Source organism: Triturus cristatus, chromosome 2_2, assembly GCF_964204655.1.
Source record: "Triturus cristatus chromosome 2_2, aTriCri1.1, whole genome shotgun sequence".
NCBI lineage: Eukaryota > Metazoa > Chordata > Amphibia > Caudata > Salamandridae > Triturus > Triturus cristatus.
Genome location: NC_140582.1, coordinates 704,007,328 through 704,079,416, shown reverse-complemented (window position 1 = coordinate 704,079,416; position 72,089 = coordinate 704,007,328). Strand labels below are relative to the sequence as shown.

The following is a 72,089-nucleotide window of genomic DNA, read 5'->3' as shown; positions in this document are numbered from 1 at the left end:
ATAGAAATTGCACCCAACGTAAGACAAACTTTAACAGTTAAACTCAAACATGGGTTACAACCCAGAGGAGGTGTAGTAATATTTGCGATAGAGACACACAAAGATTTCAAAACAGAGGTATTCTACTCATGGGTTATATTCCCAGCAGCCGATGCTGTAACAAAAACCTTTCATTAATACATACATGATGACATTCCAGCGATCTACACTCCTTTTGGGGAGACTGAGATTCCACTTACTTTCCAGGAACATATTTTCTGGTTTAATAGCACCCTACCCCACATAAAAACAAGAGCAAGGTTTGGTCCTTTATTGATTCCAGGAGCAACATGGCCGATATTAGCGACCTATGAAACACATCCAGACATTGACACAATGGCACAGGATGAACTACTTGTTCAACACAAAGAGTTGATAACACTTTTACAGAAACATGACTCATTTTGTTTTAAGGACACTCGTGGTCCAACCAACAGTAATTACACTTACTGCAGCTCCAACACAGAGCTCAGGTACTAAAATTACTCCACAAACATTACACATGGTAATGGGCAAAGTGCCTACAAAATGTGAACAAATTATTTCTGGGTAGCTCAGAAAATAACCCAGTTAGAAGCAGTATTCCCAAATACAACATCATTTGAAAAACACAGAATGTTAACAATCTGTTTGCCCATGGGGATTACACCACAGCTAGAGGATTGCACCTCTTGGGGTACAGTCTTTGCTGCCATATATACCAGAACACATGGTATTCCTTCATTTGCAGTAGTACCAGATGTATTAGGACAAATACAAACCGACTATGGAGCAGAACCTGCCCTGAACTTAGGGATGAAGTTGTTAAACAACTATGATCAGGTATCAGCCATAATACTAGCTAACATTAAAGGGGAAGCAGCATCAGTGTCAATCCGGCAAACGCCTAAGGGTGTTCTCTCCATTAGAGCAGGAGAATGAACTACCCAAAATAATTGACACTGCATATGCAGAAATAGGTATGGATAGTTTGGGGGAAAATCTTTGAAACCTCAACTACAGGGCAGCCCTGAAAAGGATACTTTTAAACAGACACCTACTTCTTCTTAAAAGAAGTGTGATAAAAAAGAAAATCCTAAAGAAAAGAGATCTCAGTCCCGAGGTAGGTCTCCTCAACAGGAACATTCTGAAAAGAGGTACAACCTTAGGAAAAGGGACAATATTAAAAAACCTGACAGGTATCAGGATACTGATACACGTTCCTCTCGTTCCTTTCAGGGCTCGAAGATAGGCTCTGAAAGAGAAGGAAGGTCAGAACACAGAGAGGAGCGCACATAGTCCAGAGACAAGCAGCGCGCTCAAGACTTTACTTCTAAAAAAGAAGATAAGCAAAATCCAAAACCTAAATTAAGAAAAAGAAAGTTGCTGGTCTGAAAATCAGACATGCCCAGAATTCTGAGGACACAACTTCCGAATGGGGAATGGGCTCTGGCGATGCTAGACAGCACAGAAGAAGTAACAATAGCTTGCCTGAACCTGAAGGATCTTCTGGCAACAGCGGAGTTGAATGATTACATCACGGTGGAAACAACAGACACCAGGGTGAGCACCCTACATAAGTTATATGAAGTAACACTCCGGCTGGAGGGGGACAAACCCAGGAAAGTAAAAGCTCTTTTTTGGAAGAACTTATCATCTGGTTATGCCATCCTGTTAGCAGAACAAGATTGGCCGCCTGCATTCGTAATGGAGTGCCCCAGGGGAGAAAGTATGATTTTTCCTACATTTTCCAACTGCGTTCCCGTTCACCTGAAACATGCACATGCACAGGAGTGGGCAGTAGTCCAATCTCAAGCATTGTACAAAAATCACTCAGGGTGGGATGAGAACTCAACCTACCACGTGATCCCGTTAAAAGTTTCACCTAATGCTCAGAGGCAATACCCAATAAAGCAAGAAGCTAAAAAACAAGTCAGGGAGATCTTAGATCAACTTGAATATCAAGGCGTCATTGAAAAATGTACCTCACCAATGAACAATCCTTTGTTTCCTGTTGCTAAACCCAACAATACATATTGTCTAGTATTAGATGAAACTCATGCACAAAGACATTTGCTGTCCTAAATTCACATAGTGCCGCATTAATGAATAACATTGTGCGCAAAATATACAAAACCACACTTGATATCTCAAATGTACTTTTCTGCCAAAATATAGCGCCTGAAAACAGGTATCTAACAGCCTTCAGTGCATTAGGGTCCCAGCACAATTCTGTCGGTTAGCACAAGGGTATAAAAAGGCAATATAAAATGAATATCAGCAAGTGACAGAACAGACACAGCATGGTTTACTGCATAAAAAATAGAATTCCAATGCACATCATTTAAACCTATTCGAATGTATATCAGTGGTCAAGCTAGAACAGGAAAAAGATTCTTAATTAAAGTTTTGACCAGTTACCTACAGAAAACCACTGCATCACATTCATTTTGTGTTGTAACCGCTCCAACTGGGTTAGCGGCACACAACATTAAAGGGATCACATTACATCGATTACTCATGCTACCAGTTGATCAAGAAAATAAGTTGGAAAATCATAAGCTATCTGGAGAAGCTTGTCATGAAGTCTCAAGAGTACTAAAGAAAATGAAACTTCTGATCATTGATGAGGTGAGCATGGTCTCAAACTTAATGCTTGCCTGTGTACATTTCAGAATTCAATAGATTTTAAAAACAAATTATGATGTTTTATTTGGAGGAAAACATGTAATTGTATTCGGCCATCTGCTACAACTTACTCTTGTGAAAGGACAACCAGTTTTTAAAACACTTGTCCATGAAAACACTAGGAAATCTTTGGGAAGTTTTGGAAATATAAACATTTGGTCTCTTTTTGAATATAAAGACCTTTTTAAGAATATGCGACAAGCAAGTGATGAACATTATGGAAACATTCTTCAAGATATTAGAATTGGTGTTTTGACAAAACATGGTAAAGAAGCTTTACAAAGTCGGCTACTAACAAACTTGTTTCCAAATGAAAATATTGCACCTGAAATAATGTACACAAAAATTGGAGAAAAGTAGTCTATAGTTTGCCTAATGCCAACACTGCAAGAGTGTTCTACATTCAATCAAGAACTTTTGAAACTGGGAAAAAAAAACAATAGTGAAAATAGAAGCCATTGATAAAATGGAGCACGTAGGAGTTACTATTCTTCTCTCTGAGACATTACAGTCAAAATTGGATTCTTTGGAGAAGTCTGTATCTAACACTGCTGGTTCAGAAAAGACTTTATATGTATGTGTGAACTGTCGGGTAATATTATGGTGTAATTTGGATGTATGACAGTTGCACCACCCTGGGTGGGTGGTGTCCCTGCAGAGCACAACCGATAACTTGCGAATACGACACAAATCCAAATGTGAAAGTAAACCAGGAGTTTCAGGCAATTTCAAATAATGAGTTTATTCCTAATAATTCACCATCAGATCATACTCATTGTAATCATGAGATTGTCCGGTGTGCAATGTTCAAAAATTCAGGTTACTGTATGCAGCTGAAGAGTGAGCCCCAATGCATTTTGGGTATGATAATAACCCTTCGTCAGGGGGAATGTTCCTAAAAATGTAAAGATAGGAGTAAATTGAAGCGACCGGTTTGACAAATCAAATGTTCGTCTTACGGGTGCCTTGTGACTAAATACCACAATTCTGTGTGTTAATGAGATAATAAGAAACTGATAAAATAAATGTATGCTGGGAAACAGGCAGGTTCAAAAAAAGTGCTTAAACTGATTGGTGATGAAATATAGTGACACCCAAAGTCGCCGAAATTCAAAAGCCGGTGATGAGTGTCAAAGAGACGAAGCTGTTAAGTGAATCGACGAACGGTTTAAATAAAGTTAACGTGGCCGGTAGAAAAACAGTTGAGAAGTGAGGCAAGAAAAACGGATCAGTAAAATGAAAATTAAACTCAGTGCAAAGTCAGCGTGTGGAATGAAGAGTAGCAGAGAAGGACCATAATTTAAACCCGTGTAACCGGTATCAAGAAGGTTTGTGAACAGAGGTGCACATTCCTTGATGTTAGGCAGGTTAGCGTTCAGCGTGCTCACGATGTTCGCAAATGTTCACATAGCTGCCATAGACCGCCGCGGTTATAAACAGTGAAAAGGGGCATATTACGTGTGTTACGTTCTTCATTAATATGGCGGCCATGTTGGAGTTGGAAAATGTATATAGAAAATGTGTATCGCCCATCAAAAATGTGGAATATTAACAGAACCAGGAAATAAATAATAAATAAATGTAAGAGACAGATAAATACAGAATGTGATAGAGAGAAATTTGAAAGTTGAAACGTGAGGGTGATTAAGGAATGTAACGGCCATTTTAGAATAGAAAATAATGCATGTAAATCGCTCGATACTTAAAATCATACAAGAGAAAAGAGTCAGGGGAGGTATTAAAGCATAAAAAAGAAGCAATTTAAAAGTAGAAAGGACGGTGTGTAAATCACGTAATAATGAGAATCAAGCGTGAAAAATGAGACTGAGGTGAGAAAAAGAAATTAGGATAAATGATAAGAGAGAAGTAAATGATTAAAGAGGCAGCTGAAACAAAGGTATGGATGAAACCAGGACATAGTACAAAGAATGTGGTTGTTTACAAAAAACAACTAAATTCAACGCGGTCATTGAGTCCGTGGGGTACCAGTGAGTTCATTCTATAAATCCAAGCAGTCTCTCTTTGAAGAAGACATTTGCGATTGTCTCTGCCTTCTTTGATGGGTACTACTTCACATATCAAAAATCCTAATTGGCTGATGTTATGATTGTAGTCAATAAAATGTGCTGCCACTGTGGATTTGATGTTCTTATTTCGAATATTACTCTTATGCTCATTGAGTCAGGTTTTGATCTTTCTTTCTGTTTTGCCGATATATGCCAGGCTGCATGGGCACTTAAGCATATAGATGAGGTTCTTGGAGTCACAAGTGGCCGTAATATATAACTTGATGTTGAACTCACGTGTGGGATGTTGCGTGTAATTACCCTTGATGATGATGTTACAATTTCCACAATTATGGCAGGGCACAGTGCCTTTATATGTTATGGTCAAATCATGTTTCTTTGGCAGTTTAAGTAATTCCATTAGGTTTTTACTTCTCTCATAGGCAAACAAGGGTCTGTCCGAGAAAATATTCTTGAAGTTAGGTTCCACCTGCAACATAGGCCAATGTTTCAAAATGACTTTCTTGAAATTAAAACTCCCAGTAGAAAACTTGGAAACCATAATTGCTCTAGATGTGGCTTTGACGCTTCCTTTGGGGATGAAAAGCTGAGATCTAGATTTTGATGAAACTCGATCAATAGCTTTAGTTATTATTTCTTGAGGATAACCGCAGTTGCAAAACCGACGCTCCATCGTTAATACGTTCTGTGAAAGTTGTTCAGATTCTGAAATGATTCGTTTGATCCTGAGTAGTTGGGAATATGGTAAATGTGTCTTGAGTGCTGGTTGATGAAAGCTGGTAAAGTACAACAGGTTATTCCTGTCCGTGTCTTTTCTGTATAAGGTGGTTTCTATGTTATTATCTTTGATGTACACCAAAACATCAAGGTAATTGATTTGAGACTTATGAATATTTAATGTGAACTTGAGTCTTTCATCAACTTTATTGAGTTGGCCAATAGCATTCATTAGTATATGTTTTGAACCCCTCCAGATAAGAAAAATGTCATCAATGTAACGAAGGAATAGAACTAAGTGAGTCTTCCATGGATCATTATTGATGATGTTATCTAGTTCAAACTTGTGCATGAACAGATTTGCATAGCTGGGAGCTGCACAATTTCCCATGGAAGTACTGTTGAGTTGTAAAAAAAAAATGATTATTGTAAGAAAAATAGCTGTGGTATAAAGTGAAATGGAGAAGCTCCAATAAAAACACTTTGAAATCCTGTTCCTGTTGTGATTGTAATAAAAAGAATTCAATCGCTTCTATTCCAAGGTTATGTGGTATTGAGGTGTATAAAGCCGTGACATCGATGGTACAAAGATACATGTCTTCACCCCACTTTATGGCCGTGTTTTGAGTGTGGTCAAAAAATCTGTAGTGTCTCTGATGTATGTAGACATTTGTTGTACCAGTGGCTGTAGATGTTTATCAAGGTATTTGCCCACTGGTTCATGAAGGGATCCACGTGTGGAAACTATCGGTCTCATAGGTGGATCAACAAGATTTTTGTGGATCTTAGGTAGCATTCTCAAGGTGGGACTAATCAGAAAATCTTGAATGAGAAATTTGCGTTCTTTATTACCAATGATACCGTCACGGACTGCTTTGTCCACGATGTTCTGAAGTACCAACTGGATTTGTGTGGTAGGGTTCTGCCCTAATTTAGAATAAGTTGTTGTGTCCTGTACATGTTCTTCAAGTTTGCAATTGTAATGTGCAGTGCCCATTATAACTAAGGCTCCACCCTTATCCGCATTGAGGAATGTGATGTTTGGGTTATCAGCCAAGTGTCTTAGTAAAGCCTTGTCTTTGACTATCAAATTAGATTGTTTGATTTTCTGATGTCTAAAAATATGCTGTAAGTCCCGTTTAACCATTGTTTCATAGGTGTCTAAAACTTTGTGGCTAACTGGAGCCATGTACGTACTTTTAGATTTTAAACCCGCCAGGGTATTGTCTGGCTGTTCAAGAGGTTCTGGCACAACATTTTCAAAAAAATGTCTCAATCTTAGGGTTCGCATGAATCTGTAAAAGCTCACTTCCACCTCCAGATGATTTGAAGAATATGTTGGTACAAATAAAGATCCCTTTTGGAGCAATTTGATTTCTTGACTGTTCAAAGAGGTTGAAGAAATGTTGATGACCAAAGTATTCGAATCATTCATCTCTGGCTCCTTGTGATTCTCTTGTCTACCGTAGTCACGGAGGGTGTTCCTTTTCTTGTCCCTCCTGTGTCTTTGTTGTCTTGATGACCTGTTCCTAAAAAAGGAACCGCAGCTGTGGAAGTTAAAGTGGAGGTTGATGGAATCTCTATGACTCGAGTGGTTTCTGGGGTGGGCTGTTCCTTGTGAGTAGTTGTTCTAGGTCGGTTTTTGGTGATTTCTGAGTCACTGCTAGCGGGTGAGGTGTCTGTATCAGATGCTTTGCCGAAAGGTTTATTCTGTCTCCTTCGTGCAAGGGTTATTATCAGCCCCAAAATGCATTGGGGCTCACTCTTCAGCGGCATACAGTAACCTGAATTTTTGAACTTTGCACACCGGACAATATCATGATTACAATGAGTATGATCTGATGGTGAATTATTAGGAATAAACTCATTATTTGAAATTGCCTGAAACTCCTGGTTTACTTTCACATTTGGATTTGCGACGTATTCGCAAGTTATCGGTTGTGCTCTGCAGTGACACCAACCACCCATGGTGGTGCAACTGTCATATTTATTTCTACATCTTGGTTTAGAGGACGACTCCTCCCAGCACGCCCAGAACATTTAACAGTCTTTCATAACTACAGCATCAAACAGGTGTGCATGGTATATTACTTATTGGCAATTTGGATGTAGAAAAAGGTTTAGTAAATGGAGCAATGGGAAAAGTTGTTGATTTTGTTAATTATCAAAAGAGAGATGGAATAGAACTTTTGAACATTAAATTTGATCAGATTGAAGAGGTAAAACAGATTGGACATTGTGCTTTTGCTTGTAAAAGACTTGTATGCTTGAAGAAAACAGTTTCCTCTTTCTTTAGCATATGCAGTGACCATTCATAAATCTCAAGGTTTAAGTATAGACAGTGCTTTGGTAAATATTGGAAGTACAGTGTTGAAAGAGGGCATGGCATATGTTGCATTGTCTCAAGTAAGAACAGTATCTGGTTTGTATTTGATTGATTTTGATGAGAAAAAAGTTAGTGCTGATGCAAATTGTGTCAGAATGTATAATCGGTTAAGAAAACTGTATGTTCCTAATGCAAGTGAATATCCCATATATGAGAAATGTGTAGTATGTCCAAAACGGAAATATGAGAAACATTCTAGTGAGATTCAAAAAAAGAAAACAATTCAAGAAAATGATGAAGCTGCAAAGAAAATGAAAATGGACAGTGTAGGATATCAGTTAGAAAAGAGTTCAGATATCAACTGCTATGCTAATGTAATTGTGAAATTGTGTCTTTTACCTAGAAGATCTTCATCATGAAATAATGGTAAATTGAGAAAAATAATTCTGTTCTTTATTACATTATATTTTTCAAAACTTGATAACTGATAGAATTAAAATCCATACTGTTTCTGGCATTTGGCATCTTTTGGATATATGTTCTGGTTCTTCGCAATTTAAACTTAAAGTACAACAAGATGCACAAGAATTTCTTATGTTTATGCTTGCAGTATTGGAAGAAGAAATAGAAATTGAAAATTTGTTAGGACTAAGTTACAGATGGGATCATAAATGTGAAGAGTGTTCATTTTCTTCTACCACTGAAATAGCCACTGAACGATTCACATATTTGACAATAGCAGATTGTAAATCAGTGTCTTTTACCAAATTAGTAAAACGAGATAATCAAGATATGAAATGCTCTCATTGTAAATCAGAAATGTTGTCAACAGTATATATAGAAAGCGTAGGAAAATATGTCATATTAATGCTGCAACGTTGTAGAGCAAATGGAAGAAAATGTCAAACTAAAATTAAAGATTTTGTGGCAAGTCCAGTGTCAATTTCAGGAAGAACTTTTAAAGCAGTGGCTATTATTTTCCATGATGGCCCTACTACAACATCTGGACACTATACTGTGTGTTTAAAGTGCAATAAAGGATGGACACATTGCAACGATGCCCACTTGGGATTCAATTGTAGGTTGCCTTACGAAATACCAAATTCATATCTGATATTTTGAAAACATCATTTGGCCTTTTGGGAAGATGTGAACACAAATTAATGAGTTTATTATGGATATTTTCAATGCAAATGAATTTGGAAACATTATTCAGCCTATTGTGAACAATTACTGTTTAGATTATTGTTTGTGCATTTGAAAAATGGTGCTTGAAGGAACTAGTTTATATATTTGATCTCTATATTATACACGATGTAAATGAGAGTATATTTTAGAAAATGTACTTCAGAAAAATAAATAATATAATGTAGTTGAAGAATGTAATTTAGAAACTGTAGATAGGTAAACTGATAGTTAAATTTGTTGTAAATATGTTTGGCGCATATTTGCATTTTTTTTTACAATCTCATTAATTGTATTTTTTTCCCGGCTGTTATATGATGATCTATATTGAAAACACTGTGTATGGTGAAATTCACTAGAATCTGAAAACAGCAACAAAGGGAAACTAAATATGTTATGTTATTGTAAAATTATGTTGTGTTCTTAAAACCATAATAATAACTGTAATAACAGTTTTCCTTCTCTTTTATTACAGAAATTAATAGTACACCTTGAAAAGATTTTACATTTAGTTTACAACAAAACAACTGTAACATAGTTTCACTGAGTTTGGTATGTACTTTAATAAAGAAGGTAAGATGAAATAATGTAATAAACATAATAACATGAAGTAATGTTTAGTTATTTTTATTGCACTGATTCATTTTTTCAAATACTACCCATGCACTGATCTATATAATTAGGCACTATTCTCACACTCCTGCCATCACCCATGCACCATCCAAGCATTTCTCTATTCACCTAGCCTGAATCCATATACTTATAGTATCACCCAGACACTACCTATGTGCTCTTCCAATCACCCAAGCACTACCCATGAAGTCTTCCAATCATCAACGCACTACTCCTGCACTCATGCAATCCCCCTGCTACCACAGGAACTACCCAGGCAGTCCTACATGCAGCCAGGCACTACCCATGCACTCTTCCATACACCCATGCACTCCTCCAATCACCTAGGCATTACCCCTGCACTCATACAATCACACAGACATTAGCCATGCACTCCTTCAATTACTCAGGCACTACCCCTGCAGTCATGCAATCATCCAGGTGCTACTTATACACTCATGGAATAACCAAGGCACTACCCTTGCACTCTTCCAGTCATCCAGGCACTATCCATGTACTCCTCCAATCACCCAGCCACTACCCATGCACTTATAAAATCACCAAGGCACTACCTATGCACTTGTGAAATCACGCAGGCACTACCAATGCACTCCTCCATTCACCCAGATAGTACCCCTGCATTCATGCAATCACCTAGGCATTACCCATGCACTCCTTCAATCATTCAGTTCGTGCCCATGCACTCCTCCAATCACCCAGAAATTAACCCTGCACTTCTGCAATAACCCAGGCATTACCCATGCACTCATACATGAACTCAAGCACTTCTGCAGCACTCATGCAAATCACCCAAGAACTACCTATGTAGTCCTACATGCAACCAGGCACCATTTATGCACTCTTCCATGCACCCAGGCATTACCCATGCACTCCTCCAATCACCCAGATATTACCCCTGCACTCATACAATCAGCCTAACATAACCCATGCACTCCTCCATGCACCCATGCGTTACCCATACATTACTTCAATCACCCCAACATTACTGTTGCACTCATGCAATCACACAGGTACTACCCTTGCACTACTCCAATGCACTTATACAATTATCCAGGCACTACTTATCCACTCCTGTAATCACGCAGGCAGTATCTCTGTACTCCTCCAATCAACCAGGCATTACCCAAGCATTCATGCAATCACCCAGCTACACATGCACTCCTTGAATTATTCAGGCAGTGCCCATGCACTCTTCCAATCACCCAGACATCACCCCTGCAGTTATGCAATTACCAAGACATTACCCATGAACTCCTTCAATCAGTCAGGCTGTTTCCTTGCACTCCTATAATCACGCAGACATGACCCATGCACTTATAAAATCATCCAGGCACTATATATGTAGTTATGCAATCACCCAAGCACTACTGATACACTCTTTGATGCACCTACACATTACTTATGCAATCTTACAATCACTGAAGCATTACAAATGGATTCATACAATCATTCAGGCAGTACACATGCACTTCCTCAACCACACATACACTAAACATACACTTCTCTATATACTTAACTTTGCACAATTCATACAACACCTTTGGTTTAAAAAAAAAAAGAAAAAATACACAGAACCAACAAGAAAAATATTCAGAAAATTATGCAATTAATAGTCATTGCATAAACAAAACAAAAATAAATTACCACTTGGGGTTCTTAATGACAACCACGATAGCATTCGCTGATTGCTCAACAACACATAATGTTTTCTTGCATTTTGAACATCGCTGCTCAACTTTAGCAAAGTCCAGGAAGAGGTTGGTTGGAGGAGTTGTTGTGCCAGCAAATGAGGTGCTGGGTCCAGCAGTGTTCTCCTCACTTGCCTGCTTTTGTAGTTCACGTCTCAGTTGTTCTCTTGCGAGACACCGAGGGTGCATGGTTTGCAAATGCCTAAGCATTGATGACGTTCCACAAGAAAAAAAAAATTCTAACCCTTATGTGAGGACCTTTTCGCAAATGGCGCATTTCACCTTATGGGCATTGACCTTTTTCTCCCCAGGTGGTATGGAGAAAAATGCCCACACAATGCTTTCATACTGCACTTTTACAGGTTCCTCCAAATCTTCTTCCTTTTCTGGTGGAAGCTGCTGTGATAGATTTCCAGCTGCCATTTTTTGATGCAACAAATAAAACACCAAAAAGATTGAAAGAAGAGTAGCAAAAGACAACAGGTGTGTCCTCTGAGATGCTCTTGAAAGAATGAAAAATGAATGGGTGGGGTCTTTTAATTTCTAGAATCAAAAGCTTTTTAACCAATGAAATGCTTTCTTTTGAAGTCACATGGGATTTGCGCTGCTGGCGCACAACCGTCATGCACCCAACGCAAATTCCTAAAATTATATTTAAGAATAATATATCTTTATTACAATTACAGATATATGATATTAGAGTCATATTAAGTAAACCTTGGTATAATATATATAATAAAGTTATATACATATACTTTTAAAACTTAAAGATTTGCGATGGATTCGCACACCCGGCACGACCCCCAGAAATACGTAAGTGACATTACGCTGGGCCAAGAACCATGCACCCATCGCATGCTGAACGCGCATCGTACATAACTGAACAAATATGGTGGCAAAATTCTTGGATTTGCGTAACCATTGTGATTGGTACACGATCGGTGCACGAATCCAGTTTAAAAAAAACATTTTTTAGGAAGGAAAAATATCAGATTATTTTTATAAAACGTTTAAATTTTAAAAAGTATTTTTGGGACATTATAATTAGAAATTAGCATTTAAAACATCTTTGAAATTCACTGAAAAAAACATAGGTTTCAGGGACATTATAGTAAGAAATTAGCATTTAAAAAACCTTTGAAATTCACTGAAAAAACCATAGGTTTTAGGGACGTTATAGTTAGAAATTAGCATTTAAAAACCCTTTGAAATTCACTGAACAAACCATAGGTTTCAGGGACATTATAGTTAGTTGGATATTTCACTCGTACAAATCCAGTGAAGTCGGCCATTATATTTTGTCCAGCTAACTATAGCTTGTGCCCCCGCAATGCACTGCTGATGACGTCACATCTTACATCATTCATGACATGGTCAGTGACATCACTGATGATATCTCAAATGACATCACTGACATCATCCATGCGATAATCTGATGCACCTCATCATACCCTAATATAACCTTTGATACACCCACTCTAAAATACAGACAACCATTTTCAAAACCATAGACACACCAATACCAGTTACTACATACCCATTCAGTGATTCCTAGGTCTACACACATATCCACTTATTCACCCATACAGTCACTCATACATGCAGTCACTCATTAATACAGCACTATCATATGCATTCACACACCTATACAGATACTCACATACCGCCACACACCCATAGAGTTACTCACACACCTAGTCGGTCATGCAAAGAATCAATCACACTCCCATTTACTCACCTACACAGTTATACACACACCACCTCACTTATCCATATAGATACTAACACATACTTACTCTCTTATTCAATCACTGATACAGACATACACTCATCCATACAGCCACTTTCACAATCACTCAATCTCACATATAGTTTTTTATATACTCCAGCACTCACATATACTGCCTTTCACATATGTAGTTATTCACACATGTACCACTGAGACATCCATTCATTGACCAACACACCCATACACACACTCACCCACCCATGCAGCCCTTCACAGATGTACTTTGAACCCATACACCCAGTAAATCACCCACTCACACATCTATGCACAGAGTCACACACCCCCCACCAACCCACACAGACACTCAGGCACCAATAGAGATACTCAGACAACCAATCAATAACCCATATAGACACTCATGTAGCTTGTCACCAACCCATGCAGCTGCTTACACACCAACTGAAAGACTGATACAGACATTCACACAGTTTAGTCACTAACCCATGCATTCAGTAAGACAAGTTTAATCACTCAGTTATACAGTCAGTCATGCACCTACTAAATCATCCATTCAGACACTCATTCACCCACTCATTCGTCAATACATCTTGATATAAATATATATATATATTCACAGAAAAAACCATAGGTTTCAGGCACGTTATAGTTAGGAATTAGCATTTAAAAAACCTCAGAAATTCACTGAAAAAACCATAGGTTTCAGGGGTGTTATAGTTAGCTGGACTTTTCACCTGTACAAAACCATTGAAATTCCCCCATTATAGTTAGTTCAGCTAACTATAACTCGTGCGCCCGCAATGCACTGCTGATGACGTCACATATTACATCAATCATGACATGGTCAGTGACATCACTGATGACATCACTGATGACATCTCAAATGACATCACTGATGACATCACTGATGACATCATCCAGTGAATGTGTGTTTTTCTGAAAATTAAATATGTTTTATATATGTATATCTCAAGGTCGATGGAAGAATAAATGGGTATATAAGTGTCTAAATGGATGATTTGTTTTTGAAAAATTGATTGTGTAAGTGACTGATTAAGTGTATCATAGTGAATACATGGCTTAGTGAGTAATGTTTCAATATGTAAATATCTGTATCAGTCTCTCACTTTGTGTATAAGTGGCTGCATGGGTTGGTGAGTAGCTACATGGGTGTCTATATGGGTTATTAGTTGGTTTTTTGAGTATCAGTCTGAGTGTCTGCATGGTTCGGTGGGGGTATTACGTAGTACATAGTTGCATGAATGAGTGACTCACTGTTTGTATGTGTTGAAGACAGCATGTGTGCAGGACTGTATGGGTGGATGAGTGTGTGTATGGGTGTGTTAGTGAGTGAATGACTGTCTCAATAGTGTCTTTATGAGTAACTACATATGTTTTAAACTAGTATATGTGACTATTGGTGTATATAAGTGAGTATATGTGAGAGTGAGAGATTGAAAGAGTTCCTGTATGAATAAGTATGTGTTTCTATAAGTGATTGTTTAAAAGACTAAGTATGTGTAAGTTTCCGTAGAAGTAAGTGTGGCGGTGTGTGTATAACTGTATATGCAAGTAAATGTATGTTTGATTCTTTATTAGCATGAGTGACTATGTGTGTGAGTAACTCTATGGATGAGTGGCATTGTGTAACAGGATGTATAGGTGTATGAGTACATATGATGAGTGAGTACATGTATGAGTGACTGTATTGGACTGTTGGTGAATGAGTGGATGTGTATGTGGATCTTAGAATTACTGAAGAGGTTGTTGTAACTGGTATTGGTATGTCCATTGTTTTGAAAATTGTAGTCTCTATTTTTGAATGTGTGTATCAAAGGTTATATTAGGGTGAGAGGAGGTCTGCCACTCTATCACAAGGATGATGTCATCAGTGATGTCATCAGTGATGTCATTTGAGATGTCATCAGTGATGTCATGAGTGATGTCACTGACCATGTGATGAGTGATGTAATATGTGACGTCATCAGCAGTGCATTGCGGGCGCGCGAGTTATAGTTAGCTGAACTAACTATAACGGGGGAATTTCAATGGTTTTGTACAAGTGAAAAGTCCAGCTAATCATAACACCCCTGAAACCTATGGTTTTTTCAGTGAATTTCTGAGGTTTTTTAAATGCTAAATCCTAACTATAACGTGCCTGAAACCTATGGTTTTTTCTGTGAATTTCAAAGGTTTTTTAAATGCTAATTTCTAACTATGCCTACAGAGATAGGTCATGTGAAGAAAGAAGAAAAAATGCACAGAAAGAAAAAAAAGAAGTGCAGAAAGAAGCAACAGAAGTCCTCAAAGATTAAGAAAAGTGCAGGAAGAAGGATAACGTGCAGAAAGAACAAAAAGAAGAGCAGAAAGAAGCCTTGTTGCAAAATCATCCTGTACCCTCAACTTTTTCAGACGGATACTGGTGGTAACTGAGTCTGACTAACCAGTCCTAGAGCCAGTGCTATGTTAAAGCCACTTAGAATACAGTGAAAACACCTACATACACTAGGGAACATTATGCGTTGGGTTCCCCCTGTGATTAGCATGACCTCCTCTGTAAGCCCCTAGTATATAATAGGGCAGGGGGATTAAAACTACCTCTTAAAACAGGCAACAGGGCGTTTTTGCACACGTTAACTCAGGCCCCGTCCCCTCCCTTCACCACTGTGTGAACACGCCCTGTGTCCGGTTTTAGTTGGGAGATTAAGTTCATTTGAATCCTGAGGGTCCCTAGGGTCCAACTAGCCCACTAGGTACCTCCAGTAAGTGCCACAGAGCTGCGTTGCAGAGAGGTGTAAAAAATGGCACGGCCTGGACCACCTCTCTGCAATGCAGATCAGTGGCGCTTACTGGAAGCACTTGGTGGGCTAGTTAGCCCCCAGGGGCCCTCAGTATTGAAGGGAAATTATATCCCCAATTTAAAACGTGCCATAGTGCGTGTTTGCACACGTCACCTCAGGCCCCGTCCCCTCCCTTCACCACTGTGTAAACGCGCTCTGTGGCTGTTCTAAGTTGAGAGATTAAGTCCCCTTGAATCCTAAGGGTCCCTAGGGTCAAACTAGACCACTAGGTACCTCCAGTAAGCGCCACAGAGCTGCGTTGCAGAGAGGTGTAAAAAGGGGCTTGGCCTCAGAACACCTGTCTGCAGCGCAGCTCCCTGGCGCATACTGGAGATGCCTGTTGGGCTAGTTGGCCCTCAGGGACCCTCAGTATTGAAGAGGAATTAATTCCCCAACTTACAACTCGCCAGGGGGCGCGTTTGCAGAGTGCTGCAAGGAGGGGGCGTCGCCTCCGGCACGATGCCAGTCTTTTTTTTATTTTAATTTTTTAAGAAGGGGGGCTGTGTGGTTCCCCTTCTTATTCTAATTTATTGGCCCTGATGACCCCATCCCCCAGGGCCTGTCTCCTAAATATATTTTTTTGACCCCAATCCCCTGGGCCGGCCACTGTTTTTTATTATTTAAAAAAAATATATATATTTATAGACACACCTAGGACATGCTGGACAAACTGTACGTACCTATCACCATGACGATTTGCGTGATATTCATTAAAAGGCGACTATGCATACAATGAATCCACGTGGAATGTATTTACACCACTAGTGAAACTCTGACATGTTTGATGCCCTACCGTGCCTAATCCCGGTAGACACCCTTGTTGTTTATTTATACAAACATGGGTAGCTATTGACGGGCACATTTAATACACATGCACACCAAGCCATTCAAAGGGGATTCGACAAAAATTCGACCAAAACTATGCAAGAAACCCCCCTCACGATTAATAAAACACACATCCACTGCCGGATGTGTAATACTTTTTATTTTACTCTCTGGAAAGGGGACGAACATTACTTGAGAGTCACAGCGCGCTCCTGGCGGAGCCCAATGCTGTGTTACACCCACCATTGCCTGCTGAGTGCCACACACCTCTGTGTTGTATTCCACTAGCTAGTGCATATGCTATGACACTCTCTAGCCCATGTGCACTGTAACACCACCCCGTGAATATGTCATGCCACACTTGTCTTCGCACAGGTTATATTGCCCCATCTAACGTGCCTTCCTCGATGCCTATGTAATAACGCACAGTGCTATGCCATACATATTACAATCTGGGATCCATATCTTTGTCACAGTGCATATGCAACGTTACACTCCCCAGCACATATTTTATATTACAACTTTAGAGACTAGTTAGGTTACACAACACTGCCTTGTGCATATTACACTCCAAGGCGCATATCGCATAGCACGCGCTAGTGCCTGTGCTATCTCGCGCTCTCCAATGAATCTGTCATTGCGCACAATGTATTGCATATTATATTTCACGCCCGGTTCATCTTATATCACACTTTTTGGTGCATAGTTTATACCATACACTATATCTAGTTTTCATTTTCAATCGTGCTCTCAGGACTATGTTCTATATAACACTGTGTTCACCTACCCTTTTCACGGGCATTACATTTTGCGATAGGGGGTGGAGGGTCAGGGGGTGTTTCTGCCAAGTTAGCCCGGAGTCACAGTCACAAACGTCCTCTTCTTCCTGAATAAAAGTGAGATTATGCTGCATACTTTTTTAAAAACAATAAAGTTTCTAATACCCGCCTTCTCTGAACAGTTAGCTTGCTGCCCCATCCCCCTCCTCCCTATCCTGTGTTGTGTGAATCCGTGGACTAGCCTCCTCCCTCCTGCCATGCATGGTCTGATGTGCTGCCACTGCCCTCAATTTAGTATGATGTACCAGTCCACTCCTCCTGCCCTCCATTGCCCAATTCTATGCCCCATCATTGACCTCCTGCTTAAACTCTGTGTTTAGCTTGCTGCCCCTATTCTCCTTTCCCCTGCCCTCCGATGTCTTTGTGCATGCCCCTGCTCCATCCTTTTTGCCCACCATGTTCCATGGACCTGCCACTCCTATCTACTCTGAGTGTTCTGTTGAGCTGCCACTCCCCTCCCACCTGCCTAGCATTGTCAGATGACTGTAACCTGTCCCTGCCACCTCCACCCTGATGTCCACATGCCAAGCCCCTATCCTCTTCCTCCTGTCCTACATGGTCCATTGTACTGCCACACCCTTCTGCCCTCCCTGGTCTGTTGTGCTGCAACTGCTCCTCCTGCCTGCCCCGTACGGTCTGTTGTGAGGCCCCTTCCCCTGAACTTTCTTGTCTGTGTACAGGTCCTGACCCTCCCTTCTATCCTCCATCGTCCTTTGTGCATGCCCCTGCACCCTCCTTCTTGCTCATCATAGCCATTGTGCTGCCACTAACCCTCCCACTTGCCATGCATGGTCTTCTGTGCTGCCATGGCCCCTCCCACCTTCCCTGTGTAGTCAGTTAGCTGCCCCTGACCCCCTCCCACCTTCCCTCCATGGTCTGTGTGTATGCCATCACAGTCTCACTGTTGCTCTTCATGGTGTGTCTTGTTTCTAGAGCCCATCCTGCCTGACCTCCATGGCTATCTTGCTGCTCCTGCCCTGCCCCCTTGCCCCCAGCCCTCTGTTTACATGTGCAGACCCCTACTCCCTCCCTCCTGGCTTGTCTGTTCCATTGTAATGCCCCTGATCCGTCCCTCCTGCCCTTTATGGTCTGTTATGCTGCAGCTTTCTCTCCTGTCTGTCCATTATGGTCAGCTAGCTACCATTGCCTCTTTCCCCTCTGTTCTCTGTTGTCCATGTGCATGGTCCTGTCCCCTCCCTCTTGCTTTCTATGGATTGTTGTGCTGCACTCCCATCCCGCATGCCCTGTGTGGTGTATTGTGCTGCTGCAAACCCTGATGCCTGCCCTGCAGGGTCAGTTTGGTGCACCTCTCTATGTCCCTCCTGTCCTCTGTTATCCAAGTCCATGTCCCTACCCCATTTCCTTCCATGATCCAATGTACCATACTTGCGAGCATTTTGAACTTGGTAAGAGGGAGATTTTGAAAAAAAACTGGGGTATTGATTTTCCCCTTTGAGTTACATTGAAAAAGAGGAGATTGTAGACAGGAGACAGATCAAATAAAGCCCATTTGAGCTTAAAAACATTGGACATTTCCTGGCTGAATCTGGTCTGTTGGCATGTATGGTTGTACTACCATTGCTTCTTACTTCTGCCCACAATGGTCTACTACATTGCCACAGCCTCTCTTGCAAGTCCTGTATTGTTGGTTTGTTGCCCCTGCCCCCCTTTCCACTGCCCTCCATAGTCTGTTGTGCTGCCACGGCCCTTCCTGCCTGCTCAGTGTGGTTAAATTGTTGCCTTTGCACCCTCCTACCTGCCTTCAATTTTCAGAGTCCGTGCCCCTGGCCTCTGCCTCTCAACAGTATCCTAATGAAGAACTAGATTGCTAACATTCTATATTTATTACAAAAGTGTGGAACGCCTGACGTCATCTTGATGTAATCAAAACTGTAATACCTAGAGCATTTCCTTTAGAAATTACATATATGAGAGGGTCTTATTGGCATCAACATTATGGTTAGTGCTCTAAAAGACTAAAATAAGGACATATTTTCTGAGTTTTCAAATAGCGACAAAGCACTTTTAAATTATTTGTTATCTTTATGTTTTTTTATCCAGTTGACCACTTGATTAAATGTTGCACTTAGGGGAGAGGATGTGGTGTTACTTCCAGAACTGCAGACTTTGCAACTGGGGACCAGGTTGGAGTTTCTGCTTCAGCTCGACATTCTGTGATTCTGGTCAAATCACTTAGTCTCCCCATGTCTACAACCAAAATGAATTTGTTCTTGTGTGATGTAACCAATGCTCATGTAAAGCACTCCAATACCTGACAAGTCTGCACTATATAACACTGCAAAAACACAAAATAATAAGTGTTTTGCACACTTCTGTCATTGGGCTATATTTGGGCTACATCTGGGTGATTTTGGGCTACATTGAGTCTTTTGTCTCCGGAGGCCATTTTGGGAGATTTATTTGTTATGAAGTTTCCTAATTTCCTCATGTACTGCAGTCTCCTCAGTAGGAAATGCGTTCAGTTTTTTAATGAAATAGAAGAGGATTTGAGAAGTCACTCAAAATGTGCCCTCATTTTCTTTCTTCAGCATTAATCATAATTTCTATGGCAAAATGAACCCCCTCATTGTGTTCCTTTTTAAATTAAATGTTTTAAGTGTTACCAGTTTATTCCAATCAAGATGGCTTCAGGTGTGCCATACTTTTGTCATAATGAAGACAGTAAGCGCTCTAGTTGTTTTTAAGAACACTCTGGGACATTCTGTCATTGGGCTGTACTTGGGCTACATCTGGGTGATATTTGGGCTACATTTGGGCTCTTTTGTCTCTGGTGGCCATCTTGGGAGACTTATTTGTTATGAAGTTTCCTAATTTCCTCATTTACTGCAGTCTCCTCAGTAGGAAATACTTTCATTTTTTCCTTTGATTCCATCAAGAAGGCATTCAGATGTGTCACACATTTGCCATAAATTCAGAATGTTAGCACTCTTTTTGCTCATTAGATCACTGTAGTAAAGCTACTGCTCACCAGGGAAAACTGCTGCTGGTATTGAAAGTGCATGTTTCAGTCTGCATGTCAGAATTGTTTAATGAAATAGAAGAAGATTTGAGAAGTCACTCAAAATGTGCCCTAATTTTTCTTTCTGCAGCACTAATCATACTTTTTATGGAAAAATGAACCCCCTCATTTTGTTCCTTTTTAAATTAAATGTTTTAAGAGTTACCACTTTAATCCAAGCAAGATGGCTTCAGGTGTGCCCTACGTTTATCATAAGTAGGACTGTTAGCGCTCTAGTTGTTCTTTGGAACACTCTGGGAAGCTGCAGTAGAACACAAAGGAATCAACTGACAGTCGCTGCCCTTGTTGGATGTACATGTTTTACTGAGAATGTCAGACTTCATTCTCACATGACTGAGAAAGATAATGTGAATTTACAGAAAATATGCTCTCAGTTTAGCTTATAGATCATCTTCCAAACCTCTGTGGGAAAAGCATGAGAATTTTTTTTTCTCTCAATCATGATATCCCAGCAGAAGGCTTTTTCACATGGTGAAATCACCTTAGAACATACCACAATTCCTAAAATGAGTATGGTACCATCAACAAATGATTTATAATGTAACTAAAGTCTTCAAACCTTCTATTAACTGCAATGCATTTTAATGAGGTGCTATCATGTATATTGGTCCCAACATGGCTGCCAACACTTCTTGGATGAAGTGCTGACAGCCAATCAGATTTCAGGATGAGATGTGTGGTTAGGCTCCGCCCACATATATATATGATTTTACTTTTGATTTTCTCAGGAACTACTGAACAGATTAACACCAGACCTGCAAAAGGCACTTCCCTGACCTGAGGACTACCTCTCTGACAAATTTCAAGAAATTCTGTTGAGCCGTTCGGGCTGTACCTTGGACTAAAGGTCCCTATGGAAAAATGCATGGGGAAAACGTGTTTTGGGACCCCCCTTTTTTCTCGGCCCCCGCTTGACGAATCACCCCGAGACTTTCAGGGTAGGAGCGGAGCAGAGCGCCCCACCTATTTTGAAAATTTTGCGAGGATTCGTCAACCGGCGCCAAAGTTATTCCAAATAGAATGTTGCAGATTTCCTATGGAAACACGGTCCTAACTATAACTATCTACTGGCGACCGCCAGTAGACAATATATATATATATATATATATATATATATATATATATATATATATATATATATATATATATATATATATATATATATATGAAGGTAAAATCGTCTGAGTTGCTGTCTCTGTAGAAAAGACGAGGAACGGACCCAAAATCAGTGCCAATCAAAGTTGATTTATTAGAATTACATCGAGCCAGTCTGACATGACGCGTTTCAGCCCCCACTCGGGCCTTGATCACATGACGCGTTGCAAAGGGAAATAGCAGCTTTTAAAGGGGAAGTACATCCGGGTGTGACCTTAATGCAAAGCAAACATGGACAGCGAAGAGTTACTCAACTGAGAAACTCCTCACGAGTATGAACTCCTATTTACAATGCTGGTGAATGAAATATATTGCACAATATGGAACCAAATATATCTCGACCCATTTATACATACATAAATATATAAATATATCAATAAATATACACATGTGTAAAAATAGACATTTACATTGAAATAAATATTTCAGATATATAAAATCTCATAAAAGCAGCAAAATCCATAAAATACCAATGGTGAAAAAGTTTAAACCACATGAGTCTGTGAGTTAAGGCTGAATTAGAAAGTCTAATGTGCAAATATGCTAATTCGTAACGGCATTGGCCACAAATATTGGCAGGAGTAAACATGCGAGCTGTCCTTCTGTTGGCTGGTTCATGCCCAAGTGGGCTGATGCAGGCCTTATTGGCCGTAAGGTCACCTTATTATTTAATCCCAAAATCCCCTACTTAAGCTCATAGGGTGTAATGGGACCAAAATAGACATAAATGTATGAAAAAAACACCCAGTTGCAAACAAGCCAAGGAGTATCCGCCCCGTCTTGTAGCAATTCCCTCATCGAGAGTAAAACAATTAATCCAACTAAAAAAACCTATCCATAAGTTGTTGCTGTAAAGATTGGAGTTCTTACAGTTTTCCATAGTTACTGATTCTCACATTTTTGTTATATATTTTTTATGCATTGTTTATTATTCTTTATTGTTTATTGTTATTCTTTATTCCTAATGTTCCTGTTTTCCCTACAGCAATAATAAGTTTAGTAGAATACATAATTTCTATTCAATTACACGGTGTGTCCCTTCTCATAATGGACTTTAAAAGAAGGCTACATAAGGTTCCTGCTTGTTTCTGTTAATAGATGTAGGGAAAGATGTAAAGAACTCCTATAGTTAAAAAAATAAATAAAAAAACTCTACCGTTCCTTACAGAGTTACCAAATGGGCCCACATGGTCTAACCTCCAAGGAATGGCTTCAGATAGAGAGAGCTATAAACAGGTAAAAAAGTCCTCACTTGAGTTGAGACCTATCGGATTTTTTGTGTCCAGTTCTAAAATGTATCTAGTTTCTAGTAATCGAAGTTTAGCCTCCCGATTACCACCCCGTTTCATGGGTAATACTGTGTCGATGACATAATACTGGAGGGAACTGGGGTTGCCATTGTGCTTATGTTCAAAATGTCTAGCCACAAGGTAGGCCTGATCTTTATTAGAGATGGCCTTGATGTGCTGCAAGATTATTTTATGGGCTGGCAGCTTAGTGCTGTCCACGTATCTAAGCCCGCAGGGACATTCAAGCACATAGATTGCAAAATCAGTCTTGCACGTGAGTTGTTTATTTATCTCAATTGGTGTCGATTTGAATGGACTTAGAAAGTGAGTCTTACTGCAACCAAATTTGCACGCCTCACAGCTAGGACATTTCCTGAAGCCTTTCATTTTGGACATCCAGTTGGCAGTTGGAACAGTGTCAGGACTGTTGTTCTTTACTAACCCATCACTCATTGAAAATGCTTTTCTGAATGTTATGGCCGGTTTACTATTCATAGTACCACCTATAACTGGGTCGCCCTGAATCAAGTTCCAATTCCGATTGAAGATCTTTCTTAATTCTTGATGTTGTCTGCTAAATGAGAGAATAACTCTTGATTTGAAACCGGAAGTTATTTCCAATGACTTTTCTGGTCTGGCCTTAGGTGTTAATGCTTCCGTTCTAGAAATGAGTTTAGTTTTCTGAATGGCATGGACCACTGTTTTAAGAGAGTAACCCCTAGCAAGAAATCTTAGCTTACTCGCCTCCTGGGCAGTGTCACATTCTGAATCTGAACTACAAATACGCCTGATGCGGAGCATCTCCCCGTAGGGGATGCTGCGAATGAGGTGTTGCGGGTGATGACTTGAGGCATGCAAAATAGTATTGCCCGCAGTCGACTTCCTGTATAGTCTAGTGGCTAATAAATTGCTATCCACAAAGATCTCGACATCTAAGAAACACATAGATTCATTGTTGATATGGGACGTAAATTCAAGGTTGAAACAATTAATATTGAGATTGTTTACAAAATCCTGTGCACCCTGCTCTGTGCCCCTCCAAACAAAAAACAAATCATCAATATACCTCAAATAGATCACTACATGTTCCCTAATGATAGCCAGGTGGTCACCCATCAGGACCTGCTCCTCCCACAGCCCCATGTGTAAATATGCGTAGCTGGGGGAGAAGCAGGCCCCCATCGCAACGCCTCTAACCTGATGATAAATTTGATTGTCAAACAGGAAAAAATTTTGTTCCAAACAAGCGGATATCATTGACATAAGCATTTTGTTATGTGCCACACAGTTCATAGGTCTCAAATTTAAATAATGTTCAGTTGCTTTGAGACCATCACAATGCCTGATTGAAGTATAAAGGGATGTGACATCCAAAGTCATCAAGAACATATCATCACCCCACATTATGTGTTCAATTTTGCGGAGAAAGTCCGAAGTATCTTGTATATATTAGGGTAAATTACGAACCCACTCCTGTAGGAAAAAGTCTATGTACTTGGAGGTGTTCTCCATTATGCTATTGATGGCTGAAATTATCGGTCTACCCGGTGGAATTGTGGTACTCTTATGAACCTTGGGGATGAGATAAAATGTAGGAATAACTGGGTGTTCCTTCTTTAGGAACCGGTATTCAGCCTCTGTCAACAGACCTCCACTTTTCCATGCAAGGAGTTTCAAATAATGTTCTTGCCAAGCCGCTTTAACCACATTGATGTTGCTCCTCCGATAGCATGCCAAGTCACCAAGTTGTGTTTTTGCTTCATCCATGTAAAGCTGTCGTGGCCACAGAACCACGTTCCCACCTTTGTCAGCCTGTCTCACAATTATATTTGTATCAGATCCCAGTTTTTTGATAAGATTCTGGTAATTCAGGTTCTGCTTGCTTCTGCTGCGAAATGTCCTGTTGGATGCTATGTATAACTTTTTCAGATCTTGAGTCACCAACTCGTGATAAACATCCAAATTATCATGCAGCGAAATGGGCTGAAAGGTTGATTTATAAAACATGTTTAAACTTTAAAGACACAGTCACTGGATGATGTCATCACTGATGTCACTGACCATGTCATGAATGATGTAATATGTGATGTCATCAGCAGTGCATTGTGGAGGCGCGAGTTATAGTCAGCTAAACTAACTATAACGGCCGAATTTCACTAGTTTTGTACCAGTGAAATGTCCAACTAACTATAACGTCCCTGAAACCTATGTTTTTTTCACTGAATTTCAAAGGCTTTTTAAATGCTAATTTCTAACTATAACATCCCTGAAACCTATGGATTTTTCTTTGAATATAGATATGGAATTAAGGGAAAGTGAAGAGGTAATAAAAATGATTTTAAACTACAGCACACATGAAAAGGCCATCAAAAAGATCATTAAAAGAAACTGGCCTATAATCCTTAATGATCCCATTATAGGACATTTGCTGCCTACTAATCTAGCTATCCCTTACAGCAAGGCTCCATCAATGAGGGACTGCTTGGTGAGAAACAACATTGACAGCCAGACAGGAACCACATGGCTCACACAACGGAAGATATTTTACAAATGCAAAATGTGCAAAGCCTGCCAGTATGGTATTAACAAAACATCATACTGGGTTTCTTTTGTGCAGCAAAGAACGGGCCATTACCAGGGCATTAACATGCAAGACTGATCATGTCATTTATGTGCTGGAGTGTTCTTGTGGCCTTCGGTATGTGGAAAGTAACAAGCTTCAGGGCCACAAGAGGATACTACAGCACATACGTGCCATCAAAAATCAGGATCAGTCTTATCCTGTAGCTCAGCATTTTGGAGACAGCCATAACTCCGATTCAAAGGATCTCAAATACTATCTTAATGACTCTGTCCCATTTAACAAAGGAGGAGGGAATAGGGAAAGGATTTTACATAAATTAGAAACCCGATATATCCTAGACCTAGATTGTTTATACCCGGGCAGACGAATCGCCACAGAGAACCTCTACACATGTCTATAAGTGAGGTTGGGTAAAGTGAAGCATGTAAATCAAGAGTACCGCTTAGTAAATGAGATAGTGTATTTATACAAATAGTTTTACATAATTAACTAAATTGACAAATCTAGCCACCCTCCCGATCGATTCTACAGTTTTCTAATTCAATTTTAGCTTTTTCACTTGGGTGTTATATGCACAGGCACTTTTACACTTTCAGCACTAGCACTTTAAACAGTCAAGATGTTTACAATATGAATGTTTACAGGCATTAGGACCAATTGGTCTTGTGTATACTATGTATTATACATGAATTTTGAAATTGGGTTTTTAGCTATTTATGTACTAAACCAATGAATATGAATTTTAAACCATATTCATAACAGTGAGTAACGAAATGTAAATAAGAAAACCCAGCCGATGTTCTCTACCAAGCATTATCATATTAATCGATTATTATTGAATTTTTACAATTATTTAATCATGAAAATTCAAGTACTCATACCATTATTTTAATGCTTTGATTAAAACGAGAAGGCATCCAAATTGGCAACAATCACAGTACGATTCATGTAAAAATGCGAGCATGTGGTCTATGTCTATGGACGTTAAAGAATTGCACATGTCACTTTAAAAAAATGGGTTGAAAAAGCAAAGTGAAGCTGTGGAGCGCGTCATGTGATCAAGGCCCTCCGGGGCTGAAATGCGTAATGGCTGACAACTGCTAATGGAGAAATAAAGACATTTGTTTGCACTTATTTGTGGTCCGTGCTCCAGTCCTTGTTCAGGATTCGCAAGTGGTGGTTTGATATATATATATATATATATATATATATATATATATATATATATATATATATATATATATATATATATAAGTCCAAAAGGTGCTGGCTTACGTGTCACACCTGACCGAAAGGGCGTGCCGGTTACCAGTGCCTGCTTACTGGTTTAAACATAAAGTCCAACACTCATTCACTCCTTGGAATGAGCCCGACACATGCAGGGATTAAAACAATTTGGATTTAATTCAGCGAATCACTTACAGCGTGTAGGGATCAGAGTTCAAGAAACGCTGTGGCAGATGCGTTTCAGCCGTAAGGCTTTCCTCAGTGCCTGGTTTCCAACAGTTTGTTACAACTGTGGCAGGTTTAAATCTCCTGGTGTTACTGAAGCCACTCCCACAAGCTGGATGTTTCAGCTCCTCCTCTGCATACTGTGATACACCTCGCGCTGGGCTTGGACCCGCTGCATGCTGGTCGATGAAGTTCGGCGTGGTGACCACTTCAGTAAGTGGTTACAACCAGACTCCCAGTGGTGTCCCTCGTTGGCATCCGGACCTCATTCACCAAACTGCGGATCCAAGTAAAATGAAAGGTTTCAGGCTGAGACCAATTGTATCCCCCGCAGTAAACACTGCAGCCTCTCTCCCCGTGCAGTCAATATAAACACCGTGGTAGTGTAACCGGTTGGGGGGGTGACACGTATTCAATACAAAGTCCAAAAGGTGCTGGCTTACGTGTCACACCTGACCGAAAGGGCGTGCCGGTTACCAGTGCCTGCTTACTGGTTTAAACATAAAGTCCAACACTCATTCACTCCTTGGAATGAGCCCGACACATGCAGGGATTAAAACAATTTGGATTTTATTCAGCGAATCACTTACAGCGTGTAGGGATCAGAGTTCAAGAAACGCTGTGGCAGACGCGTTTCAGCCGTAAGGCTTTCCTCAGTGCCTGGTTTCAAACAGTTTGTTACAACTGTGGCAGGTTTAAATCTCCTGGTGTTACTGAAGCCACTCCCACAAGCTGGATGTTTCAGCTCCTCCTCTGCATACTGTGATACACCTCGCGCTGGGCTTGGACCCGCTGCATGCTGGTCGATGAAGTTCGGCGTGGTGACCACTTCAGTAAGTGGTTACAACCAGACTCCCAGTGGTGTCCCTCGTTGGCATCCGGACTTCATTCACCAAACTGCGGATCCAAGTAAAATGAAAGGTTTCAGGCTGAGACCAATTGTATTCCTGAATCCTAAACATACCTAGCCCACCTATTAAAGACTTCGGAATGAATGAATTGCAAAAAAAAATTATATTTGCTTCTACTAAGACTTTGAAATGAATGAATTGCAAAAAAAATTATATTTGCTTCTACTAAGTTGCAATCTCATTCCCTATCATCTCTCAGTCTCCAACTCAAACCCCCTTTGATGGGCCAATTACTAAGTCTGCATTTTTATTCTTCTTAATGCATAGAAGGACGCATGCGTATTGCATACACCATTGGTTGGTTGCTATTCAATTCACTCACTATACGAACAAACTACAAAAGGTTCCACTAGGACTGAAGTCATGTGAGAGAAATTACCAAATAATACTAACTACTACCACTATCTTAGTGACAGGAGACAGGACAGCCTGACAGGACAAAGGAAAGGACTGGAGTCTTTCCTATATGCATTACCTCACTTAAATGATGTAACCTCTCTTACAGAACCAGTTCAAGAGAGCGCAAAGCTGCAAACAAGTATGATTAGTTATTAGCGCTGAGCATGAGCACCTGTCTGGAAGTAACAATAACATAAAAACAAGATTTTTAATCATAAGTTACCTGCATCTAAGCAGCATGCAGCATGTTAGCTATTTGTGAAAAAATAATATTCGTAATAACACAGAACAGAAGAACAAAATAATAATATAATTAGCTACTCTCCAAACCCCAGGACCTCAACACCTAGCAGGTCCAGCTGGTTCTGCTCCCGGTCCAGGATGTTGGATCACCGGTGCGTCAATTGGTTAACGGTGCGCCGGACTCCAGAGCGGCGAAACACTGCCGGGTGCACCCTCTCCTACCACCGGTGACATTCCCGGAGCCCGTACCAAGGCCTGCCGCCTGTGGCCAGGGTTAAGGGGAGGTGGCGCTGAACAAAAAAAACAGTGCGACCACCTCCGCCTCAGTGAATAAGACCCATGGCTGCACTCCTTGATTAATAAAAAAGACCCCAAAAAAGTTTTTAGAAACAAAGGATTGAAAAGATATAGGGAGGATAGAAAAACAGGCCCGGAACCATAGCAAAAAGTGAAAAAACAAGATGGCCGCGCCCATTAGCGACTGCGTGGTGAAGTTCACACAATATTTCCCCCTGAGCACGCAAAAAGCGTCCCGAACATGCAATATGCGTTCCCAAACAGGAAAAACGCATCACGAACGGGCAGAACAAGAAACTCCGCATGCTTGCGAATCTCCGCGTAGCTCGCGGTGTTTTTTTGCGACTTTGCGGAATTCCATCCAGGGCTAGTTCTGATCTCTTCCAGAGATTCTGAAGCAAAGATGAATTCTGGAGATTTATCCTTTGTTTCAGCTGAGTACAGAAGACTCAGTGCAGAGATCGTGGTTTAAGATATAAATCGTATCTTTAGACATCTACTATGAAAGAGCAGAAATCAGAAACCGCAGATTAGAAGGCATCATCCAGCAGAATGACAAGTCTAAGTGGTGCTATCCAGTGTCTCCTTTTCTTTCTCTTCTACTACCAACCAACATATTCCTATTGGGTATTGTTGGCTATGGAAACACAAAAGCGTGGAAAGGTATATCATGATTTTGGGCTTCAGAATTCAGGTTAATGCATTCTGACATCTGCCTAGTAAACTCTAGCTGGGCATTCCTCATTAGTTATTCCTTAGGTGTGGACTCATTATTGGGTATTCATAATTTATGATTTTGTGATGACGTATCGTTACAGATCATTGAAAGTCAGTCTAGTTCCTGATATCTCAGTCAAATCAGACATTAATAGGGATAGTAAAAATTCTAGCCTAGATTGTTTTCATTTTGTAGAGGCATGGGACAAAATCAAATATATTTCATTAATATTCCATCTTGAAAGTGACCACAGTCCCCTAATAATACATTTTTTTCTCTTTCATTAGATATGCAATCAACTTTACCTCACTTGAGATCTGTTAGGGAATAAGTGTGCAGTAACAAACTTGAAGAAAATGGAATGATCTGTGGGGGTGGCAGGGTGAAAGTATCCACTGGCATTGAATAAAACCAAACGTACATGACAAGGAGGTGTTGATAAAGGGGAAACCAAAAGATAAAGTGGAATCACTGTTGGGGGTTCTGGACCAGGAACTCAAAACCTTTCTAGCCGTGCTAAACCACCATTGGGCAAATTTGATGAAGGTTGGAAATAGTCCAATAAATACCTATTTGAGACCACGAGGCACTAATATCAATCTACATGCACAGCCTTAGCACCGAAAAGGCAGGAATATAAGGAACTAGTCAGCAGTAAAAGAAGCTGCACAAAGAGTGAGGCTGGGAACTATTGTGAATTCAATTGTAGATAAAAACATTGAGTACTTATGGTGTTTAATGAAAGTAAGGAAACAACAGAAGTGAATTTAATATCTGCACAAAGAGTTAGTGGGATCATTTCTATAAATTATACTTTGTTTGTAGTTTAAAATATGATATATATTTGGGTGGTTAGACAGAGTGATAAAATATTACAGTATCTATATTTCTATTTGATATCTGGGATGAACTCTTGCAGCAGAAGTAAAGGAAAAGGGGCAGATTGCAACCTGCTACCTGCAAATATTTGGTAGCTTGGTATGCTCCACTGACACTGTTATTTTGTATAATAGAAAAAGATAGTATTCCTGAGTCTTGGTCCAAAGCTTCGACAGTACAGAGGGAGTTAGATATAGCCTTCTAAATATTTTTATTTGAGAATCTATTGTGTAACTGCCTTAATACATTTTTCCATGTAAATTTCTGTGTGAATGATGGCCCAGCAGGAATTAAGCAATAAGGATGACCGAGCAGTAGCTAGTTTAACCCTGGTTATTATGAAATATGTTATAATCTGCCTGGGGAGGTTGTCTGTAACATTTGCAGACCAAGAAGGGTTTGATAATATTGATAGGGCAACCCTGAAAGCAGACTTGCCTAAGGTAAATATTCAATTATTCAATTATTCTTACTGAAGCTTATTTTCCTGCACTATACAGGAAACTCGGATAAATTAAACTTGACAAAGAAAGCATATAAAAGGGATTCAGCAGGAATGTCCTATATCAATGTTTCTGTTACAATATTTTTGTAGCATTATATTTTAAACACACGATTTGGTAACTTCTGTTTAACTTCTGTTACTAGGGATGCTCCTTACCTGATTGGGAAACCTACAGTAAGACTCTTAATATTGTCGTACTTACTGAGAATGTGCTAAAGGAATTTCTACATCTTTAGAAGTGTATTATAAGCAAAGGGAAATTAGAATAAATGAAAAGAAATGTAAAATGCTTCCGGTTCAGAGTTGGCAGAGTTGGCGTTCGCGGGGTTTGTGGCATCAGGCCTGCAAAGCCTTGTGTCGTGTTGTTGCTGTATTTGCTGCTGCCATCAATTCTCAGCCCGTCCGCGGAGGTGGCCCGGTGCAATGAGATGGAGACCGGGTGCGGCCTGCAGGGGTCAGGGTGAAGACCTGTGCGGCTGTGCGGGTGCGGCCTGCGGGGGTCAGTGTGAAGACCTGTGCGGCAGTGCGGCTGCTGCTTCACTGTTTCACTGTCCAGCTTTCTTCCTTTAACCTTCAGGTCCACCCTTCCGTGGAGGTGGCCTGGTGTGGTGAAGACCATGTGCGGCTTGCTGCTCGGGTGAGGCACTTGAGCCAGAGACAGCGGAGTTGACAGCAGCAGAAGAGGCTGGTGAGGTGAGGGGTTAGCCTCACCCATGTTCAGTATGTTGCCATCAGGGTTTTCTGTGGGCATGTGAACCTGCACCTTCCCTCCCTCGTGGTGGCCTGGAAGGGGAGAGAAGATTATGGGCCTGACCAAGAGCAAAATAAAGCGGTCAAATAGTGAAGTATCAGGCCATGAGGAGTAAGAAGGAGGGGCTAGGGGGGTTTAAAAGTAAGGAGCTTCCCTTATGCCCCTAGCTCTCAGCTCTCAATTGGAAAACATCCTTTACCACGAAGGCATTTCCACGCGTTACGTTTACAACAGTACACTTACCACGTAAACGTCTATACAACGCGTATTCCTTCCACGAACGTCTTTACCACGCAAGCTGGAACGTCTTCTTCCTCGTCCCATTTAGTCCTTTTTAGTGTCGTCGAAGACGCGAGTTAAAGGCAAAAATTAGGAAAAAAGGGGGCTTGGGGGTCTCCCCCCAAAAATAAAAAATAAAAAATGAGAAAAGAAAGGGGGGTGGGGGGGTCCCCCCCCCCCAAAAAACAAACAAAAAAAAATAACGTGGGGAAGTAGAGGAAATCGACGTCCTTTTATGTGAAAGGAAATGACGCTTCAAATTTAAGACGTATAATGTCAGTCACGAAAGAAGAACGAAGAGACGACGTGAAGAGGTAAGGGAAAAACAAATTTAAAATATATATATATAAATTGAGGGTAACGGGCAGGGGTAATTATAAAAAGTATTGAGGGAAGGGGGATCACGTAAGGGTACAGGGGAGGGGTCTAACCTTTACCAAGAGTATTCCATTACCATGTGTGGTAAAGGAATATTCGTGGTAAAGAATATGCGAGGAAATATCATTCTGTTGTAACGCATGCGTGGTAAAGGCATGCCTTACAACGGAATTCGTTGTAACGACATACATTCCTCTCAATTATGAATGTTCCCGCTCTTGCAAGGAGGTAGGGGTTTGTTTCTGTAAAACACCAATCCAAGGCCTCCTTACAGGACCTTGAGCCCTTAACCCTGAATATTGGGCATGGCAGCTGATGGCGTTCATTGGCCAATTTGGGGCAATAGCATAATAGGTGGAGTCAAGATTCTTTGTGATAATTGCATAGCCGGCAGAACACTGCCACATCCTTTCATGCCCATGTTGGGTTAAAATCCGAAATCCTAAGGCCTGTAAGTCACAAAAACAGGATGTTCCTTCGAGCTTGGTCTGAGAGTGCTTTTCGCAGGTAGTGTTGTGCTTTCCCTTGGATGTAAGACATGTCCAGTGCCATCATGATGAGGCTTGATCCTTTTCAAATGAGATGGACGAACCTGCAGCTTCACTGCATTTGACCAGGCAGAGTGTGAGATCTCCTGTAGAGACATTCTATCCGCTTCCATGTTCAAGGTCCCTATTGCTTGACCCAGCTTGTTGTGCCAGGGGGAATCCGCTTTCAGGAAGATTGTTTTCAAGTAGAATTTGAGAGTGTTGTTAGGGGCCTTAAGGACCCTGTTGAAAAACTTTATTACGTCCCCCTGTGACACCAATTCTGGTCTGCTAAGACCTAGTTCCAACCGTAGCCTTGTGTTCCTTGCTTGTCTGGGCACCTACAATACTGTCTTGTATGCTTTAGACTGGGCTGCTGTTATGATTTTATCTCGGGCTCCAGGGAAGGCCAGGTGGCCATAATTGATTGCTGGAATGAATTCTGCTATAAGGACTGTCAGCATTGGTTCTGCTGTTGGGTTTGACAAGTGCTCACTTAAGCACCTGAATGAGAGAATAATTCTGTTGATTTTTGAGTTTAGCTCTTTTATGTGTTTCGCTGCTGTGGCCCTCTCTGTTAGCCAGACCAAAAGGTAATTGTAGGCTGCTGTTGTCCTTATTCGATGATCGCCCAGTAGCCATGTCATTTGCTTTTTACGAGGATCTTTACTAAATACAATTATCTCTGTCTTGTTCTCATTAATCAACAAGCTATTTTCCTCATTGTACACTGCTAGGTTATTTAAGACTCTCTGAAGAGCCACCCTGGTGTGTTCCATTACCACTGTGTCTTTAGCATATTGGAGGGTTGCAAGGCTCACCTTACCCAGTCTCGGTGGCACTAAACTTTCTTCTTTCAGTGCATACCCCAGGTCTGGGGTGTACAAGTTGAGTAATAGAGGGGCCAGGACGCAGCCCTGTTTGAATCCGTTAATGTCACAGTTGTAAGGCTTAATTTAACCTGGACCCGTGTCCCCTCGCAGAGGGCTATGATTGCTTTTAGTAATGTCGCAGGGATCTCCCAAGATGTCAGCTCACCCCAAAGTCTTCCTCGGTTGACTCTGCCAAAGGCCGTGGAGTAATCTATGAAGCAACAAAACAGGGGCAGGTTCTTCTCCTTGACTGCCTGTTCGGATAAATAGGCAGGTGCCATGATGTTGTCCATTGTAGAGCTGTTTGCCCTAAAGCCTGTCTGATGGAAAGGGAGGATTCTGTTGTTGTCTGCCCATTCCTCCAAGTCCATCAGTAGTAATCGAGCATAGGCCTTGGTATCTATATAGAGCAGGGCAATTAGCCTGTAGTTGGCAGGGTTAAAGTGATCCCCTCTCTTGTGTATGGGAAATAAGATTGAGCCTTTCCAAGACTGTGTTATTGTTACTGTGCCGTAAGAATAATTATAGAGTGGTGTGAGAATTGGTGCAAAAAATACCAGAGCACACTTGAATACCTGAGCAGGAATGCTATTTGGCCCTGGAGCCTGTTTCTTATTGCCCTGATGATTCTTGATGTCTCCCCTTACGTGAAGCGGGCACTTTGACTGGTCACTGGGACTACTTCCAGCATGCTCTTAGGCTGAGGTACCGTGGCTTGGCCTGCTACCTTAATGATCTTGGTGGTAATGGGTCCAGCCACTTGCGGAACACTCGTATACAGTCCTTTCACATACAGTTCCCACACGTTGCCTGCGATGCTGTTCCCTTTTGGGTGTGCCTCTGGAGTCCAGCTGGTTAATGTATCTCCAAAGTTTGACTGCGTTTTTTTTCCTTTATTAAGGAGAACACTTTGAGCCATTTCTCTTCCGTTAGCTTTCTCTTTAACTTCCATATTTTCTTCCTGTATGCTGTTCTTATAGCCATTTCTCTTTGGTTAGCTTTCTCTTGAACTCCCATATTTTCTTCCTGTATGCTGTTCTCATAGCCGTTATGGGTGCCACCTTTGACGTTGAACCACCTTTCTTTTTTTTCCTTGTTTGCCTTCCTGAGGGCATGTTTGCATTGTATCAGACACTTCGCAGTCTGTAAAACAGGGGGCAATGGTTCTGTGCAGCGTCTCCTTTTTATTTGAGGGGCATTGCCCAGGGTCTTCAGTAGGTCTGCCATCAGGGTTTCCCAAAAGCCTATAATGATTGTTATAGAGCCTGTCTCGAGGTCTTCTTTCCTTGATGCAATGTACTCTGACAATCTAGGGATGAATCACAGAACTAATCTGAGAAAAAATCCTAAACTTACTACTTATGGTATTCACAGAAGGCATTTAGTAGTGATAAAGTTTGTATTGTTTCTTAAGTTATCATTTTGTCTTAAGTTAGTATTTTGTCTTAAGTTAGGATTTTGTCTTAAGTTAGGATTTTGTCTTAAATTAGGATTTGTCTTAAATTACTATTTTGTCTTAATTTAGAATTTTGTGTTAAGTTAGGATTTTGTCTTAAGTTTTGGTGTTAAAACAAAATCCTAACTTAAGTCAAAATCCTAATTTAAAACAAAATCCTAATTTAAGTCAAAATCCTAATTTAAGACAAAATCCTAATTTAAGACAAAATCCTAATTTAAGACAAAATCCTAACAAGGCAAACTACTAACTTTACTACTACTTAAATGCCTTCTGTGAATACCAAAAGTAGTAACTAACTTTACTACTACTAAATGCCTTCTGTGAATACCAAAAGTAGTAAGTTTGGGATTTTGTCTCAGATTAGTTCTGTGAATCGGCCCCTCTGCCTCCGAGGTGGAAAGTCCATTTTAATCTTTTGAGAGTTTCAAATTGCTCTTTTCCCGTGGTTCCGCCAATTGTTTCCTGGATGTCCTCTGGTTGTGAGGCCAGGTGAAAGCAGGCACACATTGGCCTTTGAAGCTTGAAGTGTTTGAGAAGGGAGATTAAAGGCCCCAACTTATTCCCAGTTCTAAGTGCCTCCACAGTGTAGTCCAGACCTCTCGTGTTAAAATCTCCGGCAATGATTACATCGTAATGTTCAAATTCAATTAATACTTTTTCCACACTCCAGAGTGCTGGTTAAGGTTTCCATGTGATATTGCGTTTGACACTTTGGGGTCAATTCCGATCTCGTTCCGGAGGGCTCCGAATCGCATTCGGGTTTGTCGAATCGGACCCGGAACCCTTGTTTCCGACCAAATCGTACACACTTACCAATGACCGGTTACGATCCCTGGAAACCATTAGGGCTGTTTGAATCAGTTCCAAAAGGAATTTGGACACGTCGTGTCTATTGGTCTCGAATTCTACAGAGCTAATGACTCCCTTTCTGAGCGAGAAAGTATGATGACCAATTCGGACAGCTGTACCGATTTGGTTTCTCCAGAATGAAATGGCTGCCCAAATCTGTCTTTGGGGGCCCATAGCAGGCCCCCCTTCACGTGGAGCCTTCCGAATCGGGCCTGTGGGGGTACCCAAGAGACCCCCTTCCCAACCATGCACAGTGTGGCAGGAACCATGGGAGTACCTACCACAAGGTGCAAGGTTTGCCCCAGCCACCTCTTCCTTCAATGGGAGCCAGTGTTCTCGTTCGGAACACAGGGTCCCAATGAAGTCAATGGGAGTCTGACTGAATCGTATCTGGAAGCATCCGGATGCACCCAAATCACTTGGTCGGACTCCCCTGATCCGAGTCGTCCGGAAAGCATTCTGGTACTGATTCGGTTGGAATGCTTTCCAAACAACTTCGGAATTGACCACTTAGTTGGATTAATGTAGCAATTTATTAACAGCAAGTGAAGGGACTGATGGCTCAAACCAAGTCCCTCAATTATCATGGCTTGGAGGTCTGGAATTTTTACTCTTAATACTATTGTTTTAAGTTTACGAGCGTGGCTTAAGAAAACCGACAGGCCTCCTGACGGGCATCCAGAGATGTTCTTTTTTGTTGCTGCTATATGGTGTTCGTAGTAGCTGCTAAATGGGGTTGTTGACATTGCCCAGGTTTCCTGGAAGCACAATATGTCCCCCTTTGCAAGGTAGTCCTGCGTTGCCTTGTCCCTAAGAGTTTTGCTTAGCCCTGCGAGGTTCCATGAGATGAGGGTTAGTTTCCGTTGTTGATCACTAGTTGATATTCTTATTCTTTCTATACTAACATGATTTTAGCTTTGGTTAGGGATGCCTTTGCCTGGAAACCTATAGTTAAGGCCTGCTCGAGCGGACTCGTCTGCACTCTGCGCTGTTTATCTCTCCTGTTCTGTTGATGGATGTTACTTTCAGGATTGATGTGGCCCCCCTACTGTCATAGTGGGGGACAAGAACGTGGGGGTATTTCGTCGGACTTGAGGCTTGAATGTCAATGCCCCAACTTGCTAGTTGTTGAGCTTCACCAAGGACCACCTGTTGGATTCGCTGTTGACTGAATACCACTAAGGGGAATCTCTGTGGGTATCACTGGCTAACCTTCTAAATTTTATCCACTCTAGTTTTTCCAATATAACCTGTGTCAGTGTGGTGACATGCCTGAATAGCCGTAGAAGGTTGGGACTATTCAGGATGTCTTAAGAGCCTTTGACTGTGTACCTAGGAGTGAGCACCACCTCGTAGATTGCGGTATTTTTGTTAGACGTAGTCGTGTTTGGTGGGCATCTGTCCTCCCCCTGGGTGAGGCTGTAAGGGCCCTGAGTTGAGGAGGCATTAGGAGCTCCTTCCTGTGGTCTGCCTACTGCCCCTTTTGACGTTCCAGCCAAGCTATCTTTTATCCACAGCTTGCTCTGAGGGAGTGTAGTTTGCACCTCCTTACCATTTGAGGACTCGGACCTGAGAGGATCTGGAGCCCTCATTTGTGTGCAGGCCTCCTCCTTTGCTGGGGTGGGCCCTGATAGCTGTTCCTGACCTGGGTCCAGTTTTGACCCTGTTGGTTGGAGGCCCTCCTGATGCCTGCTCTGTCACAAGCGGGCCTCAGCTTCCTGGGCATTTTCTTCCCTTGTCGCCTGGGTCTTGTTTTGCTGTTTGAAACTGCCTTCGCAAGAGGTCCGCCTACTCCTGAGCCACGCCGTTACGGGAGCACGTCACTCGTGGACCTCTTAGTTACAGGAATGATGCAGTAAGTCTCGTGATAAACAAAAAAAGGCAAGGCAAAACAGAAAGCAAAAGCTTTTAAGGATAAAAGAGAAAGGGATCATTAAAAATAAAAAGTACGCAATGAGCCCTGTGAATACGCAGTAAAGAAAGCCATGAGGTTAGGCAGTCTGCGTGGGAAGATGCACCAACTACAAACAAAGCAATGGAAACAAAGATTGGGCCAAAATGGAGCTGAGACATTATGTAGTTGTCCAAGAACCCCAACAGGATATGGTTAACCTCACAGCAACATCTCCAACCACCCCCTCAAATGCCTCTGAGGGACGATTCCCAAAATGCCATAATTGTCAGCCAACCATCGTAGATCACTTCAAATCTTTTGGGAAAATTAGGGAAAGCAAAAACGACCATGGAGTGCAAACAAAAATAGACAAAGCAAAAAAAGCGACAGACTTAAGCGATATAAAACCTGATGCAATAATGACCAACTGCATAATTTTCACAGGAAAAAAAGAAGCGGGAAATGAGCTTACAATAGTTGGTAGAAGCCCAAGCAAATCACCTAAAGCCCATAATGTAACCTCTACTCTGGAGATGGGCTCTAGCCCACTGGTTATAAAAGCATAAGTACAACAGTGATTCAACCAAGAAGGGTAACTAGTGGGCTAGTGAATGAGACAATAATTGCCACCAATGCCTCCAAAGAGTCTGTGCAAAAGTTAGTGACCGATCCCAATGTAGATATAATTTACAGAGTTGAAAAGGATCTCATCTTAACATGGTCATTAATCTACCATCTAGCATTGATTCAACTATAAGTGTTGAGCTATTATTGACATCCCTTATACTACCACCTAAGTTAGTCTTGTCAAATTTTTAAAAAGCAGAGGAGGGACAATTCATGAAACCTGAAGCTTTTTCAAGCCCTCATGATCTTAAGAGCAGAACTGAAATACATCCATTGAGCCCAATTTCAGGAGTTATTAACCCTGACCTGAAACCGACTCTGATCCAGGAGGTAATCAATGTTGAGAGTGCACCCCACTATTATTGGACAAAGTAAGGCAGAGCAGGCCGACTCTATGTACAATGCCCTTAACTCAGCTGACCTGGCATTACTAGCTAAAAATGATGACATTTTTTATTGCAGTAGCAAAAAACCCAACAGAGCCCCAAACAGGAATATGGGGTAGTCTGCTCAACATCATGGATATTATAACAATTCTATTAAATAAACTTTATTCGGTCGTTAGACCGTAAAAGTGCAAAATGCATATATACAACCCAGTAAGAAATTAAATAAGTTAAAACCTTCAATACATATGAAAAACACAAGCAAATTGTCTTTAAGAACACAATCCTTCACTTAAGTCTAAAACTGTACAATGATTGCTTTAAAAAAGCTCCTATCTAATCAATTCAGGTTGTGTGAAACGTAAGTGCACAAAGTATTTAAGGCTATAGCACTAAAATAATGTATATGGAACCATTACAATAATGCTTCCACTGGCACGAGAGCGCATAAGAATCAAAGTATAAATCATTGCTCAGATAGCGGCACTATATAATGGTTAGACTAAATTCCCCTACCAGCAGAACCTAATGGGGATGTACTGTGTTATGGGCCTGACAAAATGAGCCTCTAGGCCTTTATTCTAATTCCCCACATGTGGCCCAGGAACTACGCTGTTGCTCACACAAATATTGGCATTGTGTCTGATTTTAGGATGCGCAAAGCTGACCCAAAGTCAATGGTTCCAATCTGTTTACAGATAGGGGTTAGCAATCCTTTCCGAGGTCTGGAATATGCAGGAGAGCCAGAAAGAGCCTGGCCAATTGATTCGATCGAAGCAGAGCAACAAGGGCAGCCATTGGTCTCGGCAGTGTTACCTGACCAAGAATTTGTGAATAAATTTTGTAGGGGCAGGGAGCCGTGCCTGAATTGTATGTAAAGCTTTCTGTCTGCCGGCACCTGAATAATATCAAGGTATCCTTCCTCGGTAAATGTTAGTTTGAAGTCCATAAATTCCTCGGTTAGTCTACCCCTTCTACCAGCCCTGATTTCATTCTGCGCTACCCCTTTGCAGTACAAATACTATAACTAATGCTCTTAACTATCATTCAGAAACATTGAATTTTCAGGCAGATTTACTGAATACGCTTGCCCTCTATGTAGCCGGGATTGACTCCAAGTTACTTAATTTATCAAACTTAGTAGTAAGGGCACAGTCTGATGGAGGTACCCAAATGCTCACCTGAACCTGTGCCCACATGATAGCTAAAATCTCAGATTTACCAAGTATAGTTGGTTCTCTGGTAGCGGAAGTCAAGACAATGGCGGGGCAGAATAAGAAGGAGCAAGCTGGTATAATAGATCGTAGTCACTGTCAGTGCCACAATATTAAAGTACCGATAGTACAAACACCTAGTCATGCCATAAAAAAATTAGGTATGAATGGGATAGGAAATGAGAAAGTAAACAACAACAATGGACCTCAAAAATATAAAGATCAGCAACATATGAAAACAGGATCTACCAAGGAAAATGATAGAAGGAAAAATCATATAGTAAGGAAGAAAGTATATCATATGGCTTACAAGACTCCCTGGACCTCTCTAAACATAATGAAATCATACAATTATCACCAGCACAAGCTGATGAAGAAAACCAAGGGGCTCATTACGATGGCGGAACGATTGCCACCGCAGGGCTGGCATTGGCGATCGTTTCGCCATCACAATGAGATTTACCCACCTCCATATTAGGATGGTGGTGGGTATCGCCGCAGACGCAAAGTCCGTCTGCCGCTTTTCCACCGGTGGCAATCGTAATGATTGCCTGGCGAGCAGAGCTGGGCCACTAATATGGTGACGGTGCCTTGCAGGCACCGTCTGCCATATTAGGATGTGGGAAATGAAAGGCCTTTCCATGGCGGCGATGCCACCATTGAAAGGCTGTCTGGGATTGGGTCTAGGGGCCCGTTGTGGGCCCCCATTGTGTCTGTGGGAGGTGGGAGGCACTTAGGGGGTACCATAGCCCCACTACATTTCACTGCACCAAGTGGCAGGCACTGTGTGGTGCCTACTATGTGGTGCAGTGCAATGCTAGACATATGATTTTAACAGCACGGCGGGTGCTGCTGTCAGCAGTACACGCCACAATGTTAAATTGCAGAATGCGACCGGCATGGTGGCGGTCGCATCCTAATTCGTGGTGCGGTACCGCCACATGTCTGGCGGCCGGTCCAAACACAACTGAGATGGCCGGTGGACTCAGGTCCACCCGCCATCCTAATGAGCCCCTAAGTTACTAACAATACAGCCTTATCTTCTACTCCAGTATCAGTAGGGCTTAACAAAAGAGCAAAGAAAAGACAAAGAAAAGCGCACAAGTGAATAAAGAAAAAAAAGAAAAAAACAGAAACAAGTTCACCACATAAACCAAAATAAAACTATCCAATCTTTAAATCATCTGAAATAGGTCCACCCGCTATCCTAATGAGCCCCTAAGTTACTATCAATACAGCCTTATCTTCTACTCTAGTATTAGTAGGGCTTAACAAAAGAGCAAGGAAAAGACAAAGAAAGGCGCACAAGAGTATAAAAAAAAAAGAAAAAAACAGAAACAAGTTCACCACATGAACCAAAATAAAACTATCCGATCTTTAAATCATCTGAAATACCTTGTGTGAAGCAAAAGCAGGGGACAATAGGCTGACCACAAGTTTAAGTTGAACAGCCGTGCCACTTTCTTCTAAAGATGCCACCAATAAGTCAATTTTAACTAATTCCAGCAAAGCCCCAAAGTGCCATATTCCAGGCCAAGGCCACAGACAAGGGCCTCTACCAGGAAGCAGAGATTTACAGATATCAGTGCCAGATAAGGATAGGGGAAAGCGAAGTAGCATATCAGTTTTACAACAAATCAAATCAGCAAATATAAAGCAAACCTCACCCTTATCATCTGCAAAAACGTCAGCACAAACACAAAAGAAATCTTAGAAACAGATTGTGTTTTGAGTGCAACTGCTTTAGCAGAGCACTTTCCAAGGTGCATGAAGTTGCAAGGCTCAGCTTCATTACTTTCTAATCATTGACACACAAAAAATGCAATAACAATTGGGGATAACTGTTCAGCTTCTGCAAAACTACTATGTATTCCACTGCACATCTCAAGTGCCCATCCAATATTTTAAATCGTTGTAATATACTTAAGCTACTAACTTCAATTTCAAAGTTTAAATAATCTAACATCTGATGCTTTAGAATCAGACAATTCTGACAAGATCCAGGTAATCCTATACAAGAAGTAACTTGTACCACTTAGCATAGTGAAGAGACCATCAATAAAATCCCAGAAAATGGACCACAATTTTGAGAAATGGGGATTCGAAATAAGGAAATGCAATGATAATCAATATCCAACTCTATTATTTGAAAAGCCAGTGACAAAGAGATGTGTCCAGATAAACCCCACGACAAAAGGAACATGCAGAGAGTGTACTAATGTTTTAGAAAATGAACAAATGGCCAACTATTTAGTCCTGCTTTATTTTCCAGCATCAAATACACAAGCTGAAATTCAGGCTCACGAATGTGCGAAGAAATACAGAAAAATCTGTTTTGTAGCGATGACTGGGCCTGGCTTCCGACAATACTAAAGAGAAATCTGAAAGGAATGACTTTTGGTTGAATAGCTTGACAACTGCAAAAAAATCCATCAATATTTGTTCATGGAATATCTATGGCCTGACAAGCCTATTAGAAGATCATGACACGTAACTTTTATGCAGAACTTTAAAGTCCCTATGTTTCAAGAAACTTGGAAAATGTGTTAGGAGGCCATAATTGGGTATCAGGAGTGTGCTAACTTTTCTTCCCGTTCATCTGCCTATGGTCGATCAAAAGGTGGGTTTTCTACTTATGTCTTGTTGGACCTAGATACCAAGCATTCCGAAATTAAGTTCCAACTAATAGATTTTGAAAAGCCGATTATATTTCTAAATTGTATATTTCAATACAAAGAGATCAGACAAGATAACTGAGCATACTGTCCTATGGGAAATGATTAAAACCTTTACTTTTCAACATCCTGCTAATAGTTTAATCATTTTTGGGAATTTTAATATGCATCTGTTTTCCAAGAATCATGCTGATAAACTTAGTATAGCTTTAACTCAGATGAGTTGTTCCCAGCTACAAATATATGAGCTCATGCTGCTACAGGAGGTCATTCGGCATAATATCATGAACATTAAAAAATTCATACCAACACTCTACTACTGATTACACCATTATCTCATGGGAACTGGATACAGGCTTCATTGGGTATCAAGTGGTCCCTAGAGTGGAAAGCGGCCATAAACCCCAAGTAATGACATTATCATTAACAGTTGACTATCTACCAAAGTCAAGTACCCTTGAATCTGGGCCAATCACTTATAATCTGAAAAGGCTAGCCCCCGGCGGAGTGGCAGGCCGGGGGGGACCACTGACCAAGGCACCCGGACCCTCAGCTGGCAGCAGGACGGGCTGTGGCTCCCGCACCACAGGGCCTGCTGTAGCCCAGTCCCCGGGCACGGCCTGCACTTCTGAACACAGCCAAGCCGGGGGAGCCTCCCTGGACCGGAGCTCAAACCCTGCGCCCGATCCCTACATCTAAACCCAGCCAGGCTGGGGGAGTCCCCCGGTCCCGATGGACCCTGTCCCGAGCACCCAGACCCTTGTTTGGCTGCAGGACTGGGGCTCTCACACCTCAGGGCCCGCATGTGCCTAAGGCCTGGACCCTTCTTCTGAACTCAGCCAGGCTGGGGGAGCCTCCCCGGGCCCGGTGGACCCCTGTCACAGGGAGCCGGAACGTCGGCTGCCTGCCTGACTGGGGCTCCCGCACCCCAGGGCCCATCGTATCCCAGGACCGGTCCCTGCTTCTGAACGCAGCCCGGCCAGGGAGAGCCTCCCCAGGCCCGATGAACCCCCGGAACAGTGATGGGCCACAGGGCATGGACTCCCACACCCCAGGGCCCACCAGCGCCTATGGCCTGGGACCCGGTGACCCCACCCAAGCAGGGGGAGCCTCCCTGGGCCAGTTGGACAAACTCCAGGGCCCCCTGGAACCAAGGCCTGGGTTGCCAGACCTGGGCCTGCTGGCTCTCTGACCCTGTCCAGCCCCGGACCCTGCCCTGCCCCGTCATCTCCACTCTAAGGCTCTGAAACCCACACCTGAGTCCATGCTCGGGTTTTTCTGACCACGCAGCCAAAGTCGCCATATAGGCACGATCGACCAGAGTCTGGTCTGGACCGTCCCTGGGTCACCCTGCCCATGGCAGCAAAGCCCATTTTCCCCTGCCTGCGTGGAGCCCGGAACCCTGCAGAGCTCTGACCAAAGGGCACCACTATGAACTCCCTCACAGCTGGAGAAGAGGGCTGATTTCCAGGTCTGCTGCTTCCCCTTTGCTGGGCCCCACTTGCCCTTATGAGAAGGGGTGGCCCTGCACCGGGCCTGATGACCGCACCTCCTGGGTGGTAAGGGACACCATCAGTCACTGCTGTTCCAGTTGGGCCCAGGCATCGTCTGCTCAGGGCTTCTCCAAGCTCTCCTGGGCTCCTACTCCAGCTCAGCAGCCTGTGGGCTGGGCCTTCACACAGAGCTGGTCTCCCGCCGCTCCTTACCCCGGAGCCAGCCGGGAGCTAGGGAGTCCTCCCCAGTCTGCAGCCACCCTGCCCTGTCTAGTGACTGTCACCCGCCATATCCTGGCCTCAGGGTGCTGACTCATGTAGGTGTCTTTCACCTTCCCAGAGCCAGGGGTCAGCAACCAAGGAGGGTTAAGCCCAGGCCATGTTCTCTCCCCGTGGACCCCCAGGGGAGCCCATTTTCCTCAACTATTCAGCACCCACAAAGTAGGAGCTTACAGAACCCTGAGGACGGACAAAAGTTGGAGTTAACCTGGCCAGCCGATAGGCCAGCAATCTGGTCACCTAGCCCGCTGGGCCATCTGGTTGTGCAGCCAGGCAACCAGATGGCCCTGGATGATCCAGCGACCAGATGGGCCAGGATGACTTGACCCAGTCACACGGCAGTCCGACGATGGTGAGTGTAGCCAGGTGCTCCAAGGCCACTGCTCAGAAGGCTCCTTTCCCGTGGCCGGTCGCCTCCCTGCGATTTGTGCTGGAGCAGTGAAAGAGTCCAGTCCTACACCCAGGCCCAGGACATCTGGTCACACTGCTGACCCTCAAGGGATGGTGGCTGCCATACCTGCACCATGGTGGCACAGGGTGGGAGGCCCCCATGCCAGCTGGCACATGATGAAGGCGGCCCCCCACAAGCCCGTGTTCCCCCCTCTGCGTCCCTCCCGCCAGCATGGTGGCAGAGGGGCTCACCCCAGGATGTGGTGTAGGAGGGTCCTAGGACCCCCACAGACAGAGATAAAAGCTTGGCTCAGAGGATGACTTTCAATAGATCGCAGCGAGGTAACTGCACTGCTACTTACAAAACCCTGACCCAGAATCAGGTTGTCTATGAATGATTTAGCACCAGTTGCTCCACGAACATGGAGTGCACTGAGGGCGATGGAGGAGGCCCCCTTCCGTCCTTGCTCCAGTCCCCTAGCGAGCGCCTCTACGTACTGGCCCCAAAAGAGGCCGGCTCTCCCAGGGCCACTGAGGCTCCACTGCACTGTGATATCATTACGGTTTAGGGGGGATTCTGACTTAGAGATGTTCAGTCATAATACCACAGATGGTAGCTCTGGCCACTTGGCTCCTCAGCTAAGCACATACACCAAATGTCTGAACCTGTGGTTCCTCTCATCCTGAGCAGGATTACTATTGCAATAACACATCATCAAGAGGGTAATACTGACCTGTCTCATGACGGTCTGAACCAAGCCCATGTTCCCTATTAGTGGGTGAATAATCAATCATTCAATCAAGTAACTTGTAAAGCGCACTACATACCCGGGCGGGTTTCAAGGCGCTGGGGAGGGGGGAGGGAGGCTGTTACTGTTTGAAGAGCCAGGTCTTGAGTTGTCTCCTGAAGGTCAGCAGGTTTTCGGTTTGGTGTAGGTGGAGGGGGAAGGTGTTCCAGGTCTTGGTGGCACGGTGGGAGAAGGATCTGCCTCCGGAAGTAGCTCTCCAGATGCGTGGGACCATGGCCAGGGCGTGGTCAGCGGAGCGGAGTTTTCTGTTGGGTACGTAGAAGGAGAGTCGGCTGTTGAGATAGGCTGGGCCGGTGTTGTGGAGTGCCTTGTGTGCGTGGATCAGGTGCTTGGTGAATTTTTCTTCACAATGATAGGACCAGCCGACTACTGAAGAATCAAAAAGCGATGTCGCTATGAACACTTGGCCGCCACAAGCCAGTGATCCCTGTGGTAACTTTTCTGACACCTCCTTCTTGAAACACAAAAATTCACAAGGACCGTGAGGCCCGCTTGCACGGTCTGTATTCTTACTGAAAAGAGCTCGCCTTAGGACACATGCGGTATCGTTTGACAGATGTACCACCCCAGTCAATCTCCCCACCTGCCACAGTCCCATGTGCCTCACTGGGTAAGTGAAAAAACAATAAGATTAGTTGTATTTCACCAGTGGCCCGAGGGCCTCCCACTTATCCTACACCTCTCATGTCTCTCCACACTGCCTGATCATCAGGACCTTCTTTCACCACGTGGTGGCTTATTCTGGGTTATTATGCTGCCCATCAGAGTCGAACCAGTTTTGCTTCCAAGAATACAACATTCATCTTTGCATTACCTACATGTAGCAAATGTACGATTTCTTCCCCTAGTGATGGTTCCTCTAGTATACAAAACATTTGCTCTCAACATCAGTGCAACTATGTGTTGCTTTTATTTCATTTTGTTATGCTTGCTGATCCAGAAATTTGAGGTTGGATTATTTGCTAAGTATTATATACCATCACCTTGGACAGGGAGATTTGCCTATTTCTCAAATTCTTCTTTTCTCAAATCATATGCTGCTAACAAATTCAAATCATAACTCAGAAACCTACTGACTAAAATGTTGAGGGTGTGTGTTTCGATGATGTTATACATTTTTTCATTGACTACATCTCCTACATACATGAATGAATGAGCTATTTACAGATCTGGAGCTTCCCTGAGATAAAATAAACTATTGACTTTGTTTAGACAAATTGTTGTACATAGTTTTGGTACACCGAGGCCCCCAAGGGATCTTTTTGAATATCAAAGACCATCACTTGTGTTTGCAGGTAGGTGTAGGAAATGTTTAACATGTAGGAAAGTAGGATCTGCTTCTTATGGTTACCCCCACTTTTTGCTTGATGCTTCACTGTTTTTGACTAGTCTTACTGGGATCCAGCCTATCTGCTTTCTCCCTTAAATTGTCATGTATGTACTTTGGTACACTCCAGATTGGACACTATGGTACCCTTATCCGTTCCTAGTATATGGTACCCATGTACCCAGGGCATAGGTACCCCAGAGGCCTCCCATGGGCTGAAGCATGTCTTATGCCACCCATGAGAAGTCCAGGTCTGCTACTGCAGACTGTGTAAGATGGTGCTTGCACCACTTACTTTAGATATAGGTTCACAATATCTATAGGTCACTACACTTAAAACTTATAAGTCACCCCTATAGAAGGGCCTTAACTATTCTGAAGGCAGGGTGCTGGGTTTTTAGTGAGAGGGTGTCCCTGCATGAGCAGAGCTGCAGCCTTAGGAGACCATTCTCCCGGGTTGTCTGTGACTCAGCCAGACATATAGGTAGAGGTGCATTATAACTTTGCGGTAAATGCAATCTCGAAAACAGCTACATAGAAAAATATCGTGTTTGGTATCAAACACCTTGGAATCATACCTTCACACCGGTAACTGGTGTGGGATGTATGATTCCACACTTCAGAAGCGAGCTTCGTGGGGTCACTGGTCTATCCGGTGCCAGCCTTCTCGACCCAGTCAGCATAAAATGGTTGCTGCCGACCAGAGACACACTTCTGCCCTCCTGCTGCTGAGCCAAGCTCAAACAGGGGAGGCAGTACAATAGCCATCCTGTCACAGAAAGGTGTGACCACCCCTAGACAGGATTTAGTGTATTGGGGCTGGGTGGGTGCACTCTGAGAGTGCTTAACAGTCTGCACCCAGGACACATTTGGTGTCCCTGTGCATAGTCCAGCTCAAACCAGTTCTGGGAGCCATTGGCTCCTGCTCGAGCCCAAAACCGGACAAAGAACATGGGTGTAACCACCCCTCTGTCCTGACTCTCCCCTAGGAGGGTCCCCCAAATCTGTCCAACCCTCTCCTGTGGGTACATAAGGGCTTACCTGTCTGTAAGACTTTAGATTTTATGTGGACAAGATTCTACAAGAAGAAACCCCTGACCTTCGACCATCTGGACACTCTGGACTTTGCTGGACTTCAACAAGGCCTGATTTCATCTCCCTCTCCATCCAAAGCTTTGTCTATGCCCTTGCTCCATACAGGCTCCGTGCAGAACCTGTGGTGCACTAAGGACAAATGAAGAATCTCCCTTGGAGTGAAGGAGTCACTCCCCTGCCCTAGCAGGCACCTTAACTCAACTGACATGTCTGCTGATCCTGAGCTCCTGCAGACTCCAAAGATTTAAAAAACACAGGAGGTAGGTTTTTGAAGGTCCTCTAGGTTGATCTGCCCTCTCAGCAAGTTTGAGGCCAGTATCCCTTGTGGGAACTGTATAACCTGAACCCATGAGCACCGTGTCCATTTGCAGTTGCATATGCTTGTTGGCAATTCCTGAGCTTGTGCATTGGACTCCGTATAGTCCTGACACTGAGCAATATTTGCACCAAAGACCTCTGACCTCCTCGCACCGAGTGCTCCGTGGGTTGGTACTTTGCAATGTTGCCCGAGGTCCCCTCGTGACTCCTGGTCCTTCGGCCTGTGGGTCCCTCTGAAGGTCATCTTGATTTCTGTTGGGCTTACCTGGTTGCTCCAGACGTGCCCTGACTCCCCATTGCTTGGTGAGTCCCCTGGACTTTTCTGGTCCACACCATAACATGTTTGACCTTCCTCATGGGTTGTATTTGCCAAGGCTTGTTGGTGCTCCAGCCAGACACCGACCCCTCAGCACTCAACATCATTTGTGGGACAGCTCACCTCTGGCTCCTGTTTGTCCTCGACATCTCCTGGTCCTTGTGGCTGCAGAGTGCAGAGTCAAGCATCCCTTCTTCGCACCTGGAGCACCCAACATCGGTGGGCATTCATCTACCGAGCCCCTATTCACTCTGAAGTGAACCAGACTCTGTCTGCTCTGCTTTCAGGTTTCTTCCATCCCAAATCCAGGCTTGGATTCCACGAGACCCTTTTCACCTTCAAGGCAGCAGTACTTCTTTGCAGCTCTCCATTGAGAATGACGGTAGTTTCCGACACCACTTCAGACCTATTCACCCAGCTCCTCTGGGATGGGTAACTTGGGTATGTCGGTATCCATGGGTGGGGTGGCTCTTCAAACTCTTAAGTTCCAAAGGATTTGCTCGAAGTCCTCTCAGAAGGGTCCTTAAACTTTAAAAGTGTAACCTCGACTGCCCCATAGAATTGTATGGAGCCCGCAGTCGTGTTCCCACACTGCGCCCGGCCTCCGTGGGGTCCCTGTTTACTCACCTTGGGTGATTCCTTGGGGTACTAGCGATTCTACGTGCTCCAGACCTTGTCTTGATCTCAGTCATGACAGTTATACCACTATATCAGTATATGGTTTGGTCTCCCACTGAAGCCCACTTTGTATTGTGCTACTTACAACTGTTCTATTGATCTCGTATTGTGTACTTTGTGTTCTATGCTCGTGTAGAGGATAGTAGAGAGTGTTATATTAATAAATACATATTTTTTATATAACTACTGTGTGGGTCTCCTTTCATTTAATCAATATAGGAGGTGATATTCTGGTAAAACAAGCTGCTTTACATTCCTTCAAGATTAAGCCTGAAGGCTGCTCTCCACAGCTACCACTAGGATAGCTTTCTAAAGGTTATCTTTGACCTCATACATCATAAGGGTCGTTTGGACTGGTGCACGGTGCCCACTTTAATTAGTGGACAGCATATACCAGGCCAACTTCTCACATGGCATACTTTTTATTGTTTGATCCAGAATGTTTAGAGTTTTAGCTTAAGTTCCTGTCATTAGTTTAGGGATCAAGTACTGACACAACATTTCTATTTTCTGTGTGGCTTAAGTGGTAGAATATCAAGTTTTTGAGCCCAATTAACAAGTACCCCATTAATTTTGTTGTTACTTGTATGGCCGGTGTGTGGATCAAATTTTAATCTGAGGTATCTCTCCCTTTCTCCCGGATGAATGTTTTCAGTATTTTGTATTTCAGATTGCCATGGTTTACAGTTGTTAATCAGGATTTTCTATTTATGGTGACTTATGTAAACTCCATGTGTTTTTTCACGTTAGGTTTTAATCCTGTTGTTTTATTGAATTTGTCAAAGATATTCAGATTTGTACCAATTCCTTCCCAGGTGTTGCTGAGTACTGCGATGTCATTGGCAAAACCCAGAGCGGTGATATGCTCAATGAGACCATCAGATCTTAATGTGAAGCCCTTGCTGTCTTTCTGAAGATCACAGAGGAGCCATGGCATTGTTAAATAACAGTGGGGATAAAGAATCCCCTTGTTTAATCCCAGATTTCATTGTTATTTCAGGAGATGGTTCTTTGTTCTTTCCCTTGTTGAGTCAGTGTATAAATCTTTTATTATGTCTCTGATGTATGATGGAACTCTGTGCCTTGCAAGACTCTGTAAAATGTGACCATGGCTGACAGAGTCAAAGGCCTTTGAGATATCTATGAACACCACTGCTAATGAGTTTCTGTTCTTTTGTGCCCCTTTTATGATATTTTGTAGAAGAGTCAGATTTTCGAGACAACCTCTCACCTTCATGAAGCCTTTTTGTCTCGCATTCACTTCAACCAAAAATGTGAGTCTTTTAGTTAGTATTTTTGAGAATAACTTCATGAATGCAGTACCGATGGTAATTGGTTGCCAATTACTGATTAATTTAAGTTCGCTAATCGGTCAATATCAATATTGACCGGTTCTTTTAATACTTTTGAGCAATAGGTTTTGAGATAGAAGTCTTAATGCTTGTTAGAGACATGTTTACTTATTTCTTTAGAAGTCCCAAATATGTCTCCACACAAGTCACATCTATACTTTTAGTTTGGGTATTTCCACTATGTGACTTTCTTTGTGTAATCAATTTTCTTTGTAATCAATTCTTTGCTGACCTCGTACACATCAGGTACATTTTCAAAGTTGGTTGTAACAATGTAATTCTAGGCTGAGCAGGCCACAAATTTGATGGTTTTGCTGAGCACTACTTTTGTGTCTTCACCTGCTGTAGAGGGTGAACTGGGTGCTATATCACGACCTAAATCATTTTTGTTTGTTGCATCATTTGAAGCGGGTGTTGGGTTGTTAAAGTCTGTAAGGAGGTTAATAATTTCTGGAAAAGACAGCACCTTCTTTCGCCATCTTAACGGGGTTTTCAATCATCAGAAACTACTACATCTGGAACTGTGTTAGTTTGCTTTGCCATTTCTCACCATCATGCTTGCCACCATGATAGAACCATGTTTGGCCTGTTGCTATAGACTTCTCTATGCAGAGTTTAGCCCTACAGAGGCAGTTACCGCGGGACTACTGGGATGTAAAGACCACTACAACTAAGAATAGGTTAAGAGAGTCATAGTTACTCCCGCCGTTTACCCGAGCTTCATTCTATTTCTGCACTATGACATTCAACTGGGGAGATCTACAGGAAGGGCCTGGCTCAAGCTCAGAGGTGCCGCCGCTCTGGGGGGCAGCTCCTTGTCCATCCCCGGCACGTGCCCAGCCCCGTTTCGTGCCCCAGCCCGACTTACCCAGCCCTTTGAGCCAATCTTTATCCCGAACTTACAGATCTGACTTGCCGACAGCCCTTACCTACTTTGTTCCAACATGCCAGAGGTTGTTCACCTTGGAGACCAGCTGTGGGTATAGGTACGGCCTGGCATGAGATTTACACTATCTACCTTGGATTTTCAAGGACCAGAGAGAGCTCACCGCCAGAACCATGATGATTTCCAAGGCTCAGGCCCCTGTCTCGGGGTGAACACATTCCAGGGCGCCCTGTCCTTCACAAAGAAAAGAGAACTCTCTCCAGTGCTCCCGCTGGCTTCTCCGAGATTGTTTATGTTACCACACTGGATGCCATGAGGACACCCATCTCCCTTTCGATTGGCCATGGGCAATGGAGGCCATCGCCTGTCCCTTCCAAACGGCGCTCGCCCATCTCTTAGGACCGACTGGCCCATATTCAACTGCTGTTCACATGGAACCCTTCTCCACTTCGGCCTTCAAAATTCCTGTTTGAATATTTGCTACTATCGTCAAGATCTGCAGCTGCGGCGGCTCCACCCAGGCCGTCGCCCCGGGCTCCAACGCCCACCACAGCGCCCCTCCTACTCATCGCAGCTTAGCCCCCCCGGGTGTGGGCCCAACGCTCCAGCACCATCCATTTTCAGGGCTATTTGATTCAGCAGGTGACTTGTTACACACTCCTTAGCAGATTCTGACTTCCATGGCCATCGTCCTGCCGTCTATATCAACCAACACCTTTTCTGGGTTCTGATGAGCGTCAGCATAGGGCGCCTTGACCTGGCGTTTGGTTCATCCTGCAGTGCCAGTTCTGCTTACTAAAAGTGGCCCAGTAGGCACTTGCATTCCATGCCTGGCTCCACACCAATGAGGCGGGATTCTTACCCATTTAAATTTTAAGAAAAGGTTGAGATAATTTTGTCCCCAAGACCTCTCATCATTCGCTTTATCAGATAAAACTGGGGTCTCTGAGCGTCAGCTATCCTAAAGGAAACTTCAGAGGGAACTATCTACTAGATGGTTCGACTAATCATTTGCCCATACACCCAGGTCGGACGACCGATTTGCACGTCAGGAACACTATGGGCCTCCACCAGAATTTCCTCTGGCTTCACCCTGCCAAGACATAATTTACTATCTTTTGGGTCCTATAACGCACGGTCATGCTCCACCTCCTGATGGAGCGGGCGAGACGGGCCGGTGGTGTGCCCGCTGCTGGCTGCGTAGTGGGATTCCACCTCAGCCAGCGTGTGCCAGCCTTCACCTTCATTGAGCCATGGGGTTTCGCTCAGCCCTCCGACTCGTGCACGTGTTAGACTCCTTGGTCCATGTTTCAAGACGGGTCGGGTGGATAATAGACATTGCCACAGACCCCTGGTGCTCAGCGTGGGCCTCCCTGCCCAGTTGCAGTACACTAATGGGGCGCACTGTGCACAGTCCGCCCCAGTCGACAGCTGTGCTGTGAGCAGGGGGCCCCTTTCCCACCCTGGCGCGCCCCAAGGGGAGGCCAGGAGTGGGTGCCGTGGCAGGGCGCGGAGGCGGTTAAATCTCCTTCAGCCCAGTGAACACGGCAAAGCTGCTGCCAGGGGGGCTGTAACACCCTCTGCCGGAGTGGAGGACCACCTGCCACCCGAAGCCTTCCCAGCTGACCCGGAGCTGGTTGCGGTGCACCGCTGCGGAGGAAATGTACCATGTGGGGGCCAGGTGGGCCCAGGCGCAGGTCCCGTGGAGGGGATCCAGCCTCCCAGGCCACACCCTTGCTGCCATGTTGAATCCTCTGGGAGGTCTTCACGGACCCCACCCGTTCCCCCCTCAACAGTTTCACGCCCTCTTGAACTCTCTCTTCAAAGTTCTTTTCAACTTTCCCTTACAGTACTTGTTGGCTATCGGTCTCGCACCCACATGTACCCTTATATGGAGTTTACCAACCTCTTTGGGCTGCATTCCCAATTACCCTGACTCTGAGAAGACCCGATCCCTTCGTGCACGGGGAGCCAACCGGCCTAACACCGTCGGCGGTGTGAGCCTCAATCAGAAGGACTTGGGCCCCCTGAGTGACGCCACGGAGTCGGTCTTCTGTTTGCCACATTTCCCATGCCCGCTGCTTGGCGTGGATTCGGCACTGAGCTCTTACCTGTTCACTCGTCATTACTAGGTGTTAGTGTCTTTTCTTCTGCTTAGTAAAATGCTTAAATTCTCAAAATTGTGCTTACCAAAAAGCTTGAGAAGAATATATAAAAATTAGATATAGAAGGTAAAAAGAACACACCATGAAGAAATATGGACAAAATTGCACTTCGAAAAACTAGATATAGCGTGCGCAACAACCTTGTTCGAAAAGTTATGCCATTTTGAAAAAGTTATTGGGTGCTCCTGGGGTGACGTATCGGTCCATGTACATCGTGCTGAACAATGAAAAGGTAGCACATTCAAATTTGAGTGTGTCCCCCTGGGCACACCAGAGAAAACGCAAGGCGTTTGGTTAGTTCATAAATCCGGCAATTTTAATCATTGCTTGTTGAAAATTCAATAAAGTTTTTTTGAATTTGAATTCAAAATAATCACAAGGTAAACGTATTCATATCATCAATGTTTGTTCAATGTCCAATGCATTTCGGGTTTCGTAGAACCCTTCATCAGGGACAAACCTGAGAACACAATCAAAATGAGGAGGCTTTAGAAACTTAAATGATTTGGCATTCAAAAAATATTAACTTCGTACAGCATTTGTTTGCGAGTGCAATGAAACCTAAACAAGGCTAGAGAGTAAGGGGGGGTGTCAAGTGTTCCTCGAGTGCGTTATTACTAGGTGTAATATGTAGAGAAATGTGTTAAATATATATTAACAGTTACGCAAAGCGATGTTCTTCGTTGATTTAATGGTGGCTATGTGCAGTCTAAATTGCAATGAGATGTAAAAAACATCGTTAAACTGATGTGGTTCCCATAATGTTGGTTAAACTAAATAAAGATTGAGAATTCACTTACATTGAGCAACCGGGGCTTCGTTCACACGTTCAACTGGTTCTTGTATTCGGCAGTGAAAAATGCGCGAGTCAGTGATCATTACTTAACATGCTGAGTTTGGTGCACGGGGGGTGTAAAAACTGAAAAGGGTACCGGTAAACTGTTACTGACGGGTTGGCTTGGCAGCCATATTGGACTATAACGATGTGTATGTAACAGATATGTTCGAACAAAGATGAACCGGTATATCGGCCTTGGTCAACAGATATGTCGATCTTATATTGCTATGTTGAGTTTTACCTGATCTCGTAAAGCATGTAAACTATAAAAATGTAGTATGCATATATTATTCACGCTTGAAGAACCTTAGCGGCCATATTGAACTGGTATATTATTTGTGGTGAAAGGTGGAAGTGAACTTGGCAGCCATATTATACTGGTGTATGTAACTAATACCATGATGTTGTAAGAATGTAAAACATTGAAACACAAACATTAAAAATAAAGTGACAAGAAGATGTTCTTTTACAGATAACATATATACTCAATACGATCGTTAAGACCATGTGGCTTTAAAGAGTCTAATTTTTTGATCCAGTAGTTTTCTCTTTGAAGTAGAAATTTGTTATTGTCTCTACCTTCTTTTTTCATGATTGTTTTCAAGACTTGGTATTTCAATTGACTGATGTTATGAGAGTTCTCTGCAAAGTGGACTGCTATGCTGGATTTGATATTGTGTGTACGTATATTGGATTTGTGCTCATTAAGTCGGATCTTTATTTTTCGTTCAGTTTTACCAATATACACCATGCCGCACGGGCATTTGAGTAAGTATACCACGTTCATGGTGTCACAAGTCGCTGTGACTTGCAATTTGATACTGTGACCTTTCCGTGGGTGCACGGTAAGTGGTCCTCGAATTATGTTGTTGCAATTGCTGCAGTTATGACATGGTAAGCTGCCTTTATATGTTGTTTTGGTTACTTCAACTTTGCTGTTTAAGAGTTCACCCAAGTTCTTCTTTCTTGTGAAAGCAAAGATGGGAAGTTCATTGAATATTTGATTGAAATCTTCCTCTTGTTTTAAAATTGGCCAATTTCTTTTGATTATCTTTTTGAAGTTGTTGCTGACTGTGGAGTATTTTGATATTACTACGTTCCTTTTTTCAGTGCTTTGAATGGATTTTTGTAACAGCTGGTTTCGTGTTTTCTCTTGAGAACGTACAATTGCCTGTTCAATGATGTTACTGGGGTATCCTCTTTGTTCGAAACGTTCTGTCATTTCTTGTATTCTTTCTTTAGCTAGTTGTGGTGATGAAACTATTCGCTTCACACGAAGTATTTGTGAGTATGGTAAGTGGTTTTTCAAGGATTCTTGATGGAAACTGCTGTAATGTAACATGTTGTTACGATCTGTTGGTTTACGATGCAAGTCTGTATGTAATGTGTTGTTGATATAGCTGATCGTAACATCAAGATAAGAGATGTGATTTTCTTGTATCTCATAGGAAAATTGTATTCTGTCGTTGATAGAATTGAGTTCATTGAGGGCTTGTATCAGTATATTCTTCGGTCCCTTCCAAAGAACAAAAATGTCATCGATGTAGCGGACGAACATTTTGTTATATATATTCCACGGTGCTTTTGATAGAATATTTTCTTCTTCGAATCTTGCCATGAGCAGGTTGGCGTAGGCTGGTGCTGCACAATTACCCATAGAGGTACCTGTGGTTTGTAAAAACCAATCTTGTTTCCATTTGAAATAGCTTTGAAAAAGAGTAAAGTGTAATAGTTCCATTAAAAAAATCTGCATGTCTTGATTGACTTCCGTATGTGTCAAAGCGTATTCAATAGCTTCTATCCCTAAGTTGTGTGGAATGGATGTGTATAATGTTTTCACATCAATGGTGCATAGAAGTATGGATTCCTCTGGTTCGATCTGTGTATGATTGATTAATAAAAGAAATTCCGTAGTGTCCTTGATGTAAGTTTTCATTTTCACGACACTGGGTTGTAGATATTTGTCTAAAAATTGACCAACAGGTTCGTGTATGCTCCCTTTGGTAGTGACAATGGGTCTGAACGGTGGTTTGTGTAGATCCTTATGAATTTTGGGTAGCATGTACAATGTTGGGCTCCTTGGGTTCTTTTGGATAAGAAATGTCTTAGTCTTATCGTTGATTATTCCGTTGCTGTGTGCTTTATTCACAATTGCAATCAACAAATTCAAGAATGATTCAGTCGGGTTATGATCAAGTTTGATGTAGGTTGTTTGATCTTGAACATGTTTGTTAACTTCTTCTTCATAGTGTGATGTGTCGAGGATTACAATGGCTCCCCCTGTGTCAGCTTTAGTGCAGGTTATGAGTGTGTTGTTTGCGAGATCTTTGAGGATTCCGAATTCTTTGTTTGTGAGGTTATTCTTCCTTTTTTTGTCGTAATTTATTTGGGTCCATTCAGATTGCACAATTTTTTCAAAGGTATCTAAGGTTTTATGGCTTACTGGTGCCATATATGTGCTGTGGGATCTCAATCCAAGTAGTTGGTCTGCTTCTTCAGGTTTTTGTGATGGTAGTATGTTGTCAAAAAAATGTCGGAGTCTCAGTTTTCTCATGAATTTGAAGAGACTGATTTCGAGTTCAAGTTGGTTGGTCGAAGATGTGGGTACAAAGGATGTACCCTTTTGAAGAAGTTTCTTTTGTTCATTACTAATGTTGTATTGGGATATGTTGATCACTAGGTTTGTTGTGTACAATTCTTGCCTTTGTCCTTCTTGGTGGTCGCTGTTGTGCTTCTGGTAATTGGTGTTACTTTGTCTTTTGCTCCTCCGGGGTCGTCTTTTTCTGAATGTCCTGAATCTAAAAAAGGTTCCGAAGTTTGATTTTTTTATGTACTTGCTGTAGATGTTGTAGGTTCTGCTTGATCTGTAGTGGTACTATTGTGTCCTGGGGATTGTCCTGTTTTTTGTGTGGACGCTTGTCTTTGATATCTTGGTTTGTTCGGCATCTCACTGCCTGAAGAAGATGTATCAGTATCATGGTGATACGGTTTATTTTGTCTCCTACGGGCTTATATTTCAGCCCAGCTATAAACTTCTCCTAATTTGTAATCGACTGTATCGCGTCGAAATTTGCGAATTTTCCGTTCATTTATTTCTTGTGAGTGTTTTGTCAGTTGCTCGTTAATTTCTTCAAGGACTTTGGTCCATTCATCACTTGACATGGAGTTTGTTAATTCATTGGTGACAACGACGATTTCTTTCGATAATTCTTCAAGGATGTAGGATAGTTCTTCTATAATTAACAGGATGAGGTCCAGGGAACATTTATTTAGTATGGCGTACCATCGGTCTTTGAATTTTTGTGCATTTTTGCATAAGGAAGGTTTCAGTGGAATTCACAATCCTCTGGGAATTCTCTGTGCGCGATGGTATTTTATCAAGGTGCTTGCATGTAAGCGTTGGTTGATTTCCCGTCTTGATAAATACAACAGTTGTTTAATGTTCTGTTCTTTGTTTCTGTTTGAGCTGGAATGAGTTGTCTCCTCATGAATGAGAGCGTAAATTCTACTTGCCTCATCTTCAGCAAATGTAAATGTATCTGCCCTAATATCGGTAATGTTCGAAATCTCTTCATATGCCATTTTTGTGGTGTGCTGCTCGCTTGGGGGCCGATGAGGATTCGAAAAACTAGATATAGCGTGCGCAACAACCTTGTTCGAAAAGTTATGCCATTTTGAAAAAGTTATTGGGTGCTCCTGGGGTGACGTATCGGTCCATGTACGTCATGCTGAACAATGAAAAGGTAGCACATTCAAATTTGAGTGTGTCCCCCTGGGCACACCAGAGAAAACGCAAGGCGTTTGGTTAGTTCATAAATCCGGCAATTTTAATCATTGCTTGTTGAAAATTCAATAAAGTTTTTTTGAATTTGAATTCAAAATAATCACAAGGTAAACGTATTCATATCATCAATGTTTGTTCAATGTCCAATGCATTTCGGGTTTCGTAGAACCCTTCATCAGGGACAAACCTGAGAACACAATCAAAATGAGGAGGCTTTAGAAACTTAAATTATTTGGCATTCAAAAAATATTAACTTCGTACAGCATTTGTTTGCGAGTGCAATGAAACCTAAACAAGGCTAGAGAGTAAGGGGGGGTGTCAAGTGTTCCTCTAGTGCGTTATTACTAGGTGTAATATGTAGAGAGATGTGTTAAATATATATTAACAGTTACGCAAAGCGATGTTCTTCGTTGATTTAATGGTGGCTATGTGCAGTCTAAATTGCAATGAGATGTAAAAAACATCGTTAAACTGATGTGGTTCCCATAATGTTGGTTAAACTAAATAAAGATTGAGAATTCACTTACATTGAGCAACCGGGGCTTCGTTCATACGTTCAACTGGTTCTTGTATTCGGCAGTGTAAAATGCGCGATTCAGTGATCATTACTTAACATGCTGAGTTTGGTGCACGGGGGGTGTAAAAACTGAAAAGGGTACCGGTAAACTGTTACTGACGGGTTGGCTTGGAAGCCATATTGGACTATAACGATGTGCATGTAAAAGATATGTTCGAACAAAGATGAACCGGTATATCGGCCTTGGTCAACAGATATGTCGATCTTATATTGCTATGTTGAGTTTTACCTAATCTCGTAAAGCATGTAAACTATAAAAATGTAGTATGCATATAATATTCACGCTTGAAGAACCTTAGCGGCCATATTGAACTGGTATATTATTTGTGGTGAAATGTGGAAGTGAACTTGGCAGCCATATTGTACTGGTGTATGTAACTAATACCATGATGTTGTAAGAATGTAAAACATTGAAACACAAACATTAAAAATAAAGTGACAAGAAGATGTTCTTTTACAGATAACATATATACTCAATACGATCGTTAAGACCATGTGGCTTTAAAGAGTCTAATTTTTTGATCCAGTAGTTTTCTCTTTGAAGTAGAAATTTGTTATTGTCTCTACCTTCTTTTTTCATGATTGTTTCCAAGACTTGGTATTTCAATTGACTGATGTTATGAGAGTTCTCTGCAAAGTGGACTGCTATGCTGGATTTGATATTGTGTGTACGTATATTGGATTTGTGCTCATTAAGTCGGATCTTTATTTTTCGTTCAGTTTTACCAATATACACCATGCCGCACGGGCATTTGAGTAAGTATACCACCACGTTCATGGTGTCACAAGTCGCTGTGACTTGCAATTTGATACTGTGACCTTTCCGTGGGTGCACGGTAAGTGGTCCTCGAATTATGTTGTTGCAATTGCTGCAGTTATGACATGGTAAGCTGCCTTTATATGTTGTTTTGGTTACTTCAACTTTGCTGTTTAAGAGTTCACCCAAGTTCTTATTTCTTGTGAAAGCAAAGATGGGAAGTTCATTGAATATTTGATTGAAATCTTCCTCTTGTTTTAAAATTGGCCAATTTCTTTTGATTATCTTTTTGAAGTTGTTGCTGACTGTGGAGTATTTTGATATTACTACGTTCCTTTTTTCAGTGCTTTGAATGGATTTTTGTAACAGCTGGTTTCGTGTTTTCTCTTGAGAACGTACAATTGCCTGTTCAATGATGTTACTGGGGTATTCTCTTTGTTCGAAACATTCTGTCATTTCTTGTATTCTTTCTTTAGCTAGTTGTGGTGATTAAACTATTCGCTTCACACGAAGTATTTGTGAGTATGGTAAGTGGTTTTTCAAGGACTGCTGTAATGTAACATGTTGTTACGATCTGTTGGTTTACGATGCAAGTCTGTATGTAATGTGTTGTTGATATAGCTGATCGTAACATCAAGATAAGAGATGTGATTTTCTTGTATCTCATAGGAAAATTGTATTCTGTCGTTGATAGAATTGAGTTCATTGAGGGCTTGTATCAGTATATTCTTCGGTCCCTTCCAAAGAACAAAAATGTCATCGATGTAGCGGACGAACATTTTGTTATATATATTCCACGGTGCTTTTGATAGAATATTTTCTTCTTCGAATCTTGCCATGAGCAGGTTGGCGTAGGCTGGTGCTGCACAATTACCCATAGAGGTACCTGTGGTTTGTAAAAACCAATCTTGTTTCCATTTGAAATAGCTTTGAAAAAGAGTAAAGTGTAATAGTTCCATTAAAAAAATCTGCATGTCTTGATTGACCTCCGTATGTGTTGGAAACAGCCCACTCCCACTCCGCAGGGTGGTGGTGGACTCCCCGAACACACTGTGGTAGCTTGGCTCGAGTGGTCAGGAAACAGGCACAGTGCTAAGCATACAATATACCCATACAATAACCATGCGTGCATCCGTTCCAAAAACGACTCTACACCGTAAAAATTATGAAAATATTCTTTCTTTATCTTTTTCTCTTAGTTGCTGATTGGAAAAATAAATAGGTCAATCACAATATACAAGTTTCAATTAGTGCAGGTCAAATAAATATTGGCTGTTTGATGAAATAAATAGGGGTGATCATAAATAACAGGGCATAAATACAAGTGCAATATATACAGACAATTAAATACTTTGAGGCAATAAATACTGTACCAATAAATATTGTACACCAACAAGTCCTGTGGACCTATAAATATAGTGCAGCAATAAATAGGTAAAAACTCAATAAATACAGTATCCCCAATAAATAATTAAAAGTATACAGCAACCCTCATATAATCAGATGACACTTCAATTCTTAAGGGCTGATATGGCCCAGGCACAGCTTGTAGGGTTGTGGAAGGCTTGAGGGGGGCTACTCCCTGGCTGGGACAAGGCTGAGGCCTAAACTGAGGTAGATCAAAGGGGGGAATACCAGTGCCCTGGCTTTCTCTCTCCACACAACCTCTCTAGGTTAGTCCCAATTCACCCCTGGCACAGTCAGGTTGGTTCCAGCACCTCCCTAGCCCCTTAGAGCAGTCTCTCAGGTCTCCACAGGGCCTTAGGCGCCCTCTACTCCACTTACTGCCCTTTTTCTGATGTTCCAACGCCGCTGGAGTCGTGTCGACGCCGTGAGGCGGTTCCGGTTCGGTCTCGGCGGCCTCGGCACAATGTCAGTTCTTTGACGACGCCGGCAGGCGGTTCCGGTCCGATGTCGGTGGCCTCGGTTCGATCTCGACCTCCGATTCGACGGTGTCGGGCAGTCTCCTCACGATGTCGACTTCGGGCGGCTCCGGTCCGATGGCGCTCTCGGCTCCGATGACGTCGGCCGGCCTGGCCTCGATGTCGACTTCCGGCGACTCCGGGGTGCGATCCTCACCCCCGACCTCCGGTGCTCCTCCTCACAGGCTCCGGGCGACTCCGGAGTGCGATCCTCACTCCCGACCTCCGGTGCTCCTCTACCTCGGTCTCCGACGACTCCGGAGGGCGGACTTCACTCCTCCGATGACGCCGCTCGCTCGACCTCGGTTCACTTCCTCCTCGACCTCTGGTATTCCTCACGACCTCCGTCGGCGCCCTCTCACGACCTCAGGCGGCTCCGGGTACGACATCTGCTACTTCAGTCAGCGCCGCTTCTCCACCTCGGGCTCCAGGTCTTCAGGCTACTCGACGCCGGACTCCAGGGAAACCAGTTCTCAGGTCAGAATCTTGCTGTTTTCTTGGTTCTAAGGCCTGTTCCTGCTGTCCAGGTCCTTAGGATAAGTTTCTTCTGTCTTCTTCCCACACAGGGCTATAGGCTGGGATCCATCAGTAGGGACAAGTATCAAGGGTGGGTTTATGGACCCCACTCCAGGCACAAGTTTCCACCCCTGCTGCTTCACTCCTTCCTCCTTCACTGTTGTGCTCCTCTCTCTTCACCAGTCAGGTGCCAACTGCCAGCTCCAACTGCCAACTGCCTCTCTTATCCTCCCAACATTCTAAACGGTCTCCAACTGTCACAGAGTTCTGGAATCTCCTGGAATGTTCTGGAAGGTGCTGGTAGGTTCCAGTGGATGCTGGTGATGTCACAGGTGGCCACCATCTTGTGCTCCAGGCCCTCAGACAGAAGTTTCAGGGGTAGCTAAAATGGCTCCCTGAATCTGCAGCAACACGAAAAAGTCTGGTGGTTCCCAAAAAGGAAAAATTCAAACAGGGTTTGAGGCAAAAGTGGGACAAAATAAATAATGATGAGGAGGGACCACCCAAAGGGCTGACAGGTCTAACACGCGTCCCCCCCAGCTGAAAGTGGGGAGAGCTACCCAACCCCTTGGGAGTTCTCATCACTAAGGCGGAAATACCTTGAGAGACCGTCTGCATTGGCGTGGTCCACTCCAGGCCGATGTTCCACCTGAAAGTCCATCCCCTGTAGGGAAATAGACCACCTCAACAACTTGGGATTCTCCCCCTTCATTTGCATCAGCCAACGAAGGGGTCTGTGGTCGGTCTGAACAAGGAAGTGCGAGCCAAACAGGTATGGCCGCAGCTTCTTCAGAGCCCATACCACTGCAAAGGCTTCACGCTCTATTGCACTCCACTTCTGTTCCCTGGGAAGTAGTCTCCTGGATAGGAAGACCACGGGTTGATCCAGGCCCTCTTCGTTGAGTTGCGATAACACTGCCCCAATGCCATGTTCTGATGCATCTGTCTGGACAATGAACTTCCTGGAAAAGTCTGGGGCCCTTAAGACCGGGGCCTCGCACATGGCTTTCTTCAATTTCTCAAAGGCTTGCTGACAAGCCTCCGTCCAGACTACCCGTCGAGGTTGTTTCTTGGACGTGAGCTCCGTGAGGGGGGCTACGATGGTACCGTACCCCTTCACGAAGCGGCGGTAGTATCCCGTGAGGCCCAAAAAATGCTCGGACCTCAGTCTGTGTCTTGGGGGGTTCCCAGGCCATGATGGCCTCGATCTTCGCCTGGAGGGGTTGCACCGTTCCCCTACCCACCAAGTGTCCAAGGTACACTACCGACCCCTGCCCGATCTGGCACTTGCTGGCCTTGATCGTCAATCCAGCTTGTCTCAGGGCCTGGAGAACAGCTTGCAGGTGACGCAAGTGATCCTCCCAGCTGTTACTGAAGACGGCTATGTCATCCAGATAAGCAGCAGAGAAACTCTCCATTCCGGTGAGGATCTGGTTTACCAGGCGCTGAAACGTGGCAGGTGCGTTCTTGAGCCCAAAGGGCATCACACAGAACTGGTAGTGGCCATTGGGCGTGGAGAAGGCTGACCTTTCCCTTGCTCCATCAGTCAAAGAGATCTGCCAGTACCCCGAAGTAAGGTCAAAGGTACTTAGATATTGGGCAGCTCCCAGCCGGTCAATTAATTCATCCGCCCTAGGGATCGGATGTGCATCAGTCTTTGTCACTGAATTCAGTCCCCGGTAGTCCACACAGAACCTCAGTTCTGGTTGGGCACCCGGTGGTGCAGCTTTCGGTACTAACACCACCGGACTGGACCAGGGGCTGCTAGAAGGTTCAATCACTCCTAGCTCCAGCATCTTAGTGACTTCACTATGAATGCTGGCCTTCACCTTGTCTGACATCCGGTAGATCTTGGACTTCACAGGTGGGCTGTCTCCTGTGTCCACGTCATGGACGCACAGGTGAGTCCTACCCGGGACAAGGGAGAACAACGCAGAGTACTGCCCCAGGGCCTGGCGACAGTCCTCCTGCTGTTCAGGAGTTAGAGATGGGGAGAGAATCACTCCCTCCACCGACCCATCCTTTTCCTGAGACGCAAACAGATCAGGGAGAGGCTCGCTTTCCACGTCCTCTCCTCCGTCAGTCACCATCATCAAGATGACTTCGGGCCTCTCGTGGTGGGGTTTGAGGCGGTTGGCATGCAGCACCCGCAGGGGCTGACGAGGGGTCTTCAGGTCCACCAAGTAGGTAGCCTTACCCTTCTTCTCCAACACCTCAAAGGGTCCTGACCAGCGATCCTGGAGGGCACTAAGCTCTCCTGGTTCGATCACCCACACCTTCTGGCCAGGCTCCAACTCCACCGGGTGAGCGTTGTGGTCATACCATGCCTTCATCACTGCTTGGCTGGCTTCCAAGTTGTCAGAAGCTTGCTTCCACAACTTAGCCATTTGGCTCCGGAAGGCCAGCATGTAGCTCACCACATCCTGGGGGAGCTTTCTGGGAGTTCTTTCCCATCCGTCTCTCACCAGGTTAAGAGGTCCACGTACAGGGTGCCCATACAGAAGCTCGAAGGGGCTGAAACCCACTCCCTTCTGTGGCACTTCCCTGTAGGAAAAAAGTAAACAGGGTAGGAGGACGTCCCATTTCCTCCGCAGGCTTTCAGGCAGACTTCTGATCATGCCCTTCAAGGTTTTATTAAACCTCTCCACCAGACCATTGGTCTGGGGGTGGTAAGGAGTTGTGAACCGGTAGGTCACTCCACACTCCTTCCACATTGCCCGCATATATGCTGACATGAAGTTGGTCCCCCTGTCGGACACAACTTCCTTGGGAAAACCCACTCGGGTAAAGATTCCCATCAGGGCCCTAGCCACAACAGGTGCTGTTATGGTCCTCAGAGGTATTGCCTCTGGGTACCGTGTGGCATGATCCACCAGAACCAGGATAAACCTGTGACCAGCTGTAGTCGGTGGATCTAATGGACCCACAATGTCGATGCCCACCCTTTCAAAGGGGGTGCTAACGACAGGAAGTGGTTCCAGGGGAGCTTTCAGCTTCACCCCTGTTTTCCCACTGGCCTGGCAAGACACACATGTCCGGCAGTAGGTATCGGACGACACTTTCATCTGAGGCCAATAAAAGTGTGGGACAAGACGGGCGAAGGTCTTGTCTTGCCCCAGGTGTCCTGCCAATGGTATCTCGTGAGCCAACTCCAGAAGGAAGGCTCGATAACGTTGAGGAACTACCAAGGCTCGTGACGATCCATGTAGGGGTGCCTTGGGTTCACTGTAGAGGAGGCCATCCTCCCAGTAAACACTGTAGTTCCCTTCAACGTTCCCTGCTGCCTGGGCTTCGGCCTGTCGCCTCAGCCCCTCAAGGGTAGGGCACTCCCTCTGGCCCTGGCAGAATTCCTCCCTGGACGGGCCTCCCTCCACGTGCCACTCGGCCGGGATGGGTAGGTCCTCCAGGTTGGTAACGTCCCCCTCCGCAGACTCCTGGTCCACCACCTCCGGTGGCCTATCCGTCCTACGGGGTGGAGACGTCGAGGCAGGCTCCTCCTGTCCTCGGTTCTTCCCTTGACTGGCAGCTGGCTGGGCCTTTGTTCCAGGCTCCAGCCGGAATGAACTCCCTCTTCGGGTAGTTTCGGACCTTGTGCTAACACAGGCCCAGTCAGGTGTACCCAGCATCTCGGTGTGAGTCCGGTATTCCACCTCCTTCCAAGCGTTGTGCTCCATGTCATTGCCCAGCAGACAATCGACTGGCACGGCAGGGCTTACGGCAACTCGAAGTGAACCTGCAACCCCCCCCCATTCAAAGGGAACCTCGGCCACGGGATAGTGACCTGTTCTGCCGTCAGCCATCGCGGCTGGGTGGAGTACATCGGGAATTACCTGCTCTGGAGACACCAGCTGGCTACGCACCATAGTCATACTGGCTCCTGTGTCTCTCAGAGCCTCCCCTCTTTGGCCGTTGATGGTGATCCACTGCCCATACTTTGCGGTATTTGCGGGCACCTGGATCTTAGGAACCATCTCCCGTTCTCCCAGGGACACTAAAGTGACACCCGCCCACTCCCTTCCCTTAGTTAAGGGCATCTCCTCCCCGAGCACTACACTAGCTACTCCGGGGGGCTTTCCTCCAGTGGGAGGGGGTGATCGTTTCTGACACTTCGGATCTCCTTTATAGTGTCCAACGCCACCGCACTCATAGCAATGGACAACCCTTGGCTGCTGACTCTGGCCAGGATTAGGGTTTCTGGGTGGGTTAGCCTTAGAGGTGAATCCTGTTCCCTTCCCTTGGAAGTTATTTTGGGGGCCTTTGGAGAACTCCTTTTTCTTTTCCCCTCCCTCTTTCTTCTGGGGGGCGCCCTGTCCGGCCTTTTGAGTATCCCCTCCAGTCCCCCTTGTGGACACCCGGGTACTGGCCCAAATGTCCGCCTCCTCAGCAAGCTTCCGGGGGCTGGTCAGCTTGCTATCCACCAGGTGTTGCCGCAGTTCAGGGAAACATTTCTCGAGTAGGTGTTCCTTCAGTACTAGGTCAAACAGCTCCTCGTAGTTCCTTACTTCACTGCCCTGAATCCAACCTTCCAGTGCCTTCTTTGCATAGTCCAGGAAGTCCACCCAATTCTGTGTGCCCAGTTTGTGACTACCCCTGAACTTCTGTCTGTACTTTTCAGGTGTTAGTCCAAACTTTCTGATGAGCGCCAGTTTCATGGTGGGGTAGTGGGTCTGCTCATCCTCTTCGAGGGCCAATAAAGCATCCCTACCAGCTGGAGGCATGTACCTATACAATCCTCCTCCCCAATACTTCACTGGAACCCCATGGGCCCTCAACGAGACCTCATAGGCTGCTAGCCACTTGGCGATGTCGTCACCCGCCCCATAGCTAGCTACTATGTCCTTTGGCAGGTAAGGTTTGGATTCCCTGGTGATTTCTTGGTCTTTGCTGCCACCATTAGGAACAGTTGGTGCCCCAATTCTTAAGATCTGAAGCTCTATTTCTTTCAGTCTTATCTCATGAGCCATCCTCTCTTTCTCCGTCTCATGAGCCAACCTCTGTTCCTCCTTCTCCTTCTCCAGCTTTGCTAAATCCCATGTGAGCTGTCTTTTCTCTCTCCGATCTGCTAACTCCACGCTGGATAAGCCCCCGCTAGAGACAGTGCTGCCCTTCCTAGAAAGTGTCCTGGGCCCTGCTGACAGGTTCCCCACCTCAGGTTGGTACATCTCAGCCCCCTCGGGGTCAGGCTCTCCATCCCTGTCTTCCTCCTCAGCCTTGCTTTCTCGGCGTGCCTCCCCCCAAGCCCTTAAGCTGGTTTGGAGTGCACCCTTCTTTGCTCCTGGGGGACAGTACACCCCCTCCCGCTGGCAAAACTCCCTGAGTTGGGCCACAGTGTACGTTTCTAAATCTTCCAGTACAAACTCCATCTTGCCCACTCAGGTTAGAGGACAGGTTTTGTGCAGTAACAATGTAGGGTGGTACCTTTAGTAATACCTCCTCCCACCACCAGAGTAAATTTGGAAAAAACAAAAACCCACAATTAGGAAGGCCGCTGTGAGAAAACTCCCGGTGTAGGCCTATGGACTACCCACAGTTATTGTTGAGTATATGTAGGCACAGCTCTATCCCACCGCTGCCACCAATTTATGTTGGAAACAGCCCACTCCCACTCCGCAGGGTGGTGGTGGACTCCCCGAACACACTGTGGTAGCTTGGCTCGAGTGGTCAGGAAACAGGCACAGTGCTAAGCATACAATATACCCATACAATAACCATGCGTGCATCCGTTCCAAAAACGACTCTACACCGTAAAAATTATGAAAATATTCTTTCTTTATCTTTTTCTCTTAGTTGCTGATTGGAAAAATAAATAGGTCAATCACAATATACAAGTTTCAATTAGTGCAGGTCAAATAAATATTGGCTGTTTGATGAAATAAATAGGGGTGATCATAAATAACAGGGCATAAATACAAGTGCAATATATACAGACAATTAAATACTTTGAGGCAATAAATACTGTACCAATAAATATTGTACACCAACAAGTCCTGTGGACCTATAAATATAGTGCAGCAATAAATAGGTAAAAACTCAATAAATACAGTATCCCCAATAAATAATTAAAAGTATACAGCAACCCTCATATAATCAGATGACACTTCAATTCTTAAGGGCTGATATGGCCCAGGCACAGCTTGTAGGGTTGTGGAAGGCTTGAGGGGGGCTACTCCCTGGCTGGGACAAGGCTGAGGCCTAAACTGAGGTAGATCAAAGGGGGGAATACCAGTGCCCTGGCTTTCTCTCTCCACACAACCTCTCTAGGTTAGTCCCAATTCACCCCTGGCACAGTCAGGTTGGTTCCAGCACCTCCCTAGCCCCTTAGAGCAGTCTCTCAGGTCTCCACAGGGCCTTAGGCGCCCTCTACTCCACTTACTGCCCTTTTTCTGATGTTCCGACGCCGCTGGAGTCGTGTCGACGCCGTGAGGCGGTTCCGGTTCGGTCTCGGCGGCCTCGGCACAATGTCAGTTCTTTGACGACGCCGGCAGGCGGTTCCGGTCCGATGTCGGTGGCCTCGGTTCGATCTCGACCTCCGATTCGACGGTGTCGGGCAGTCTCCTCACGATGTCGACTTCGGGCGGCTCCGGTCCGATGGCGCTCTCGGCTCCGATGACGTCGGCCGGCCTGGCCTCGATGTCGACTTCCGGCGACTCCGGGGTGCGATCCTCACCCCCGACCTCCGGTGCTCCTCCTCACAGGCTCCGGGCGACTCCGGAGTGCGATCCTCACTCCCGACCTCCGGTGCTCCTCTACCTCGGTCTCCGACGACTCCGGAGGGCGGACTTCACTCCTCCGATGACGCCGCTCGCTCGACCTCGGTTCACTTCCTCCTCGACCTCTGGTATTCCTCACGACCTCCGTCGGCGCCCTCTCACGACCTCAGGCGGCTCCGGGTACGACGTCTGCTACTTCAGTCAGCGCCGCTTCTCCACCTCGGGCTCCAGGTCTTCAGGCTACTCGACGCCGGACTCCAGGGAAACCAGTTCTCAGGTCAGAATCTTGCTGTTTTCTTGGTTCTAAGGCCTGTTCCTGCTGTCCAGGTCCTTAGGATAAGTTTCTTCTGTCTTCTTCCCACACAGGGCTATAGGCTGGGATCCATCAGTAGGGACAAGTATCAAGGGTGGGTTTATGGACCCCACTCCAGGCACAAGTTTCCACCCCTGCTGCTTCACTCCTTCCTCCTTCACTGTTGTGCTCCTCTCTCTTCACCAGTCAGGTGCCAACTGCCAGCTCCAACTGCCAACTGCCTCTCTTATCCTCCCAACATTCTAAACGGTCTCCAACTGTCACAGAGTTCTGGAATCTCCTGGAATGTTCTGGAAGGTGCTGGTAGGTTCCAGTGGATGCTGGTGATGTCACAGGTGGCCACCATCTTGTGCTCCAGGCCCTCAGACAGAAGTTTCAGGGGTAGCTAAAATGGCTCCCTGAATCTGCAGCAACACGAAAAAGTCTGGTGGTTCCCAAAAAGGAAAAATTCAAACAGGGTTTGAGGCAAAAGTGGGACAAAATAAATAATGATGAGGAGGGACCACCCAAAGGGCTGACAGGTCTAACAGTATGTGTCAAAGCGTATTCAATAGCTTCTATCCCTAAGTTGTGTGGAATGGATGTGTATAATGTTTTCACATCAATGGTGCATAGAAGTATGGATTCCTCTGGTTCGATCTGTGTATGATTGATTAATAAAAGAAATTCCGTAGTGTCCTTGATGTAAGTTTTCATTTTCACGACACTGGGTTGTAGATATTTGTCTAAAAATTGACCAACAGGTTCGTGTATGCTCCCTTTGGTAGTGACAATGGGTCTGAACGGTGGTTTGTGTAGATCCTTATGAATTTTGGGTAGCATGTACAATGTTGGGCTCCTTGGGTTCTTTTGGATAAGAAATGTCTTAGTCTTATCGTTGATTATTCCGTTGCTGTGTGCTTTATTCACAATTGCAATCAACAAATTCAAGAATGATTCAGTCGGGTTATGATCAAGTTTGATGTAGGTTGTTTGATCTTGAACATGTTTGTTAACTTCTTCTTCATAGTGTGATGTGTCGAGGATTACAATGGCTCCCCCTGTGTCAGCTTTAGTGCAGGTTATGAGTGTGTTGTTTGCGAGATCTTTGAGGATTCCGAATTCTTTGTTTGTGAGGTTATTCTTCCTTTTTTTGTCGTAATTTATTTGGGTCAATTCAGATTGCACAATTTTTTCAAAGGTATCTAAGGTTATATGGCTTACTGGTGCCATATATGTGCTGTGGGATCTCAATCCAAGTAGTTGGTCTGCTTCTTCAGGTTTTTGTGATGGTAGTATGTTGTCAAAAAAATGTCGGAGTCTCAGTTTTCTCATGAATTTGAAGAGACTGATTTCGAGTTCAAGTTGGTTGGTCGAAGATGTGGGTACAAAGGATGTACCCTTTTGAAGAAGTTTCTTTTGTTCATTACTAATGTTGTATTGGGATATGTTGATCACTAGGTTTGTTGTGTACCCTTCTTGCCTTTGTCCTTCTTGGTGGTCGCTGTTGTGCTTCTGGTAATTGGTGTTACTTTGTCTTTTGCTCCTCCGGGGTCGTCTTTTTCTGAATGTCCTGAATCTAAAAAAGGTTCCGAAGTTTGATTTTTTTATGTACTTGCTGTAGATGTTGGAGGTTCTGCTTGATCTGTAGTGGTACTATTGTGTCCTGGGGATTGTCCTGTTTTTTGTGTGGACGCTTGTCTTTGATATTTTGGTTTGTTCGGCATCTCACTGCCTGAAGAAGATGTATCAGTATCATGGTGATACGGTTTATTTTGTCTCCTACGGGCTTATATTTCAGCCCAGCTATAAACTTCTCCTAATTTGTAATCGACTGTATCGCGTCGAAATTTGCGAATTTTCCGTTCATTTATTTCTTGTGAGTGTTTTGTCAGTTGCTCGTTAATTTCTTCAAGGACTTTGGTCCATTCATCACTTGACATGGAGTTTGTTAATTCATTGGTGACAACGACGATTTCTTTCGATAATTCTTCAAGGATGTAGGATAGTTCTTCTATAATTAACAGGATGAGGTCCAGGGAACATTTATTTAGTATGGCGTACCATCGGTCTTTGAATTTTTGTGCATTTTTGCATAAGGAAGGTTTCAGTGGAATTCGCAATCCTCTGGGAATTCTCTGTGCGCGATGGTATTTTATCAAGGTGCTTGCATGTAAGCGTTGGTTGATTTCCCGTCTTGATAAATACAACAGTTGTTTAATGTTCTGTTCTTTGTTTCTGTTTGAGCTGGAATGAGTTGTCTCCTCATGAATGAGAGCGTAAATTCTACTTGCCTCATCTTCAGCAAATGTAAATGTATCTGCCCTAATATCGGTAATGTTCGAAATCTCTTCATATGCCATTTTTGTGGTGTGCTGCTCGCTTGGGGGCCGATGAGGATTCGAAAAACTAGATATAGCGTGCGCAACAACCTTGTTCGAAAAGTTATGCCATTTTGAAAAAGTTATTGGGTGCTCCTGGGGTGACGTATCGGTCCATGTACGTCGTGCTGAACAATGAAAAGGTAGCACATTCAAATTTGAGTGTGTCCCCCTGGGCACACCAGAGAAAACGCAAGGCGTTTGGTTAGTTCATAAATCCGGCAATTTTAATCATTGCTTGTTGAAAATTCAATAAAGTTTTTTTGAATTTGAATTCAAAATAATCAC

At 43.6% G+C, this 72,089-nt stretch overlaps 1 pseudogene; it reads right to left on the bottom strand.

The window, feature by feature from the left end:
* Positions 1 to 45,375: 45,375 nt before the first annotated feature.
* LOC146862660 (28S ribosomal RNA) lies at positions 45,376 to 54,059 on the bottom strand (annotated as a pseudogene).
* Between the last annotated feature and the right edge of the window lie 18,030 nt (positions 54,060 to 72,089).